At 36.1% G+C, this 72,089-nt stretch overlaps 2 protein-coding genes across 2 annotated transcripts; one reads left to right on the top strand and one right to left on the bottom strand.

The window, feature by feature from the left end:
- Positions 1–16,611: 16,611 nt before the first annotated feature.
- On the bottom strand, positions 16,612–28,634 carry LOC137398302 (piggyBac transposable element-derived protein 3-like). The gene is made up of 3 exons (XM_068084410.1): positions 28,589–28,634; positions 27,039–27,281; positions 16,612–18,356 (listed from the first exon to the last, which is right to left on the bottom strand). The coding sequence occupies exons 1-3, from the start codon at positions 28,632–28,634 to the stop codon at positions 16,612–16,614; spliced, it is 2,034 nt and encodes a 677-aa protein (XP_067940511.1).
- A 14,346-nt stretch (positions 28,635–42,980) lies between these two features.
- On the top strand, positions 42,981–55,043 carry LOC137398301 (E3 ubiquitin-protein ligase TRIM33-like). Its single transcript, XM_068084409.1, has 7 exons — positions 42,981–43,135; positions 44,469–44,643; positions 45,585–45,762; positions 49,821–50,023; positions 51,978–52,254; positions 54,630–54,974; positions 55,027–55,043. The coding sequence occupies exons 1-7, from the start codon at positions 42,981–42,983 to the stop codon at positions 55,041–55,043; spliced, it is 1,350 nt and encodes a 449-aa protein (XP_067940510.1).
- Positions 55,044–72,089: the final 17,046 nt, after the last annotated feature.

Genomic DNA, 72,089 nt, shown 5'->3' with positions numbered 1-72,089 from the left:
TCGCTGTTTGTCATGACCAAACACTTTTTTAAATAGATTTTCTAAAAATCTATATAATAAATATCACTTTTTGATATTGTTAGCTATGACATTTTGAAATGTAAACAAAATTGTTCATTGGCCTTATATTATTACTATATTAATAATCTTGGTTATTCTAATAATATCAATGCATTCTACTTCTAATATTGGCCAATATTGCATTTCTCCTATTGCAGGAGGAGAGATATAAACATATAATCTTTTCTTTCATTATTGCTGTTTGTTGTATATAATAACACCCACACCCAGTACATTACAGCTACCATTGCAGTTATCCTATTGCACTGCAGTGTCATTTGACTGCTAATATTGCATTTCTCAACCATCAGTACTCTTTCTTTTTTCCAATATCACTTTGGTCGTGGGCTGTATGACAGTGGAATTTCTAGTAATAATAATACCACTCAATACTAACAGACAACCTTGTAGGTTGTCTATTAGTGTTGAGGGTTTGTACAGTGAAACCTCTACATACAAACTTACTTCCGAAAACCTCCAGAAACTTCCAGAATCTGTTTAATTTTCAAAATGTTCGAATAAAATGTTCTATTCACATTCAAAATGTCATAATTATTATAATCGCAGCTGGCTAGACACAGCACAGGTGTTTCTGCTAAAAGGTCACTAATTAGTGGCATTCACTATGAGCCTAGGGATTGCATAACAGCCAGCTAGGCTAAAGGTTCACACAAGCACTATGTTTCCATGACTCGCATAATCCGTATGATTCACATAATTCGAACGATCCGCAAGTTAAGTTACTTTGCAATCGAGCGTTTCAATGAACACCTGGCGATGCGGATTTAACACCAGTAGTTGACCCCATAGGTCAAGTATTAGCCTAATTATTGACTCTATAAATAGCTAAGCAGTCTTGTCACGCTTAGCTTAGCAGCGATCATTCGAAACGTTGGCGCATTGAGACTGTTGAAATCGAAATAAAAACGACTGAAGCGTGAAAATGTTTTTAATGTAATAGCCAACGATAATCTAATGCGCATTAATCGCAAGTACCGTTTCCATGATTCGCAAGCACGATGGATTCGATAAAGTTTTGCGGATCGCAAAACTCGCTTAGCTTGCGAATTTATGCGGATAGCTTGCGGATTTATGCCGTTTCCATGACGCGGATAACTTGCAGATTGGCTCTAATTTGCAAATTACGCGGGTCATGGAAACACAGTGTATATCCCTGTGTCTCGGCGTTGATGCCACAATACTTTGGTGATCGTTGACGATAACCATGTTCACACTATTGCAAACCTATCCGTGTTTGCATTAGGAAATACTCCGTGGCGTAGTGTTCTCATTTCTTCTTTTAAGTTTTCGTGAACCTCTTTGTTTCCGCGAGCATCAAATACTAGTCCCGCAGCCACTTTCATAAATAAATCATGCTATCAGTGACCGCAAATTGCTATTGCCAAAATGGTTCACATTATACAGGTGGTCGTCAATACTAGGCGAAATATCGGGAATGTTTGACAGCTGCAAACTTTTCTGATGTATCCACATTGCTTTGTCGATGCCATCGATTTACGGTTCACATAATCGACGATGAATGCTGATACGGCGGTATAGGGTGAACCAGGCTTAATAGGATCAAGTCAGCACGACTTGTTAAGGCCAAAAGTCTGCTGGGCTACCTCAGCTATACTCGGCTCGGCTAAACTGGTCACATTATGACGTAGGCTATATACTGAGCGGAACCACGAGTCACATACACAAGACCAACGAGTTTAAAGGAGGCGGAGCCAAACAAGAGAAGAAGATAAATAAGGAACCTGATAAGATCTGCAATAAGTCGTCGACTTATGACCTATGCGACATATGTCCACCCGACTTTACCACCGTGAGAAGGTCAGGCAGCTCAGTGCGAGGCGTAGCAATAGCCGTTCTTCGTTATTCAGTTAAGCTTTTTTGCAAATTTTTTATAAGGGCAATTTTTTTGCTCACAATTTCAACAACAATTTCTCTCAAAATTAAAATTTGGCGATTTGTGGACTGATTATATACCTTATCAAGAGATAAATTTTGCTTGCCATGGCGAGTTCAGCGGTATCCGTCATGGTAAAAACGGATTTGCAAGCAAATACAGTGAAACATGGATAACTCACCCTCGGATATATCGAACACATGGTTAACTTGAATGGATTTGCTTGGTCCGTTCCCACGCAATGATAAATGGCTTTATATAATTCGACTTCGGCACCGTTAACTCGAACAGTTTTTTGCCGAATTCACAAACGTGGTTTTCGTTCAATTTATTTCGAAGGAGTTTCCACTAGTCGCGGAGCTGAGACTACTCTGCTTTTTTAACAAAAGCGCTTTTTATATGCGTATAGTGTACATATAATTTCCCCCGTACCGTATAATGGAACCGAAAAGAAATCGTATAAAAATGATTAATAGGGTCGCTAAGACGTTCGCTTAGTTACGGCCAAGCTATAAACGTTAGAAGGTATTAGCGATAAAAATTTAATAAAGATAGACACAGCATGCAAAATACATATTGTAACAGGAATTATATGCGGATACATAAAGATAAAATGTCACAAATAGGCTCGTGGCTTGGCCTCCGCTACAACAGATATCCGCATTACGATGGCATCACGCAAGCAAAGAAAAGCGTGGAAACCTTTTGACAAACTTAAAGTACTCGAGGAAATCGAAGCAGGACAAAAGCTATCAGCATTATCAAAAAGAGAAAATCTTCCAAAAAGTACAGTGTCAACATGGATTAAACAAAAAGAAAGAATAAGATCGTTATGTGACCAAAATTCATCAAGGCTAAGAGATCGTTCAACGCCGCACGATGATTTGGATGGTGTATTATTGACTTGGTTTAGACAAGTGCGTAGTGAAGGCGTACCTATCGATGGGCCAATTTTGTTAGAAAAGGCTAACAAGTTTTTACAGGATTTAGGAAAGGATACTACTGTTTCTCACGGTTGGATCGACAGGTGGAAGAAAAGGCATTTTATTGGCAGTCAGATAGTTGTTGAAGAGACAGCTGCAGTTAAGAGCTGAGATTATTGAACCTGATCCACTTACCTTGGCTGATGCAAACAACGCTTTAGATGTTCTCAGACGTTTTATAGATACGAGAGAGTGCAAGGACTATAATAACTGTTTAAAATCTATTTCTACAATAAGTCACACTGTTGATCGTCGTCAAAAAAATATCTTGTCACAGACTACACTCGATAAGTTTTTTTAAATGAAACAACGGATCAGATGTAAAGCATGCTTTTTTGCATTGGTCGTAAATGTTTACTTATGTCCAGTTTTAAAAATTATCAGAAAGAATAGATATTTTTCTATTGGGCTGAGATTTGTTTGCAGTTTTAGGTGATGTGACTGACAAGACGCTTTAAGATTAAAATTGGCAAAATTGATCTCGAGTAAAACACTCAGAAGAAAAAATGTCTTCTGAGCGTTTTAACCGCGATTAGGTTTTGCCAATTTTAATCTGAAAAGTTCTGGCAATCACATCACCTAAAACGACACACAAATCTCAAGTGTATAAAAATATCTATACTTTCTGATAAATACTTTAAAACTCTACATCAGATGCTCTTTAACTTACAACAAACATCCTATACTTTAGTTTTATATATACATGTAGTTTGTATATGTATCTACTGATAAATACATTCACTTGTGACTGTGCTCTGATAATTTGAACGCTCTGATAACTCAAACACTTTTGCTCTGTCCCGTGAAGTTTGAGTTATCCATGTTTCACTGTAAATGATAAAATCTTAGTTGAAAGTTTGAAGTTTACTAAAACACAAACTAAAGCTTCCTTCAAGTATGTGTTTAGTAAGCTAAATTTAATTAAGTTAGATCAGAATCAACATAATATACAGAATCGATTTACGACCAAATCATCTTACGACCAGCTGGCTGGAACCAAACGCGGTCGTAAGTCGACAGCTTACTGTATAGGGCAGAGATAGCAGCATTTTCTTTGCACATTGTTACTTGTGTACAAAAAAATTAACTTCATGTATTTATTTACATACATATATATTGTTCAAATATATATATATTGTTCAAATATATATTTACATTGTTGATACTCGCGGTGTTTTTATTCTTGTGGAGACTAAAGGGAATGGTAGTTTCCTTTACAATATTTTTGGCTGCAATAAAAATATGGAAAATTTTTAGATTTCCAGTTTGTTACGATATAGTTGGCTACTATAATGCTAGTAATTATTACCATAATTTTACAGTGTAACCTCTACTGACAAAATTAATCTATTCTGGAAGCGGTTTCGTAAGTTCACAATTGCATAAGTCAAAACTGATTTTACCACATAAATGTCCTAATCCGTTCCAAGCCTCTACACAACCTGAAAACAATGTTTGTATAACTTATAAGTAATATATTGTTTGAAACCTGTAAAAAAAACCTGTATACAGTCATATTTCAACACATGAGCATAATGCGTTTTGGGACTAAACTCATATGTCAACATATTCACATCTTAAAGCAATATTTCTTATATAAAACCACTGAGTATAAATTAATCTGTTACCATACTATGGAAACACCACATAAACACGATATTAAGTAATTCATAATAATAGATAATAATAAATAATAATTCAGTACCTACTCTACCCATTTAGTTGTTATGATCTGCAATAAAATGTAACATCACCATGTACACTACTGTAAGTTTTTACATTTGAGACATGTTGTGGATAACCACCGCCGGAGAGACTGGAGAACTACTCATTCAGGACATTAAGCTTTTGTAACCTTACGCCATAAAAACTTTGAATTTAACTAGAATAAATTTAGCTTGATAAACACAGACTTGAAAAAGAGTTTTAATCTTTTACTAAACTCACTTTAATTTTATTGTCGTATTTTTTAATATCTGTTTTCTGTTAGGCGACTTTTGCTTCATGTTCAGTATAACTTTTAGCCAACCTTTAAAGCCCTTTTTCAAACTGATTCGCGGAGAAAGATCAAAAAATGATGTTCTCGAAAACTGCCTTTCGAATATTAGGCCATATAGTGTATTTATTGGCCATCGAGAAAAAGCTCATATGCTCGTATCCCAAAAATTATTTGTATCTCAAGAAACAAACTTGCTAGAAAGTCAGCTCGTATCTCGAGTTTCTTGTATGTTGGGACACTCGTATGTAGAGGTATGCCTGCACATGTGCGGACAGCTTGTCTCTTGTAACTGTTACATAACACTCCATTGTTATTATATTATTATTATTACTGTTATTATATTACAAGAAGCTTTAGATACAGTGTAACTTCTGCTTACAAGCTTAATTTGTTCTAGAGTCCATTTCATAAGTTCATAACTAGAAACAAATTTTATCTTATAAATGCTCTAGTCCATTCCAAGCCCCACAAAACTCGGACAAATCATTTTTACGAATTATACTTACAAGTATTAAATAAGACCTGCAACGAATAAATATTAAAATTATTATAATGTATATATTATTAAATATGTATATTAATGTATACTATAACATATAGCAGCTATATTATATATTATAACATATATATTATTATAAATTATATAGGCTACACATATATAATTATGATTATATTAATTATAATTAATTAATTATGATTAATTATAATACTATAATTGTAGTTATACATACGCATATAATTGTTACATATAGGATTCTGTTACTACATAATAAATAAAAAGGGGCCATGGAAAGAAGCGCAGAAAACTAACAAATAAAAACTACAAATGGTACATTTGCTTTTTCGCTTTTGGCGTAGACCATCTTTGACAAGGCTAAGGAGAGACAGTGGGGAGCGGGAGAACGACAGTCAGAAGAGGTGGATGTTTTAGTGTTGTCCTGGTTTTATTTTGCTCAAAATGAATGTTTTAAGTACGTAAAATAAAATATTTATTTAAATCAACACAAACTAGATGTCATCATACAGAAAACATACGACTTGAATTGCTGAGACAAAACGTAATATACCAAAATCAACACACCCAAACACACACCACACACACCACCCCACACACCGCACACCACACCACCCACACACCCACACACCCACCCACTCACACACCCACTCACACACCCACACACACACCCACTCACACACCCACTCAAACACATGCAACCTCATTCATCAAACCACCATAGATTAGAATCTCTTTCCAAAACGGCTCAAATGAGATGTAGTTCTACAAGATGGCTTATGCTTACACTCTCACGCCACCTCATTCATCGAAATGTTTTCACAAATATACTTCACCCATTCAATAAAACCAAGCCTATTGTCCTTACGCATCTATTTCATCATCATTGTAATGCTGTCACTTTGATCACTGATATCTCAAAACCTAACATAAAAATTCGTTTAATTTTTTAACCTTAGCTCGAAGTGCATACCATCCTTTGATAAACATGATGAGCCTGTGTGTCACCTGTGATAGTCAAAAAATGCTGCAGAAATTGTTCGCGCCATTTGAAAAGAAGTATGGGTCATACGATCAGATTACGACTAGATGATTAGACCAGGCTGAAACGAAACTGTAAACTAGCAAACATCTTTATTTGATACAGGTTTTTTTGATAAAACACGAAGTGTTTTTCATAAACTAGTGCTGCGAGACATTTTACATTGAGTCTTTTATTTCACATGATAGCATCCCATGTCAAAACAATAACCAAATGAATTGAGTATGTCGTCGAAATAAAGAGAATCCAAACTACGGCGTCTTCGTGTGGCTGCGATTAACTGTTCGTTTTTGAGCTATATACTTACAACCTATAAGCTCCTACCAGCTCATATGTCAATATATTCACATCTTAAGGCGTTATTTCTTATATAAAACCACTGAGTATAAATTAATCCGTTACCATACAATGGAAACACCACGTAAACATGATATTACGATAGAAAAACATGTTTTTAATTGTTGAGCATCAATCACATATTCACATTTCTACATATTTTGCACCTACAACACAGCAGATTAAGACATGTGAATCTTTTGATACCAAATAACTGTAATGTGAATTTTGTTGCAAGTCAACCTTTAAGGAAGCAATTTATAGAGAGAAAAAAGAGGGTGAAGAAATGCTTTGAGAGAAGAGGAAAAAGTGCTTTTTTCAAACATAGCCAAACAACACCTCAAATCAGGAAATGATAGAACTCAGTCTATGCTCACAATTCTTTCATAGTGTATAGGAACTTAGTTAGCCTGTCTTGACAAGCTGTTGTTTTTGCGTAGTTGTCCCCCCCCCCGTCGAGCGGCGAGCAACAACAGCTTGTCACAAGACGTACTGCACCTGAAGCATCAGCTGCACTAATAGGGAGTTGTTCTCTTCCGTCTACGTGGCTTGGCCGCGATGTTATGTCGGTCGCTCCATTGGTAATCATAACGGATTTCATGCAAAAATTTATGTAGAAAAAAAAACAAGATTACAACGTTTAACCAAAGACCAGTTTCTGTGATAAACTTTGGTAGAACTTAAGAATAAAATAAACTTAAAGTAAAATCCATTAGAACAAATAAAACTGACTGATACAAAAATAGAAATAAAACTGACTGAGCGCACAAATAGCGACATGTTTAGTCGCTGTTGTTGCCCAAGTTCTCAAATTCTAATAAAGTTTACTGCAGAGATGGGACGCCAGTTACACGTTCTTATCTTAATTTTTCTACATAAAATTTTGCGTGAAATCAGTTATGATTACCAATGGAGCGACCAGAATAACATTGCAGCCAAGCCGCGTAGATGGAAGAGAACAACTCCTTATAAGTGCAGCTGATGCATCAGGTGCAGTACGTCTTGTGACAAGCTGTTGTTGCTCGCCGCTCGACGGGGGGCCAACTACGCAAAAACAACAGCTTGTCGAGACAGGCTAGAACTTAGTGTATTTGGACTATCAAGTCATGGAATGTTGGAACTGAGTCTATTTTCAAAATTAATTTACACTGAATAGGAATCTTGTCTATATGCACCTACCTACACTGGTTGCACTTGGTGTCCTTCCCACCAGCTGTGAAGTCATCCTGAAGGCACCCAAAACAGAAGATATGACCACACGGCAGACATCTTGGATCTACCATGTTCTTCAATTCCAGCATACAGTAGCCACATCTTAGACCTCCTGAATCCATGCTGGGTTAAAAGCACACTTGTATGAATATGGCTACAAGTTGTACAGAGACAATTATCAAAGGTCAAAGGTCATAGTCAAAAATTATTTTATTTATTATTTTTTATTGTTTGTTACGGAAATACCTTTTTTTCACGACTAATCAATCTTTGCGCGAGACCCCCGACTCCCGCAATAAGTGGAAAGTAATAATAAGTGGAATTGAAACTAATTAACTCGTATCTAATGACGTCACTTTTGAATTATTCATAAGCATTTCCCTCTTTTTCTTAAGTTCATAAGACAATTTTGAGGGTCAAGGTCGTTTAAGAGGAATGACGAAGGGTGTCACAAACACTCACTTTTACACTTCATAAAATGTAATGGGACAACAATGGACTGCGACGACTATTACAATAATGCGAGCGATGACTGCTATGTTATTATATAATTATATATAATTATAATCATAATTAATTAAGTATAATTAATTATACTTAATTACGTAATTATCCTTTTTTGTATATCATTTATATATTAATTATCAAAAAGATGCAACCAGAGGGTTCTCACTGGCCAAGAGAATGAGAGAAACACGTATTATGTTTTTTTTAATTTTCGAATCGAGAAAGGACATCAAAAGTATTGAAAATGTTTAAAATTGAATGACTGTCGCGGTATTTTAATGCTGATCATTCGCAAGCGCTGTTTTCATTATTTGCAAGCATGATGAATTCGACAAAGTTTTGCGAATCACAACACTCACTTGGCTTGCGGATTTATGTTTCTACGATGCGGTTACTTGGAGGATTGGCTCTTTTTTAACTCGTTTAACTCTTTCGCTCCCGTAAAACGATGTATCGGCTTTCGCGGTAATATAAGTACAGACTGTAAGCCGATATATCGACTTATCAATAGGGTTTCACTTTTTTTTCATTACGAAGCCCGCACATTAGCTAGGCCAATAAAATTTTGTCTCCAGTGAAACAACTGTGGTACCAATCACATGCAACCAATAAAAAACCTTTTGGCCCAGCAATTCAATTTCTAAGTATTTTTGAAAACAGGTAAACCAGATTATTATCATCATTGCAATAAACAACTTACTGCGCTCAGTCGACGCAAATTAGGGTTAAACAATTTTGTGAGATTCACTAAACAATTTTATACTTATCTTGTAGAGAATTTGTTCTGAATAAGGTGCATTTTACAGTAAAACAATATCGGTTTTGATTCTTGAGATATTGCCTCAATACTAGAAGTATATCGATTTTTCGAAAATCCGTTAGAATTAATTCATTCAGAATAATCATTTGGCCAGAATTTAATGCGGTAGTGAAAGAGTTATGACTGAATATAGCCCTAAAGCATGCAGTGCAGTTGAAATATATGGTGCTGTTGTGTGAGCAATCCCTTGTATATCTGCTTTTACTGCTACAACCAGAGGCTGTTTGTGTCTATGTGTTCCTTTCACTGCCCTATGTGAGTTTATGTGAACCCTATGATTGACCATTGTGAACAATTTTTTTGCGAATTTATAGTAGGCTATCTGTGTAGTAAGTGAATATTATTGATTCGGGAGAACATAACCAATGATCATTAGTATTTTGATGGCATTGACAGTGATGTCCGAATATTTCTTTTAAAAATTAGCTTAAAGTACATAAATTACATAATTTCTTTATTGTATATTTCAATACATCAGAGTCTTGGCTTTCGAATAAGCTATTGTTTGCCATGGTGAGACAGACATTGGTTGGTGTTTATAGGATTTCCTCAGAGCTCTACCGCAAAAAGGTTTACTGGCATAGTCTCGAAAATTGTGACGTCACAATTCTCATACTCGTTGTTGTGTGCTCTTACCGCTTATTTATCAACTACGAAAGTGACGATAATGACGCTAGTGGCAGGCGAAGGTAGGACAACTACAGAAAACGAATGAAGATGACAAAGGAATCAGTGTCATTAGATCTCCATGTAGATATTATTTCTATGATAAGTACCTCAGACTCCAAGAGCCATACTATATTTTCCCGACGATATTATGCACTAGCTCTTTATTTTTAATGCGATGTTAAGGGTGACGACTGAGACTAATTAATTTCAAGCATTGTGATCTCGCAAAAGTGCAATTGACATTTAGTCCTAGGGCCACGCAACCCGCAGGTCATAGTTTAATCGATGTGATTTCATTACTTTTATCAACGACAGTACATTTATTGAAGCATAATTAATTAACCCAGAACATGTGTTTGTATTGGTAGGGCGTTAGCACGATCATGGGCATTGTTGATTATCTAGAATCTTAGTTTATTATTAGCGCTATCCGGGTTTAACAGCACTGATTGTCACAGAAAAATGCAGCCTCAATGGCAGCCAAAGGGAACGACGACATAAGGCTAAATGAGAATTATGACGCCACATTTTGAGTACCTGCACCAAGTGTTTTTTTTTTGCAAGTTGTACTTTTGACACTCCGTTTTTCATAGTTTTATTATTTTTTGTGTATTGAATATAAGTTCATTTGAAAGCCAAGACTCTGATGTATTGAAATATATAATAAAAAAATTGTGTAATTTATGTGCTTTAAATTCACGAAGCAAATTATAATTTTTGATCAGAAACTTCCAAATCAAAAAATTATTTTTTTCTGATTATCAAACCTTTTCATTGTAATAAGGGTTCCACAAGCGCTTCCTGTGTTTAAAAAAAATAATAGCTTTTGTTGATGACATTATAGCCAATCCAGATTCAGACTTTAGTAAATACTCAGATAATGAGCCATAGCACTGACTCGGATGGTTGTTAAAATAATAGTGTTGTAGGAGTCAGGAAAATTATTAAAGGTTGACTTGCAACAAAATTACATTACAGTTATTTGGTATCAAAAGATTCACCATGTCTTACTCTGTTGTGTTGTAGATGCCAAATATATGGAAATGTGATTACAAACTCTTAAAAGCTCAAAAACAAATAGCCGCCGTAGATTGGATTCTCTTTATTTCGATGACGTAGCCACGAAATTTGGTTATCGTCTTGTCACGTATGTTCTTGCGCAAATTGAAAGGCCAATACAAAGCTCAATATAAAACTTATCGTAGTACTAGCTTATGACAAACACTTCGAGTTTTACCAAAGACCCCGTATCAAATATAGATGCTCGCTACTTTACAGTTTTGTTTCAGCCTGGTCTAATCGGCAAGTCGTAATCTGATCATGTGACCCAATACTTCGCAAATAATTTCTGCAGCACTTTTCGATTATCACAAGTGACCAACAGGCTCATCATGATTATCATACAATGATATGTACTCCTTCAAGCTAAAGCTAAAAAATTAAACGAATTTTTACAGTAAGTTGTAAGATATCATTGCTAAAAGTGACAGCATTGCGATGACGATAAAACAGACGTGTAAGAACAATAGAAATGGTTTTATTGTATGCGTGAAGTATGTTTGTGAAAATATTTCGACGAATAAGGTTGCATGAAAGTGTAAACAGAAACCATCTCTCACAAATGCGTCACATTTGAGCCGTTATGGAAAGGGAATAAAAACTACGGCAGTCTCGTGTGGCTGCGATTAACTGTTCGTTTTTGAGCTTTTAAGAGCTTGTAATCACCTTTCCGCATATTTTGCACCTACAACACAACAGAGTAAGACATGGCGAATCTTTTGATACCAATTAACTGTAATGTGAATTTTGTTGCAAGTCAACCTTTACGGATCGTGATAACTTCATAGTGATGGTAATTTCACATAGCTTGATCAATGCATAATATATAAACACTATGAATTTTTTTGCCCAGTTTGGTTCATTAACATGTTGGCAACATAAAATATGTAACAAAAATATTCTGGATGTTGTTTGAAATTGAAAAAAGTGTATAGGCCTACGTATCATGCAACAAAATTGGCAATTTTCAGTAGCATGACTGGCAGTAAGTCAAACAGTAAATTTGAATATGGGTGGAAGTGAAAAGGTTAACAGCACTGTTGTACAAACATTGGTTCTGTGATCTTGGCTAATCATTGGTAAGAAAACCTTGATGTATGAAGATCTGACCAACTGCAGACTGAAGAAATTAACCATGTCGAGATGGGTTCTGCAGATACCGGGTTGTTCGTCCATGCCCTCAAAATTAATCCCAGTAGTGCGCAGCACTAGGTTTAAATAGCCTTTTTAAAACCTATGATAATCCTTTCAACCAAATTTCAGCTTGTGTAAACACTTGTATCGCCTTGTAGCCGTGTGCACTCAGTCGTGACAGGGTTAATATAAGATGCCATTCCTGTCACCTCTGGTGGCCCTTGCGATTGTTCAGCTACGACTCATTTGCATGACAGAAGTTTTAGAACATTCTAGAACATCAGGCCATTGCCATTCTCTGAATTCTTATGAATAAAGTAAAAAGAGAAATCCCACCTCCAGCTACCACAGATGAGCGATTAATTCTGGCTAGGCTGGTATGCAGGTTTAGTAATCACTAGCTCTTGACAAGAACAAGCAAGTACTTAAAAACAGTATGTTATTGATCAACTTCCATAATCCATTTCAACATAAAAATCAATAATCTCATTGATTTTGATTAATTGATACATTGAGTCTTTTGTGATTGACCGGCTGCTTTGTGATCCGCTCAGTAGGCCTTAGAAAAGGGTCAGCAGCCTACTTGCAAAAACGGTAATCGGCTAATAAGAAGAAATCCTTGGGCAGATTTCTGAAAACCATTCTATTGTATTCATGTATCATGCAGTTATCTGAGAAATCTAAATGAGTAGCCTCTCGATTGGTCAATTTTCTTGAACACATGAGACACAATGTTAGGGATTAATTAGATGTAGATGCGTCATGACGATATTGGACATAAACCCTAGTTCTTAAAGATCAGCAGCTCTTTATACAGATTCTAGATTAGCTGCCAGCTCAATTCTTGACAACCCCTAAAACTGAGCATAGCTCTCACTATCCTTGACAGCATAGCTCTCCCTATTCTCGACAGCAAACAGCATAGCTCGACAGCATCTCTTTTGAGCAATGAAGAGTCATTATGAATGATCAATATCTCTCAATGTACTTTGCCTCATCAAGAGACAATTATTGAGCAAAAGCTTATATAACGTTAGCAGTAAGGGCATCTGATCTTGAATTACTGCCGCTCCCAAATCAGCAAAAGAAACTAAACTGGACGAGGTAATAAATGGAGATCAAATCAAAGTAATCAACCTTTGTTTTGATTTCCTGTACCAATCACCCCTTCAAACTAGCTTGCGGTATCTCGATATCTCTCAGTGTACTTCACCTCATCAAAAGACAGTTATTGAGCACAAGCTTCTGTAACATTAGCAGTAAGTGCATCTGATCTTGAATTGAATCCTGAGTCGATCTTGAAGCGGTATTGAATTGAATCTTGAATTGATCTTAAATTGCTAAATCTTAAATTGTTAGAGATTGGCTGTCAATAAAAAGAGCATATTCTCATTGACCCCTCCTCGAAACCTTAGATTTACTTGAAACTATTATGGGCCCTGTATTTTATATTTTTCATTCAACTATCTTTTCTTTTTGCACAAGCTCTATCGGTGTTTGCGTTCTTGATAGGCGCTTACTGCAAGCCTCCTCTATTCTCCTTTAAAGAGTTAAAAATGAATCCTTATAAATCTGTCACACAAACTGTGTGAAATCTCCCTTCCCTATAGACTAATGAACCCTTGCTTTGATTTCTCTTTGATATCTCCCCCTTAAACCGTGTTTTTCTTTTTGTGACCATCGATTGAGTCGTTTAAACTTGTTTCACCGCCACCTACTAAACACAACTATTACTAGCAAAAACCATATTTGAGGTAAGTGTGCATATAGTACTTACTTTCTATATCTGCTGTCAAGCTAAGCAGAGTCGAATGTCCTCCCTGCAAGTAGTTATGTCATACAGAATGCAGTTTGACGTTCCTCGCTTGATGGCTCATAGCGAGCCAATCAGAGGACGAGAAAACTTTTACAATAGTCGGGAATTTCCCATGTCATTAACAAGTGGCAGTCAATAAGCCCGCGTCACAAGCATGCTTCAATGATATACACTTTAAAGTGTAGTCCAGTATGCCAATGGTAGCGCTGAGAATATCATTGCTGCTAGCCTTGTGGTTGTGTATAACACAGGACCAGTACAATACAAACTTTACTAACAGATAGTGTGGATATTATGATATTAGCTTTCACTTCTTTAAAACTTTTAAGAGAATGTATCTTTAGCAAAAGATCAATTTGTTAAAACTAAATCTGCATTTCATAAGGAATGCAGATTTAGTTTCTAGCAAATTTAAGATTTATGATTCAAAATGTTGCAGTTCTGTAAACCAGTATACATGTATATGCATGCAGTTGTTTAAATTTGAATAGTATTCACTTGCGTTAAGTACTTTTATGGTTGTTGTTTTGTTTTTGTGGAAATCTAGTACGACTGATAACATCATTACTATAATAAGTAAACCTTATCCATACAATAATAAGGCCATAATTAGCCATATAAGTATAACTAGCCGTGGTACCCGGCGTTGCCCGGGCATTAGAAATGAGCCCACAAACGTTGAGAGGTAATGAGAGTTACTTGCCACTTCCTATTAGCCTGGTACATTGCCAGTACATAATTGGAGTAAGCTTACTAATAAGAGTTACCATATAAGCCATATATATATATATATATATATATATATATATATATATATATATATATATATATATATATATATATATATATATATATATATATATATATATATATATATATATATATATATATATATATATATATATGTATATATATATATATATATATGTATATATATATAAATATATATATATATATGTTATATATTATATGTATTATATATATTATATGTATTATATATATATATTTTTTCTTGCCCACCACTTGGAAACTGCTCTCAGGAATAGTTGCAGACAAACTGGAAGAGCACATGAGTCACTATATGACCAGTGCTCAGAAAGGAATTGGGCGCAACACCCGAGGAGCTAAACATCAGTTACTGGTAGATCGGACGGTCTGTCAAGACAGCAGGAGAAGGCAAACCAATTTTGCCATGGCTTGGATTGACTACAAAAAAGCCTATGACTCAATTCCCCATAGTTGGATACTTGAGTGCCTCAGTATGTACAATGTTCACCCTGCTCTTGTGGCATTCATCAAGATGTCAATGACCAAATGGAAGACGGAACTGGAGGCTAATGGCAAAAAGCTGGCGAGTGTACAAATTAAGCGAGGCATCTATCAAGGTGACTCCTTATCACCGCTGCTCTTCTGCATATGCCTAAACCCTCTAAGCAATATGCTGGAGGAGACTCAATATGGGTACCAGTTTAAGAGTGGCACCAAGATAAACCACCTCTTCTACATGGATGACATCAAGCTGTACGCTAACAAAGAAATGGACATTGATTCGCTAATACCCCTCACTCAGGTATACAGCAAGGACATCGGAATGACCTTCGGTATTGAGAAATGCGGACGGCTAATTCTTAAGAAAGGCCATTCTATGCTCACAGATGGCCTAAGAATGCCAAATGGTACCATCAAAGATATAGAAGGGTACAACTACTTGTGGATTATGCAAAGCAACATCAACCACGAAGCCGAGGTACGTCACAAAGCCATTACCGAATACAAGAAATGCCTTCGGCAGGTCTTACGGAGCCAGCTCAATGCCAAGAACCAAATCATGGCAATAAATACCTACGCACTGCCAGTAATAAGATATCCAGCAGGCATAATAAAGTAGACTGAGGAAGCCATCAAAGAAACAGATATAGTAACTCGTAAACTGCTGACCATGCATGAGCACTCCACCCAAAATCTGATACTACTAGATTGCATCTTGATAGGAAAGATGGCGGTAGAGGACTCAAAAGTGTACAACAGACAGTAAAAGAGGAGGAGCAAAGCATCAAAGCATATGCAGCCTCCATAGCCATTTCAGATAAGTTGCTAGCTGAATTTCAATCGGCTGCTCTTACAACGGACCTACGCCCTGATGATGAGGAAATTGACTGGCACACGCAACCTCTTCATGGTGCTTACCACCAACAAATATCTAAGGTTGGCGATCTTCACCAGACATATATCCCTTTGAGACCCAAGGACAACTTAATTGTGCTGCAATGATGAAACTTGGTGTATGCAGTGTCTAAGTAGCACTTAAAACAAATATTTTGTCAATTTTGTTTTATTTATTTTATTTGAAACATTATAAAACGTCCCTCCCAGGGGACGCTGGACTTGGGTATCTGCAAAATTTTGACATGTACTTGATAATAAAATAGGTTGAGCAAGTAATTATGACAATTGTATTTTGTACAATAGTACTGGCACTCTACTATAAAGCATGCACACAGCTTATAAGACTAGGAGTGAAACTCCTGCAAAGTCCAAGTGCCATTTAATTATGAAAGTCCAGAAAACAGTTTCTGTCCGGCACTGTGCAGAGGAAAACATCACAGTGCACACATTTCACACTTGTTTTGAATTTGCAACCTTCTCTTCGGCAACGCGCACTGTTTTTTAATCTCATTGCTATAGGTAAATGTTTTGCACCTTTTTCTCGACTTTTTTGTGTTGGGAGAGGTACGACTTGACGGTATTGACGTGGAGTGTCATCAGGATCATCACTAGAGCTGCTGGAATCCCAAGCATCATCAATAAGTTGCTCTCCTAGCAAAAAACGGTAGTCATACAGCTGCATTATTTTGGAACCTGTGCTGTTCCTTCTGTATTCTAGCCAACAGTTGTTCACAGCTACATCTGTAATATGCATAATAACTCGGATCGGCCACCGCTTTGATCGTGCCGTAAACCGATGGTATGAAACCATCTGATCACATAAGTCTAATCCTCCCATTGATTTATTGTATTCTCGAATGGCAGCTGGTCGAGGCACAGTAAGAAATGACTTAGTCTTTTTGCACCATCTCCGGCACTCATCTCTTGGTTCTAAGCCATGTAAAGAAGAAGCAATAAGAATGCTCTTGTTGTCAAACCACTTTATGAGGCTGATCTGCTCGTCTTTCTTGTTTGCAGAGACAAATTGCTCCATGGCTCCTCTATCTTTCTTCTTCATGACTTTATCTGCTGAGAACGTTACTGGAACATTCTTGAGGCTAATAGTCCCTGTTAGGGATATGTCCTTTTTGGCCAAGTGATCTATCAAAGGTATGGTAGTAAAGAATCTGTCACAGAATACATGACTTCCTTGCACCACATTTTTAGTGAGCTGCAGGACCGCTCCTACTCCTTGCCCACCCGAACCATTGTCAAGCTTGTAATCTTTAAATGTATTTTCACCCTGATATATTTCAAAGTCTAGTACCATGCCACTAGGAATTGCTAGCACAAAGTTTTTGAGGCCTGTTGGGGACGGCTTTCGCGGCACGTATTGCCTAGCTGGACATCTTCTGGTGAAAGATATCATCTGCTCATCAATGCTCACTTTGTCTCTCCTAGCTACCTGTGTGCAAGCAGTTCTTATCTGTTCAACGAAGGGACAGACTTTCCAAAGTCTATCTGCTTTTTTCTCGTGCTCATTTACCGAGAAGTTGTCAACTACTTTAAGATTATTTCTGATTTTAAAAAACCGTGTTCGAGACATTGAATTTGCTATAATTGGTACCCTCGTCTTCTTAGACCAATACATTCGCAGTCTCTTCATGTTGATGCAACCCATTATGAGGCTCATCCCAAAGAATTTCTTAATCTCTGCCATCGTTGTACAAAGACTTTTGCCATGGTTCTGGGCATGATACTGGTTGGTCAGATCAGCTATTGTTTTGAATGTGTCATCATTCAGGTATGCTTTGAATAATTCCAGTGATGTCTTATCAAACACTGGTGGGTCAGAGAGTGCAGGATGTTGGGAGAACCTACTGGAAAACGTGTCACTTTTCTTGAAATTATAGCTTCTCTTTTTGCTCGCATCCTTTTTTTTGGTAGGAGGTTGTGGTTCGGCAACATCATCATCTGTGTCAGCATCATAATCTTCATCACTGGTGTTTTGAGAAGCTACATCTTGTTCTGGGTTGTACTCATCTTCGCTTGACAAGTATTCAAGATCAGACTCATCCAGTTGGGCTAATAGATTATTATCACCATCCCCATTTAGTGACAAATACCGCTTTTTTGATGAATTTCCTACAAAAATTAGTTTTATTGTCATAAAAACTTGAACAAATGCACACATGAGCATTGTTGACAAGTCAGCAAAATAAACTGTGACTGATAAATACTTCAACTTTACATTTCTAAAATGTATGCTAAAAATTGTTTGTAAGCATTAAGCTCCAGTGTCCCCCGCAGAGGACATCAGATTTAAGCTTGAGCAAAATAACTTCTAATACTAGTAAATAAACTTTAAACTAGTTCAACATTTTGAAATGCATGTTAACAACAAGAATATGTAGTTTAAAATTATAGATGCACTGCTTGAACAACTATACAGATAGATTTACCTGGAAGGTTTGAAGTTTCACAATTTGAAGTGGAGGCAGCCATCTTGAATGTTTTCTACCTCTCACAAACGAGAGTGAAGCAAGTACCAACATGAGAAGACAATAAACACATTGTCCCCTGAGAAGGTCATTAGACCTTAATACCTACAAATTGCTAGGCTCAATGGTATCACTAATAAAAGAATGTCCTCTTCAGGGGACTCATGGCCTCAAAGGAATATGTGGCTGAACAAAGGAAACCTAACGGCCAATACAGAGTCGCTAATTATGGCAGCCCAGGAGCAAGTGCTCCCAACAAGGCAACTCCAAACGAAACTCTATCACACTAGAGACGATCCTAGATGCAGACTGTGCAAAGATGCACCTGAGACCATCCAACACATCATCAGTGGATGCAGGCAGCTAGCAGGGAACGCATACACTGAGCGGCATAATCATGTCGCAGGTGTTGTGTATAGAAGTCTATGTGATGAGTATGGCCTTAATAAACCACAACACTGGTGGGAAGCTCCTGGTAAGGTCAATGAAAATGACGACGCTAAGATCCTCTGGGACTTCTACATCCGAACTGACAAGCATGTCCTAGCAAACCAACCAGATATAGTGGTGGTTGACAAGGAGAACAAGAGGGCTACTATAATAGATATAGCAGTACCCAATGACTACAATATAGCCAGCAAAGAAAAAGAAAAGGTAGAGAAATATCTCCCTCTTGGAGAAGAAATTGAAAAATGCTGGAATGTAAGAACAACTGTAATCCCAGTAGTCATTGGGGCACTGGGCGCAATAACACCAGCGCATAAAATGTGGCTTGCCCAAATACCAACAACAATCAACTCAGGTGAGTTGCAGAGAAGTGCGCTATTGGGAACTGCTAAGATCTTGAGGCGAGTGCTCAAACTCCCAAGTCTCTGGTAGGAGACCCGAGTTAGAGCAGAATTTACCACCCATACGGGGTATCCGGGGTGAGGAAACAATTTTTTTATATATATATATATATAGATTAATATATATTGATAAATATTTATATTAATATATATATTGATATATATCAAATTATATATTAATATATATGTATATATATTAATATATAATTCTACATATATATATATATATATATATATGTATATATGAAGTTTATTAAAAGCATATAAGCATATAAATACCACTTGGAAACTGCTCTCAGGAATAGTTGCAGACAAACTGGAAGAATACATGAGTCACTATATGACCAGTGCTCAGAAAGGAATTGGGCGCAACACCCGAGGAGCTAAACATCAGTTACTGGTAGATCGGACGGTCTGTCAAGACAGCAGGAGAAGGCAAACCAATTTTGCCATGGCTTGGATTGACTACAAAAAAGCCTATGACTCAATTCCCCATAGTTGGATACTTGAGTGCCTCAGTATGTACAATGTTTACTCTGCTCTTGTGGCATTCATCAAGATGTCAATAACCAAATGGAAGATGGAACTGGAGGCTAATGGCAAAAAGCTGGCGAGTGTAAAAATTAAGCGAGGCATCTATCAAGGTGACTCCTTATCACCGGTGCTCTTCTGCATATGCCTAAACCCTTTAAGCAATATGCTAGAGGAGACTCAATATGGGTACCAGTTTAAGAGTGGCACCAAGATAAACCACCTCTTCTGCATAGATGACATCAAGCTGTACGCTAACAAAGAAAGGGACATTGATTTGCTAATACACCTCACTCAGGTATACAGCAAGGACATCGGAATGACCTTCGGTATTGAGAAATGTAGAAGGCTAATTCTTAAGAAAGGCCATTCTATGCTCACAGATGGTCTAAGAATGCCAAATGGTACCATCAAAGATATAGAAGAAAGGTACAAGTACTTGGAGATTATGCAAAGCAACATCAACCACGAAGCCGAGGTACGTCACAAAGCCATTACCGAATACAAGAAACGCCTTCGGCAGGTCTTACGGAGCCAGCTCAATGCCAAGAACCAAATCATGGCAATAAATACCTACGCACTGCCAGTAATAAGATATCCATCAGGCATAATAAAGTGGACTGAGGAAGCCATCAGAGAAACAGATATAGCAACTCCTAAACTGCTGACCATGCATGGAGCACTCCACCCAAAATCTGAGACTACTAGATTGTATCTTGATAGGAAAGATGGCGGTAGAGGACTCAAAAGTGTACAACAGACAGTAAAAGAGGAGGAGCAAAGCATCAAAGCATATGCAGCCTCCATGGCCATTTCAGATAAGTTGCTAGCTGAATTTCAATCGGCTGCTCTTACAACGGACCTACGCCCTGATGATGAGGAAATTGACTGGCACACGCAACCTCTTCATGGTGCTTACCACCAACAAATATCTAAGGTTGGCGATCTTCACCAGACATATATGTGGTTGAACAAAGGAAACCTAACGGCCAATACAGAGTCGCTAATCATGGCAGCCCAGGAGCAAGTGCTTCCAACAAGGCAACTCCAAACAAAAATCTATCACACTAGAGACGATCCTAGATGCAGACTGTGCAAAGATGCACCTGAGTCCATCCAACACATCATCAGCGGATGCAAACAGCTAGCAGGAAACGCATACACTGAGCGGCATAATCATGTCACAGGTGTTGTGTATAGAAGTCTATGTGATGAGTATGGCCTTAATAAACCACAACACTGGTGGGAAGCTCCTGGTAAGGTCAATGAAAATGACCGCGCTAAGATCTTCTGGGACTTCTACATCCGAACTGACAAGCATGTCCTAGCAAACCAACCAGATATAGTGGTGGTAGACAAGGAGAACAAGAGGGATACTATAATAGATATGGCAGTACCCAATGACTACAATATAGCCAGCAAAGAAAAAAAAAGGTAGAGAAATATCTCCCTCTTGGAGAAGAAATTGAAAAATGCTGGAATGTAAGAACAACTGTAATCCCAGTAGTCATTGGGGCACTGGGCGCAATAACACCAGCGCATAAAATGTGGCTTGCCCAAATACCAACAACAATCAATTCAGGTGAGTTGCAAAAAAGTGCGCTATTGGGAACAGCTAAAATCTTGAGGCGAGTGCTCAAACTCCCAGGTCTTTGGTAGGAGACCCAAGTTAGAGCAGAATTTACCACCCATACGGGGTATCCGGGGTGAGGAAACAATTTTATATATATATATACAGTCAAACATGGATAACTCGTCCACGGATAGCTCGAACACATGGTTAATTCGAACATTTCCTTTGGTCCGTTCCCACATAATGATAAATTGCTATAGATAACTCGAACTCAACACAGTTAATTCGAACTGTTTTTTTGCCCAACAGCTACCGAAACGGTTGTTTTCACTTTAGAAAATCACTTTATTCAAAGCCATAGAGGTAAACTTCATCTTTTCGTAATTCATAAGCGTCGTTATTACCACCATCGGCAAAATATTTTTGTCAACGACTTTTCTAAAAGTTTGGTGAAATTTGATTTATACTGCGATACGATGAATAGCACGGACTAGCCGGGTCACGCGCGCAAGAATTTTCGCCACGCACATACAAAACAAAAATCGCATGTTGTTTTGTATGTGCGTGGCGAAAATCCTTGAGTGCATGACTCGGTTAACCCGTGATGAATAGTTTTCCGACGTTGATTCCGTGTTGAATCAACGTCGGAATGTTGAATGTTTAAAACGTCTTAAAAATGTTGTAATTAAACGTATGCGTTGTCTGAGCTACAAAAAACTATTCATCGTTTGACCTAAACACAGAATACGTGTGTACATTCAATAAGTATCTATTAAAAAAGCGTGAGTGATATAGAATGTACCGTAAAACCTCGTAAAACTTCTAATTGAACTGCCTCGGAGTGTTGCTCTTAATGAATCCCAGGTAAAGTAAGGTAATCTGCATAAACTTCAAGAAAAAATGGCAAAATTGATCGTGGGTAAAACCCCAAAAGAAAAAAATGTCTTTTCTTTTGAGCATTTCAACAACAATCAAGTTTTGCCAATGTCAATCTGAAAAACGTCCTGGCAATAACATCACCTCAAACAACAAACCAATCTCAAGTGATAGAAAAATCTCTATACTTTTTCATGAAAACGTTTTAAACTTTACATTGGAAGCATTTAATTTGAAACAAGCCATTTGTGCTTTTGATTTATATTATAGTTTGTATATGTACATGTATCTACTAATAAATAAGTAAATATATGGACTTGTGACAGTGCTCTGATAACTTGAATGCTCTGATAATTCGAACACTTTTGCTCGGTCCCTTGAAGTTCGAGTTATCCATGTTTGACTGTATATATATATATAGTAGCCTCTATAATAGTGACCTGGTGACCAAAGATTCAGACTTGCTTGCTAGTACACACTCATACTGAGTGACCCTCATAGAGAGTACCGCAGCACTACAGTACCACAGTATTCAAAGTACTTCAGTATCTTTCATGGAGACACTATGGTATTTTTGGGTATACTCAGAAATACCAGTATTTTTACGAATGGTCAGATTTTTGGGTATACCCAGAATTCCCCCGGTATCTCTATAAATGGCATGGAGAATAGAGGTATTTTTTGTCACCCACAATAGAGGTATTTCTGGATATACCCTATGTACCTCTTTGTCATAGAGACATAAACACTGAGGTATAAATACTCATACTGGATGAAATTCATGGAGGTATTTCTTGGTCATGAACAGCTCCATGTGACACACAAATAGAAAGTCTTAATACCATCTCGACTGACTAAAAAGCTGAGCCTGCATGGACAGCAGCTGTTTTTTTACTCACAAACAAACTTGGTGACATTTATAGAGGTTTCTGGATAACACAAACCACATTCTAAACCTGATATTAACTAAAATCAAAATCCTTTTATGCATCAAAAGACCTCGACCTCGTGAATTCCACCTAAAGACTACTTAAAAACATGTTAACAGATTATTCTATCAACACCTGACAAACTGAACCTCTTATAGAAACCTTTAGTGTCTTTTATTTTACTGGGTAAAAATTGATTTCTCCTATAAAGTTGCATCATTTTTAATGCTCAGAAGATATATAATAATATGTAATATGTATGTTTATTTTATTTTTTTAGGATGTTGCTTAAAACATGGAGTTAAGGTAGTGATTAGCCTGTCCTGACAAACTGTTATTTTTGTGGATTTGGCCCCGTTGAGTAGGGCGAGCAAAACAACAGCTTGTCACAAGACGCACTGCACCTAATGCATCAGCTGCACTAAAAGGGAGTTGTTCTCTTCCGTCTATGCAACTTGGCTGCAATGTTATGTCGGTCACTCCATTAGTAATCATAACGGACTCCGCGCAAAAATTTATGTAGAAAAAAATAAGGTTAAAACGTTTAACCAAAGACCAGTCTCTGCGGTAAACTTTATTGAACTTGAGAATAAAATAAATTAAAAATAAAATTAATAAGAACAAATAAATCTGACGGATACAAAAATAGAAATAAAACTGACTGAGTGCACAAATAACGACATGTTTAGTTGCTGTTGTTGCCTAAGTTCTCAAGTTCTACTAAAGTTTACTGCAGAGACTAGTCTCTGGTTAACCCTTTAGCGACCGCGCGGTTACGATAGACAAACCACTAGAGTACCGGGCAATAACTGGCGCGATTTGAGCATTCGACATGACCGCATAGAAACTGCAGTAACTTACAACAAAACTGTGGCAGTTACATAAATTAGTATGCATAAGAAAGCAGACAAATCTCTCTACAAGCTGATGCTTCTTCTATATAGATAACTCGCAAATACTTACCAACAAAAATCTCAATTTGCTGAAGCTATGAAACTTTTATTTTTGTATGCCATTTTCAATTGTATTTTTCTAATTGATATAAGTAATTGACAATGTTTTACAAATGATACTTGTATAGAGTCATATGTTCGCAACAATTTGCAAAAAAAACTGATAGTCGAAGAGCATTGAACGCGGAGTTACAAGCTCTGTTGCAATGCAGGAACGCCTTTCGAAATTTTCAGCGCGCGACTCTAACAACCTGCGAATAATGGAGGCGCGACATGGTCGTCTAAACTTAGCTATAACTCGCATGCAAATTTGCATGGAGCTGTAAATGAGTATGCATTTGGAAGCTTAGAAATCTTTCAACAAACAGCCATATATTCCTTGTACATCGGCTGGGAACACTTTAGTCACAAGCCAGATTTGACGACGTTGTCACCCCTCTACCATGAAATTTCGATAACAAATACATTTTAAAAGCAATATCTCTGCCAAAACCGGTTATTGATAAGCATATGCATGGTGTCATATGTTTACAAGAGTTTGCAAAAAAAATGGGTTGTCCAAGCGCATCAAAAGTTGAGTTAGGTGCTCATGTGCATCGCGGGTGCAGGCCTACGAAATGCTCCTGACGCCATGGCGATAAGCAGTGCAGCAGTTACCGGACATGGCCGCTCAAACTCTCCTATAACTCTCGTGCAAATTTACATAAAACTGCAAATGAATATGCATCTGAAAGCTGAGATATTTTCCTACAGACTGAAATATTTTCCTTCAGGCAGCTTGCAAACACTGCAACTTCAGATCTATATATTCAGTTATTATTTTTTACTGTCAGATTTATATGCATTTCTTGAAACTATAGATTCATGTAACAATTTTGCATATAAACTGATCGCATGGATGCATGTGTGCTGCAGCAAAAATTAAATGGTTGTGCACAAGAAGAATTGAGTGGTGAGCATGTATCACACAGTTGGTGAAGCAGCAAAAGACAGGAAGCAACACTTATTATGTGCAGAAACGGCAAATGATGGAGAAATCCTTCTGCCAGATGGCCGAACAATATGAGAACTGAACTCTTTGAATAGATGTGGCCCTGAAGAGGGCCGTGGGCAACAAATACAACATAACAATGCACAACAACTACAATATATCATGACATTTCAGCAAGTGTATGTACAATAGCTAGCAACACAACCAAACATTTGCATAAACTAAATTATTTTAAATACAATTTGGAAATTATCTAGCATGGTAAGGCTCAAAACAGGGTTCGCACAAAGGTACTCCACATGCTTGGCATTTAAATCTAGTTTCATCTCGCTTACGGGTGTTGTCATCAGCTCGCTTTGGACAGCGCCTACAAATTCTATATTTAGCTTGTTTACTTTTTCCTGGACTATTTAGCACTAATCAATGAGCGGAAGAAGTTGAAGCGCGGGGAACAGTGTTTTTGCGGCAAGATCCAGTGTATTCAAGTATTTGTTCAATTAATTTCTGTCGAAACTTTAAGTCAGTTATTTTACAAACGCTATGGATTCTATAAACTATGGCTGCATTGTACACACAAATATCGAATAAATGAAAAAATAGTTTTTTGTACCATTTTATGGTTTTACGCGCAGCGTTATAATAATGCAAATTTTGATCAGATTTGTCAACTCTTCCCATGTATCAGTTGTAATCCAAAATAGCAGCTGGTTTGCAAACTTTATCCTCTTTATAGTTTATTTTGCCTGTATCTACGACATCCAAGTTTTTATGCATAGTTGAAACTACAGAAATATATTTGTTATCTCTCCAACAGCCAATCATACTTTCTCCATTAGAAAAGCTTGTTGTTTCACCTTTTTTAATAGCTTTTCCATTGCAAACTTTCAAATCTTTAGGAACACCTTTTCTGTTTGCACGCAGAGTTCCGCAAACATGAGTGTTATTTTTAATAAGTTCAGCTGCTAACTGTGGCGAATTATAATAATTATCCATATATAAACAACGACCCGAATTAAGCAAACCATTCATTAATTTCATCACTATGTTGTGAGTGATTCCTCTACCAGTTCCTTCGGCTTGTTCTCGCTCATCACCAATGTACACAGACAGCTTGTGCACATAGCCAGAGACAGCATCACAGAGAGCAAATAGCTTTATTCCAAATCTAGATCTTTTAGATGGAATATACTGCCTGAAGCAGAGTCATCCTTTCCAAGCCAGCAAGCTTTCATCTATAGATATAAATTTACCAGGCAGCAAAACAGAAGATAACCGGTCAGATATCATGGCTAAAACATTTCCTAGCTTGAATAACTTATTGCCATCAGGGTTTTCCGGATTGTCAGTGAAATGGAAACTGTTCAAAACCATTAAAAACTTATTCCTCGAAATCATTTTACTAAACATTGGCGTTGATATTAACGGATTGGTAGACCAATACGACAACAAAGTAGGCTTCTTGACAATACCCATGAGCAAAACTAAATCAAAAACTCACCAAATATCTTTGCCATCGACAGACTCCCATGCATCGCCATGTTTTCGAAGGCCATATCTATTTGTTTCGTTAACTATAACATTCATGATGGCAGATGTAATAAAAAGCTGTAAATAATTGAAAATACTTATCTGTCCAGTAATTCGACTTTGTACACCTGCAGGGCTCTCATCAAAATGCAGTTCTTTTGGTTTTAGATCAGCTCCTCTTTGAAATCCGAAATTACTCCCTGGTTCAACGTCGGTCGTTTCACTCTCACTTTCGCCATCAGATTCACTCTGTCGATCTTTTTTTTTACTTTCATCCTCTTCCCCACATTCTTCTGACCTGAAATCCTCTTCTTCACTTTCGAACCAGTCGATATCAACCTCTAAACAAATTTTTTTAGCCGAGCTCAAATAATCACGTCCGTGCATGTTGACCAGCTTTCCATAAAGAAAGATCAAATCTTTACAACGTGTTCTTTTTGCACATGCACATAAAATTTATTATTTATAGCCTCAAAACAGAAGTAAAAACTTACTGAAATTGCTCAAATTTTTAATTTTAATTTTGAACGTTGTTTTTAAAATAAATAAAACGTTTTAAAAAAGGTCTATCGAAAACGGCAAAAATGTCGGGTTTTTCGGTTTTGGTATGCTAGGACATTGCTCGTAAACCAACAAAGGTCGTTTTTGGAACGCAAAGGGTTAAAGGTTCTTATCTTAATTTTTCTACATAAATCTTTGTGCGAAATCCGTTATGATTACCAATGGAGCGACCGCCATAACATCGCAGCCAAGCCGCATAGACAGAAGAGAGCAACTCCAGGTGCAGTGCGTCTTGTGACAAGCAGTTGTTTTGCTCGCCGCGCTTGCCGGGGGACAACTCCGCAAAAACATCAGTTTGTCAAGACAGGCTAGGTAGGGATATGTAAGCCAAGGCAGTGGCCATGGTCTGCCATGACCTGACATTGATACACAGTATCATATAGATGTCGACTTTGCTGCTTATTGGTGCCATGTATACACAAAATTTGATTTACGTGGTGGTGCTAACGAGAAACCATGATAGTAATGCATTCCTGACACTGCGCATCTTTGCTACTGTTGCACCATCTATCTGATACTCAACCCAACTGAAATGATAAATTTCTCCATAATACAATATTTAGTATAAGATAAGCTATTTGTTTCAAGTCAAATCAAATAGCTACACTACACATATTGCGTCGTGGGGTAGAGGCACGACTCTTTCCCTCTCCAAGAGAGCCTGCCCAGACTAACGCACATCCGTTGTTTTTTTTACGTATGTTGCCATCTGGGGTTTTTTAAATTCTCTGTATTTCTAGCTTAAAAATACAAAATCAATCCATTGCATTCCACGATTAACTATTTTTCACAGTATTTCTGATCAATACAACAAATTGGCCATGTCTTGCTTTACAGCTATGAATGCCCAATATTTATGATGATGATAAGTGGATCAGGCGCTGGGCAGCCTATTCATCGCATTGACCAATGAAAACAAGGAAGGCATTTTCAAATCATCATTGTAGAATTAAAGCTGGCAATGGTCATTTTGCACTTGACACTGTTAAGACGATCACCTAGTAGGATACACAACACAATGGGCAACTAATCAGATAATTACCAAACAAATCGTATTGACGACATAGACAATATTGAAGCAAGTAACCATGAAGAGCTTGCACCATCTGTGCCATCACACTTTCTGCAGGCATTTGGAGAATCAATTGTGAAAGCCTGCCATGGAGAGTTTGTATAACATACAACATGGCAATATTTAGCCAAAAAATCTATCGCAAATGTCATACTAATGTTTCTGCAACCAAACAATGTAAGATTCCTGAGAACTACATCATTGAATATCACAAAAAATCATAGAACACATGCACACCCCTTGGAGCAAAAGTAATGGTGGTTCTATTGGGATTTTCAAGACTGGATTTCCAATACCAAATTATTTATAATTCAATATAATATGTGTTGTTTAAAATATATAATAGAATATGTTACCTCACAGAAACAACAGAACAACTATGAAAAAATTTCTCACATATTCAACCAAAATATATGATTTAAATTTTTATATCACTTTCAGACCAAGGCATTGACGAAGATATTTTTATAGAGCTGACGAAACACCAGCTGGCCAAGCTTCAGCCTAATATAACCTTAAGAACTCAAACACTCCTTATGAGGAAACAGAAGGAGTTAAAACGAGTAAGTTGAAATACATTAATTCAAATTGTAGGAGTATGTTGAGTAAATCAAAATTGACCATTCAGGAATGACAAAACAATCTTTACAAGAATGCCCTCATGTGGCATTTTTGTGGTTTTTTCCTATTATGATAATAACGTTACTTTTGATATGTTCAATATCAAATGAAACAAACCTCAACTAATATTTTTGGAAGACAGGTTTAAACTATGTTACTGGTATACTACCTTTATATTGAGATCATATCCAATTCCTTTAAATAAATGCTAGTCACTGATAAGAGAATTTCGATAGCATTTGAAGAGTTGGATCAGTTCCTCCCTCTAGGGATCACCTTGGAACATCCTTAATATAGATTGTCAAACGATTCTAAAAGCATGCTAAACAAATAGTAGCTGTTAAGGGTCATGGCATAGGTTTTAAATCACTTAACTCAGATTATGTTCACATTATGAGGCAAGCATTGTTTCAATTCTTTGTCTATTACACGCAGGAGCAAAAGAATTATATGACTTCCTTTTATCCTAAGTTACTTACACATAGTTACTTAAATAGTGAAACGTGTTTGACACTGCAGCTGCTGGCACTTTTTATGACCTGATATTTAGGTTGCCTATTTCACCAATACTCAGCTGAGATTGTAGATCTTAAGAAATGATGCAAACCAAATTGACTCGCATCATTCAGAATAATATACAGAACAATTTGGGGGAGTAAAACGCGTCCAAACTAGTATCTGTCACATATGCTGTTAGTTGGAGTTAGGTTATGTTAACGATAATGTTAATAATAAAGCTTCTGCCACGTAATCATGTTTTGACTTCCCAACATTAGCAGAACAAGGAATGTTTTGTCCATAGATCTTATATTATATATCTATGGTATCGGTGAACTACAAAAATGTGGCTATGATGACCATTATGTTAATTGCATAGTTTGATGGAATTATGCTGTTCATCTTTCAGTCACATGGCCAAGAACCGTCAGCACCTGTTTCTTTTACAAACCAGCTACAATCCAACAGTGATTCTAGCTTGATGGTAAGTCGATGCTATCTATAAATAAAAATCTGAGATCGGTCACAAAACAATGTGCTAGTTCTTTCTATTTAATAGTATCATTGTCTAAAGCCACTGGGGAAAACGCATTGGGGAAAAGCGACACTCATATCAATATAATAGTGTAATAGCAAAATAAAGCTAACCTGAGTGCATTCATTTTTATGATCAAGAAAGCTGTAAGGAAGCTTTCGCCAACCCCCAAACCCAAACACTAGGCTCAGTCTGTATATTGAGTGTCGTTTTGCCCATTTTGCCCAAGGAAATAGCTCTGAAAGTGTGCACATATGATGGTTCCTAAATCTGATAATCCATCCCTCCAATGCTTTTTGACATATTTTCAAAATCTACCCCTTCAACCTCTTAATGTCCATTTCAAACCCCTTCAGCACCTTTGCACTTTTTCATTTAAAGTTGCCTATTTTTCTCAAAAGAAAGCTTGTTTTCAGCAACAGTGCCCTATTTGTGGCAGTATCAATACACAATACACACGTACTTGCAATACTGCTTCTTCTAACTGGAACTTAAATCTGAATAGATATTCATGCTTGTAACTGCTATTGCTAACATTCAGCAATGCCAGCCCTTAGACATCTTTTTCCTCATTTCTAAAAAAGACCCCACCCATTTAAATAGTTTTTCTCAGTTTGTGGCTAAACTAACCCTTCCAGTGTTGGTATTGGTGTTTAACCCCTAGGTGCTCATTTAGGAACCATCATTATGTGCTTTCGTTTTGAACTGTTTCCCCCTGGTTTTTGAAATGTTTTAGTATTAAGCTATTGGCCAGACCAGGAATGCGATTGCCCAGTCCTATTCGTACTGATAGGACACACACACATAACTATAATCACGTTGATGCACACAACCACAATTATACAGTACTAGTATCTATACAAACGATCATGCTAACGATTTTGTAACTTTGCTGAGAAATGAGAGACCTGTGTCATGTGCCTCAAAATGTACTGCAAGTAAACCATAAATGAACTTAAGTGAACATAATATATAATCTCATATTTTTTGTTTACAGCATAAACAAATATACTCCTACAATAATAGAAAAATCATGAGCCTAATGTTTGGCACAGAAGTTATAGAGAGAATGATGTCTAAAGATATACCACCTCTAGAGTTTGAGAAATCGTATCATGAAGCCATGACCAAAGTCCACTGCCAACACCTGAAGGAGCTGACAGATTAAACTGACAAATAACCTGTGAGTATATCTTTCCACGAAGTCTCTCATCGTGACTTTCAAACCCCTTTGTCAACACGAATGCATTAACCAAGACCAAGTTCCCAAATATTGTGCAAAAAAATACACCAACTCGAGAGCATAGATATGGCAATACTATGTCATCAGAAAAACTTGTTTGAACTTGTCAGTGAGCACTCAGTGACTACTCAGTGTCAGTGACTACTTGAGCACCTCTATACTAATGTGGCTTAGAGGTTTTGTGTAATACAATCACTGCATTTGTAGCTCCCCTACTGCAACTGACAAGAGAGAGTTGGAAGCATATCTGGTAATGGCATTCCCCGCTCTGAAAAGAGACAAAGAATTAAGTGGAGTAACATACGTAGGTACATGTATTTAGGTTATTAGTATGAGTAAGATTGCCCCTAATCATTAACCATGCTTAGATCCACATCACGATATTACTAGTTTTAGCGTAGTTTACAAGAGCTATTAGTTATGACTTGTATTATTATCCTCACCCAAACCACCCAAACCTTAAAGGTTGACTTGCAACAAAATTCACATTACAGTTATTTGGTATGAAAAGGTTCCCCATGTCTTACTCTGTTGTGTTGTAGGTGCAAAATATGTGGAAATGTGATTACAAGCTCTTAAAAGCTCAAAATTGAACAGTTAATCGCAGCAACACAAGACAGCCGTAGTTTGGATACTCTTTCCAAAACGGCTCAAATGTGACGTAGCTGTGGGAGATGGTTTCTGTATACACTTTCACGCAACCTTATTCGTCGAAATATTTTCACAAATATACTTCATGCATTCAATAAAACTATGTCGATTGTTCTTACGCGTCTATTTTATCTTCATTGTAATGCTGTCACTTTTAGCACTGGTATCTTATAACTTACCGTAAAAATTTGTTTAATTTTTAGCCTTAGCTTGAAGGAGTACATATCATTGTCTGATAATCATGACGAGCCTGTTGGTCACTTGTGATAATCGAAAAGTGCTGCAGAAACTATTTGCAAAATATTGGGTCACATGATCAGATTACAACTTGCCGAGTATACCAAACCAAAACAAAACAGTAAAGTAGCGAGCATCTATATTTGATACGGGGTCTTCGGTAAAACCCGAAGTGTTTGTCATAAACTAGTGCTACGATAAGTTTTATGTTGAGCTTTTTATTGGCCTTTTAATTAATGTGAGAACATCACGTGACAAGATGATAACCAAATTTCATGGCTACGTCATCGAAATAAAGAGATTCCAATCTACGACGGCTTTTTGTTTTTGAGCTTTTAAGAGCTTGTAATCACATTTCCACATATTTGGCACCTACTACACAACATAGTAAGACATAGTGAATCTTTTGATACCAAATATCTGTAATGTGAATTTTTTTGCAAGTCAACCTTTAACACCAAGTTAGATAACTCCTAACCATTAACCCCACCTACCCACATCACTATATTACTAGTTGTAGCTAGTTTACATGAACTATTAGTTATGACTTGTATTATTATTACCCAACTCTTATCACAGAGTTAGATAACTCCTAATCATTAACCCCATCTACCCACATCACTATATTACTAGTTGTAGCCTAGTTTACATGAGCTATTAGTTATGACTTGTATTATTATTACCCAACCCTTAATACAGAGTTAGATAACTCCTAATCATTAACCCCACCTACCTACATAACTATATTACTATTTGTAGCTTAGTTTACATGAGCTGAAGGTTTGCATCATCTCCCATCATCATGTTAGATGACTACAACAGCACATATCACAACTACAGTTTACTTATCCATAAAGCTAAGAATTTACCTTTGTGATTTTATAGGTGACAAGCTTGATGATATAAAGAAATGTGCTTTGAGGGGCAAGTCGGCAGCCACCAGCCTGTTAATGGAGAGATTTCCGCAAAGCATCTCGGATGATACCAGCATAGGAGCAATTGTATTAACAGATGCACATGAATGCATCTACCTGGTTTTGCCAATGGGAGCAGTGTTCCTGATGGCAACTGAGGTAGATGCATTTCTGGCCTATGTTAAGTGTTTGTTTGTGTCTAACCAGAGGTGCCACACTCAAGCCCATTCATCAGTTGGGGTTCTGGTGGAGCGTCTGTTACGGCTGCTCTCATCATTGATGACAACAACCTCTGCATTGCAGAGGAGACTTCAAATGATGGAGATAGTCACTAATAGCTTCTCTAGAACTCTAACCGATGGTGTCATAGTTGGTATTGCTAGTACTCAATTAATAGATTTTCTCTTTTATATTTATAAACATTTATATGTAAATACATTATGCAAAACAGTTCATTTTTTAACCTTTTTTATTCGTATTATAGCTTTAATGCTACCATATTATATTATGCTTATACATTTATTTAACATCGGTATTTCATGGAAATAAAAATAAGAAATTCATAGTAACTAACTCACCCAAGTGTGTAATTGTCTTCTCCTGGTATAAAATTACAATTTTATTGTGATTTAAAAATGATAATACCATGAATGAACAGGGAGCATCCATAGCAGCACAGCACTAAATCACAGAATGATTTAGTTTTGGTTATTTCCACAAAATTTGGATTCTCTTTCCAAAACGGCTCAAATGTGACGTAGTTGTGGTAGATGGTTTCTGTTTACACTTTCATGTAACCTTATTTGTCGAAATATTTTCACAAATATACTTCACGCACTCAATAAAACCATGTCTATTGTTCTTACGTGTCTGTTTTATCGTCATTATAATGCTGTCACTTTTAGCAGTGATATCTTATAACTTACCGTAAAAATTCATTTAATATTTTAACCTTACCTCAAAGGAATACATATCATTGTCTGATAATCATGATGAGCCTGTTGGTCACCTGTGATAATCGAAAACTGCTGCAAAAATTATTTTCGAAGTATTGGTCACATGATCAGATTATGACTTGACGATTAGTTCAAGCCGAAACAAAACTGTAAAGTAGCGAGCATCTATATTTGATGCGGGGTCTTTGGTAAAACCCGAAGTGTTTGTCATAAACTAGTGCTACGATAAGTTTATATTGAGCTTTTTATTGGCCTTTCAATTCACGGGAGAACATCACGTGACAAGACAATAACTAAACTATCATGGCTACGTCAGAGAAATAAACGGATTCCAATCTACGACGGCTTTTCGTTTTTGAGCTTTTAAGAGCCCTTAATCACATTTCCACATATTTGGCACCTACAACACAACAGAGTAAGACATGGTGAATCTTTTGATACCAAATAACTGTAATGTGAATTTTGTAGCAAGCCAACCTTTAACAAGAGCTTCAAAGGATACGGGCAGAGATATCCTTTAATCATTTATACAAAAAACTTTATTTTCATATGAAAAAGTTATACAATATATATCAGTTGCAGTTAATTTTTCAATAAAAATTGAGTTTGGCCTGTGACTTTTCTATTTAATGTTAGCCTACAGCAAATTTAGGTTTGACACTTTTGGAGTTTGGTTTAGGTCATTTGATGCATGAGAGGATTTTGATGTTAGGCAATATAAGGTATATATTGTGGTTTGTGTTCTCCAAAAAGCTCTATAAATGTCACCCAGAAAGTTTGTGTTTGTGAGTAGAAGAACAGGCTTTGTCCATAAGAGTTCTGCTCCTCTCAGTCAGTGGAGATGGTATTAAGACTTTCTATTTGTGGGTTCCAAAGAGCGGTTCATTACCTAGAAATATTTAACCTTTGCAGATTTAGCAACTGAACCTTAGGAAAAACCAGAAATAAGAGTATAACGACACATTTGAAAATTACAAGTTAAAGAAATAAGTAATGGTAGCAAAAATAAGCTTTTAAAAATGCAAAAAGGTTATATTAAACAATAATAAAAAGTGCATATTTTGCGTGTGCAATCGCCAAAAGACTACAGAGTATATATTTAGTAAGAGCAATGAGAATGACAACAATAGCTTAGCTTTGTGGTTAGGTGTGCGGAGTGTACAAAGCTGTTGCAATCTTTGTGAGTTCACTTTTGGTACGAAGCAGTTATCCGTCCTAGACTTTAATCGTGGTAGTTGGACAGACGACATGACGACAGACAAACTTTTAGATTTATATATATATATATATAGACTAGCACCCTGGTGGTCAGGTGTGCTGCAAAAGAGATTAACCTTTATGATAATTACTATTACATCTATGCAAGGTGATTGAATTGCACAGATGGTGTTGCGTCTGGTTGCAAAGCTGAATATCTATCAGAGTTCAAATCCCCTGCAATGCAATCTTGTTTTCCAACAAGCAACCGTGATTTAGGAAACATTTACAGTATAATTTAAGTTAAATTTAAATGGAAACATTAAACAGAAACATGGAAACTTAATAAAAAAGATTGCTTTTTATGTTTTTAATAACTGTTGAGGACTACCTTGGTATTAAATTAAATTGATTTTAACATAATTATAATAAAAATAAAACTTAACGTAACATAGAAGTATGTATTTAAAATGCAAAAACTTCGAAATGCAGCAAGGTGGTGATACTGAAACTGTTAAATCTCATCTCCACTCCGTATGAGGTGCAGATTTAGTTTCTAGCAAATTGATCTTCAGCCAAAGTTACATTCTCTTAAACAATTTAAAAAGAAGTGAAAGCTAATATCATCATATCTACACTATCAGTTAGTAAAGTTTGTATTGTACTGGTCCTGCGTTCTACAGTTCCACACAGGGATAAGGCTAGCAGCAATGATAGTCTCAGCGCCACCATTTGCATACTGGATTAGACTTCTACCTGTACATCACTGAAGCAGCTTGCTTGTTGCGCAAGCTTATTGACTGAAGCTGGTTAAATCACATGGGGAATTCCCGACTACCGTAGAAGTTTTCTCGTCCTCTGATTGGCTCTCTAGGAGTCACGAGTGAGGAAGGTCAAACAGCTGTCAGTAAGATATTATTACTTGCAGAGAGGCCACTCGACTCTGCTTAGCTTGACAGCAGATATAGAAAGTAAGTACTATACGCACACTTACCTCAAATGTGGTCTTTGCTAGTAGTGATTGTGATTAGTAAGTGATGGTAAAACAAGTTTTAACGACTCAATCGATTGTCACAAAGAGAACAGTTCGGTTTAAGGTGGTAAATATTAAAGAGAAATGGGAGGGAAATCAAAGCAAGGGTCCATTAGTCTATAGGGAAGGGAGATTTGACACAGTTTGGGTGACAGCTTTTAAGGATTTGTTTTTAACTCTTTAAGAAGGGAGTAGAGTAGGAGGCTTGCAGTAAGTGCCTATAAAGACTGCAAACACGGATAGAGCTTGTGCAATAAGAAGAATAATTGAATTAAAAATAGAAAAATACAGCACTGATAATAGTTTCAAGTAAATTTAAGGCTACGAGGAGGAATCAATGAGAATGTGCTCCTTTTATTGACTGCCAGCCATTAACTTGATTTTTGATGGCATGTTTTGTCTAGCACTTGGCGTACCTATTGTTTACTGGAGACTTTTCTATATAGTCTTTGTGTGTTTAATCATTACCTGTTGATCTTACGCTACTGCATGAATGCTTGGCAAGTGCCTGAAATTTTGGACATCAAATGTCCAAAACATAAATTCACTGAGAGAAAAGTTTGTTGAAAACGGCAGTCCTTATGGATGAAAAGTTATATGAACACTGAAAATGCTTCATGTATTTCTGTGTACTCATATGCAAGAAAACGCATTGTAAGCAAAGCTAAGCCCAAAATTTTTATGGTTATGCTATTGTACTCCTTTGGAGACTCTCACTCTATGTACCGTGTCCTGTGAGGACGTAGGCAATCATGGTTTTCCCGACTTTCTATAACCATGACTTTTCTGGTCAGGTATCAACAGTGGTTTGCCGTTGCCTCTGTTGGGTGTTTATATTGAGACAGAGAGTTATCCCATCTTATTAATTTTTCTATTGGAGTCTAGTATGTCCTTTTAGAGCTGCCAGACGGACTTTTCAAAGTTGTTCTTTCTTGATTACTTTTTGCATTGTTGGCAGGGGCAGCAGTATGAGGTGGATTCAAAATTTAATTAATTCAAGACCGATGCACTTACTGCTAACATTACATAAGCTTTTACTCAATAGCTGTCTCTTGATGAGGCAAGTACATTGTGAGATATTGATCATTCATAATGGCTCTTCATTGCTCAAAAGAGATGCTGTTGAGCTATGCTGTCGGGGATAGCAAAAACTATGGTCATTTCTTTAGGGTTTGTCAAGGATTGAACTGGCAGCCAATCGAGAACCGTTATAAGGAGCTGCTGATCTTTAAAGGTTGACTTGCAAAAACATTCACATTACAGTTTTTTGGTATCAGAAGGTTCACCATGTCTTACTCTGCTGAGTTGTAGGTGCAAAATATGTGGAAATGTGATAACAAGCTCTTGAAAGCTCAAAAATGAACAGTAGTCTGGTGGCCACAGGGCATTTTTGTGTCGTTTTTTTGCCAAGGTGGCACGACAATGGGGTATAACGAATCTTAGATTTAATGGATAGAATAAATCATCTCCTAACTTTTTTATTATACCTACCGGAATTATTCTTGTCAAGCAGTGATTATTTGCCATTAAAAGATAGGTAGAAATACATAAATGAGATTTCCCTTGCGCCATGCGCAATTAGCCAAATCAGCCAATCAGCTAGGTAAACATAAATCTATGCATTTGTTTAATACGGGGCGCATTTGCTTTCACCGATAACATTTGTGCCCTTAGTCTGTTTCCGCTGTTCCGTGTTAGAAACTGCCGTATACGTCGGTTAGTAGTAGCGCAAATTTAGTATCTTCTATTTAAATTGATTACCACAGCTAGCTATTATCGGTTACATAATTCATTATAATCAAGTTTTACATGCTAAGAAGTCAACAAAGTTTTACTAACGGAAAAAAACGATAATCCAAAGTTTTTATGAGATGTAGAGCACCATCTACAAACAGTCAGATCGCAACTCGCAGTGTTAGTCGTATGTAAATGCCACACTGAATGCTTGAGGAAGATTGCTAGTGAGTCGAAATAACAAAGAGCTTCTCAAGTTGCAAAGAATCTCAAACCCTTGAAAAAATAAGGTGAGATGATAGCAAACTCATTTACTTAATATTTATGAATAATTAATCAAAGATTAAATGCATTGCTTTATTGAAAATCTGGCGTTTCCTTCACTGTGTACTGTAGTCAGTTGGATCAATAAGTGATAGGTGTTGATTATAATGAATCAAACTCTCAAGTCAAACTTCTCAGTCCAGATTTTACATATTGGTTACAAACTATACAATAAACTACTCTCTGTCGTAGGTATTGTTGCTGTGTCTTTAGACACTCACTGTTTCATACACTCAATAGCTCAACTCAATTTGTTTAATTTTTAGGCTAAAACGGTAGCACTACATAACATTATAAGCTACTTATATTATTGGGCTTCATAAATAGAATACCTAGATTGGGTATTTTTTTAATAAACCAGTAATACTGGACTATTTGTAATATAGAATGCCTCTGCTGATTTTTATTAAGAATTAGCTCGCCTATTTACAAAATTGGAGACTGTATTGCTCTTTGAAACGTCAAACCAATATCAACACAAATTGTAGTACTTTTATGCAAATGTATGATTGTTATTTAACTGATGGTTTGGTTAGTTTTAAGTTACTATATTGTGTCATGCAGAACTTATCAGTACCGTATTATTGTGTTATTAAACTATATTCTATTGTATTGTATTATAATAGCTGTATTATGTTGTATTGAACTGATTTGAATTGTGTTATAGGATTGATATGTTGCATTATGTTGTGTCATATAATATATATTAATACATATTTTGTTGTATTCTAATCAATTGTATTATATTGTATTGTTATAGCGCTCACGTATCAATTATTACCTTACAGAAGTATGCGATGTATGAGTTAACTAATTATTGTTGTAGTTAAAGCTAAAGGGGGTACATCTATTACTTTTATGTAGGGCTATGCACATTGCGTATACGTTCAAATCAGTATTGTAGCTCTTCCTATTTTCAAGTTTTAAATTTATTGCTACATGCTTTGATAGATCGTTTTTCGGGTAGGTTATGATCGATAAATATTGCACCATAAATGTATGTCAGCTCTTATATGTCTATATGATCATTTTGTATTTTGAACTCATTGTCTCTAATGGATGCGATTTTTTACATTGTAGTCGGCCGCCAGGGACTTGATATGACAAACATTTCTCGCCATGACCTTAGCCACTGATCTGCCAGAAACCCTCTTCATACTCGTTACATTGATACCTGTACAACTACTGATTGACAGGCTATGCTGTATACCTCATTGGGTACACTGGTTGTGATGCAGACTAACTAACGAATCTAATGTAAACTTAATCTTTTAAATGAAATTATTATTATTAAAATTATTTCTTTTTTATTTAACTGACATCAATATGCGCAATTTCTGGCTTAGCTTTAGATTTATTGTACTGGTAGCATGTTAAAACCATGCAGTATTTTGAAGCCATGTATGGTTGAAATGTTGAATGTAACCAGTATGATTGAATGTGTGGTGCAGTATGTTCGATGACAACCAACTTTCTGGATGATTAATTAATATCATGTCTTTGTATGGGTATCTTAGTACTTATGATGACTAGTATGAAGACTATGAAGACTTATGAAGACTAGTATGATTATTATATAGCATGTTTACCAAAGTACATAGTCTGTTTATCATGATACATCAAAAACTGTTAATTGATTCTAGAAAGCATATTGCAAAGTATTTAATAAAACTATTACATAATTATAATCTTGAAGCTCATCATCACCGTCTAATTGATTACCATCCTCAATCTCATCAGTCATTTCATTACTGCACTCTACACAGCCGCATAAACTTGTGCAAACTCTTTTTGCATGAGCAACTGGTCCATTGGACAAGCTGCCTAGGAATAGCTCTTTGCTCATCAGGAAAGCATTGCCCAGAAATCTCATCATCATCTTTACTCCAGACATGGTTTGTGGGATCTGGGGGCACCATTAATGGTTGAATTTTCCACTGCTGTATTGCTGCTTAGTAATTGACCCTCATTAAATGCCGACGGAGAGAACCCTCTTGGTGGAAGGTTTTTTTCATAAGATGTCTTTGATGAGAACAACCTGTATCTGGCGTCGGCTTCACTTGTAGAATCAGACTTGCCATAAAGATGCAGTGTTGAACGTGTTAGATCGTTGAACAACCTTTTATCTATTAGAATGTGGTAGTTGATTATATTGGATTATGTAATCCATGACAGCTAGCTTTGGAAATCGGTATAATTAGTAAATTAAAGTTTTCGATCATTACTCCAAAGGCCGGCGGTCGCTCGATGAGACAGGAAACTGACAACAAACCTAATTGATATCGGGGTAATTTAATACCCCCGTACTACAACATGACGTAAATGTTGGTCTACGGCTCTGATTGGCTGGTCCGACTGACTGCACACGGCGTAAGAAAACATTTATTTTTGTATAACTACTCACCATTTAATGGCAAATTACTCTTAGCTTATCAACTAAAATAGCGGTAGGAAACTAAATTAGTAATGAACAAATTAGAAACATGTTAAAAGTGTCAAGCTACCATAGACCCCATCTTCTGCCACCTGTTGACACGATAATGCCCTGTGGCCACCAGACTACAGTTAATTGCAGCCATCACGAAAACGTCGTTGTTTGGAACTCTTCTTTTTTATGACGCTGTCAAATGGTGTGGTTATACTTTTGATACGTGATGTTATTGCGTGAAGTTAAAGGTCAATAAAAGGCTCAATATAAAACGTCTCGAAGCACTAGTTTATGACAAACACTTCGGGTTCTACAGAAAAGCCCGTATCAAATATAGATGCTCGCTACTTTACAGTTTTGTTTCGGCTTGGTCTAATCATCTAGTCGTAATCTGATCATGTGACCCATACTTCCTGCCATTCAGCGCGATTAATTTCTGCAGCAATTTTCAACTATCACAGGTGACCAACAGGTTCGTCACGTTTATCAGAGAATGATATGCACACCTTCGAGTTAAGGTTAAAGAATTAAACAAATTTTTACCGTAGGTTTTGAGATTTCACGCTCAAAGTGACAACATTACGATGATGATGAAATAGACACGTAAGGACTATAGACATGTTTTTATTGAATGCATGAAGTACCTATATTTGTGAAAATAGTTCGATGAATGAGGTTGCTTGAAAGTGCAAACAGAATCCATCTTGCTCAGCTACGTCCCATTTGGGCCGTTTTCCAATCTGCGGCGTTTTTGTGATGGCTGCGATTAACTGTTCATATTTGACCTTTTAGGAGCTTGTAATCACATTCCCACAAATTTTGCACCTACAATACACCAGAGTAAGGAAGACATGGTGAATCTTTTGATATCAAAGAACTGGAATGTGAATTTTGTTGCAAGTCAACCTTTAAGAACAATGGTTTATGTCCAATATCATCATGAAACATCTAGTTAATCACTACTATTGTGTCTCATGTGATCAAGAAAACTGGCCAATTGGAGCGTCCCTCATTTGAATTTCTCAGATAACTGCTCGATATGATGAATACAGTAGAATAGTTGTCAAAATTCTTCGACCAAGCATTTCTTCTTGTTAGCCATTCAACGCTTTTGCAAGTAGTCTGCTGGTCCTTTCCTAAGGCCTGCTGAGCTGATAACAAAGCGGCTGGTTAATCACAAAAGACTCAATGTATCAAGTAATCAATATCAATGAGATTATTGATTTTTATGTTGAAATAAACTATTGAAGTTGATCAATAACATTCTGTTTTCACATACTTGCCTGCTCGTGACAAAAGCTAGTTCCGTGTGGTCCCTCCGCACACATCATTGTGATAACAGTCATGACAGTTCGTTGTTGTCCCATTGCATTTTATGAAGTGTAAAAGTTAGAGTGTTTGTTGCACCTTTCATGATTCCTCTTAAACGACCTTGACCCTCAAAACTGTCTAACAAACCTATGAAAAAGAGGAAAATATTTACGATTAATAAAAAAGTGGCTTGATTAGATACGAGTTAATTAGTTTCAACTCCACGGGTTTTCACTTATTACGTGAGTTGCCAGTCTTGCGCAAAGATTGATTACTTGTGAAAAGAGAATTATTACCGTAGCAAGCAATCAAAAATAATAATTGCAATAATTTTTTACTACCACCTTTGACCTGTAATAACCGTCTTTGTACAATGTGTAGCCATATTCAGACACAACTGTGTTTCTAACCCAGCATGGATTCAGGAGGTCCAAGATGTGGCTACCGCATGGGGGATTGTATTTAGTTATTCTATATAAGAAAATTTGATTTGAGATGTGAGATAATTAACATAAGACTTCAGTCTTGGGGGCGCATTAAGCTCATATGTCAAAGTATGACTTTACAAAATTTGCATAAACTGCCATAGAACCATGGGTAGATGATTATTTGATGGAAGCGCAAGAGGAGACAATTTTTAAATAGGCCACTTCAACCTATATATTAATACCATTTGATTGTTACATTTTATTAATAGCTGACTCATCCTGTGACCTTGACCCAAGATGGCTGCAGATGGTCCAAACTGTGGCTACTGCATGCTGGAATTAAAGAACATGGTAAATCCAAGATGTCTGCCATGTAGTCATATCTTCTGTCTTGGCTGCCTTCAGGGTGACTTCTCAGCTGGTGGGGTGGACACCAAGTGTAACCAGTGTGGGTAAGTTCATATAGATTAGGGACTTGTTCAGTATGAAATAATTGTGAAGATAGACTCAGTTTCAACATTACAAGAACTGATTGAACAGACAGACTGAGTTATCATTCAATCTGAAGGGATTGCTTGGAAAGTCCGATTCCACATAAAATTATTGGAAAGATAGACTCAGTTCAGTATAGTACAAATTTGACTAATTTCCTTCTCAATATGAAATGTTTGAATATAAACTAGGTTCTTATACAATATGAAGTTGTTGTGAGGACATACTCAGCTGAAATATTTTCTGATTAGATGCTACAGATAGACAAAGTTCCTGTTTACAATGAAGTGCAACCACTGCGGGTGGGTACAACCAAGTGCCAACATGAATTGATGGAGATGAGATATCCATGAACTAACACAAAATAATGTTTGCTTTTGATCTGCATTTTGCTTTTCCTGCAAAATGGCACCTTTGGAAACCTTTACTGAATTAATATCACCTGTTAATGATCATATGATAGATTAACATGTTAAACTATTTAAACAAGATATCTAACTACTTTAATTGTCAAATTAACTAGGTCAATTTGTAGGTGCTACAAATTGCTGTCAAAGTTGCTGTCAAAATTGACAGCAATTTCTGCCAAATTTTGACAGCAGTTTTGCTATCAAAATGACAAAAACTGCTCTCCAAATCATAACCTTTAACCTTCACTTCTGCACCGGTTCTTACTGAATTTGACTTATGAATCGTGTTGAATATGTAACTACTAATGTGTTTAGTGTATGAGTTACGAAAACGGTTTTAATTCTGATTACAATTAAAACTCCAACAATTTATTTTATTGTTATAACTGCCGTAAATCCTTATATACAAACCGCTACTGTGTATAAGCCGCACCCCAAACTTTTAAACAACATTTTGCTGGTATGGCTCATACACAAGGATTTACAGTAATTTATTTTGTTAAACTAAGCATATATGCAATTAACTTTAAAACATTTCAAATGTTTACTTGCATTAGAGACAGTAAAGAGGCGAGCAGTCAGCTAAAATGAAGAAAATAGGGAATGACTGTCTGACTTGCAGATTTTACTAAATTGCCTACGGAAACTTCAAGAAATTAAGATATCTCAGTGAATTTATATGAAGTTCTGTTTATCTCCATCTACTACAAATTGATCTTCAAATTTATTGCTTCGTCAATAAAGGAAAAGTTTCACATTAGCACACAAAATAGTATTAATGTAGACATATTCTTGCATCTCAAATTTGTACTTTCCAAATATCAAGTTTGTACTTTTAAACAGCAGGTTTGTACATTTTAAACATCAACTGTGAATCTTACAGGGAATTGCATAGCGGTCTTGTTCTACATGAGCTGCCTACAGTTAAGGAGGGAGAAGAAAACTCTGATACAGGAAAAAGCAAACTCCCACCCGTGCCCTGCTCTAAAAACTGTGAGAATAAAGCTATCAGCTTCTGTGAAAACTGCAGTGTTAAAATGTGTGAGGATCACAAGCAGGTAAAATACTGATACACAGGCCATTTTATGACTAGTATTAGCAAAATCAGTTTGTTTAACTTTCGGTGCACTAAAACCAATTTGTTGGCAATTATAAAGATATTCTCACAAAAAGATAACAAACTTTATCAACAAGAAGTTTTTGAGTTAATTCATTTAATTCAAACAATCTCTCTAAACAGTTCAGATCTGTTTATCAAGGTTAAACATAGCACCAACTACTAATAACTCGTAAATCTAATAAAGGAAAAATAAATGTCTGTTACTATTATATACACGGTCACCTGATTAATTTATGGCAGCCAAGTTCGAATCCCATATGATGCAATTTTTTCAATCTTTTACTGTGGCTTGCTGTGCCTTTATTATAGCAGAGATGTTCTTTTCTTTGCACAGAAAAAGATTTTTAGTCATTTATTACTTTTGCAAGGCAAGATTTCAAGTATGCTGTTGTCTTTATAGATGCTTTTAATTTAAAGGAGAAACTCAACAGTCTGTAATATTTAAAATTGGTAAAGTAAACTATAAAATGTTTTATATATGAATTGGTAAGCTGCTATTTAAGAACTTTGGAAAAATTTCAGTAATAATTAGGTTATATATTTGTTGTTAACCCTTTTCTTAATCAAGTGCTTAGTCAATTATAGATTATTGATTAGTTAATAACTTCTGCTGTCTTGCAATAATGAGCTTTTATTCTGATTTAAAAATAAACTTACACAATAGTTTTTCTTATTTTATCAGTAAGTATTGGTATTTTTCTATCATTTGCAATTGTTTTTAATGTTTGAAGTGATTTGATTGCCAGAATATCTCAAGATTAAAATTGATAAAACTTGATCGCAAATATAGTTGGGCGGCTCCATACTTTTGCGCAAGACTAATATGAAAAATAAAGAGTTGTTTACTCCCGGCTGCGCTCTGTTGTTTACTATTTGTAGGCTCATGATAACTTTCTGACTGACCACAAGTATGTGCCATTTCTTGAGTATCGGAAATTTCCGGAGAAGTATGAGAGACCAGTGTGTAACAGCCACAACAAAAAGTTGTCTCTAGCCTGTGAAACATGTGATGTGGTCGTCTGCGAGGAGTGTGACCTCACTTCTCCGTGTAATCAAGGTGCGTGTCAAATTTTGATTGATGCAATCTCATAGATTTCATTTTGGTACTAGTTTGAATTGATGTACTAATTATTCTTTCTTGTATAACTCATTATTTATGTCACCTATATTTTGCACTATTCTATGGGCAGCCTGACATTAGTGTCACTGGCGTCGGAAATTTTTCTAAGTTTTTCATTTTTCTTGCAGTCAGTTGAGGTGACTAAGACCATCTATAGTTGTGGCTCATGTATGATAGCAGATCTTTGGGTCGTAATAAATGTTATCACTCGTAAAATGCGTTGTCTGTTATCTCGAAGTTAGGGATTTTACTCTACTACTAGATCGCATCGACATTGGTATTTACTATATTAATTACCATGGTTACTTTGATGAATTACTCGATCGACACATTTTATTGACAAACAGCAGGATTGTAAAAATGCTTCCAGTTACTGTGAGGATGACTCTGAGTTTTCTGAGCATCAGGTGGTTAAAGTTTGAGACAAACAGCTTGTAGTTAGAGCTGACAGGTGTCAGCAGCGTTATGCTACAGAAGAAGATAGGAGATTGGAGGTAAATTTATCTTTTATTTTGAGTCTCCTATAGACATACTGTTGTGTTTAAATTCAGATTATATTTACCTGTTTGAGGCCATTTCATATAATTTCCTGGGCGCGCGTGCGAGATACAGATGCAGTGTGAGTTATTGACGGCTTCTTTTAAGTCCATAGGATCTAGCAATACAATGGCTTAGATTGATAAATATACTAAAGGTAATAATTTTAGTACTCATTAATACATGTACTAATTAATAGAATTATAAATTTTTGCTATCACCAATCATCGTTTTATAATTTTTTATGAATTTTTTATTGTTTCACCTAATTATATTTGCCTCAAATTTTCTTTGGCAGTTTTAGCTAGTAAATTTGATTTATGATTAGACTTTAGACGTTCACTTCTCACTTGTAGAAAGTGAGGAAAATCAATTGATCATCGTACAACTTTAACTTCTAGAACCAAAGTTTTGAATCGTTGGTTTGGCGTACTTATGCTTTTGTTAAACATTTATTCATTTTAAAATTGCAATCGCAATCTATCTAATTTTCAATTTGAAAGCTTTCAGTAGATACGCGTTAAAATGACATACGTGTGCATATGAATGACATATATTTATTGCATTTGTCTTATTTATTACAGGATGTTTATGTGGTCCCACCAGAGAAGCAGCTTTGTCAGTGTGGAAACTGCCATAAATGGGAAAGAGTGACTTGAATGTGTGCTGCATAAGCCATGATGTTTTGTTTGAGTTTGCTGTAGTAGATGAAATTGTCCTATTGTATGAGCTGAAACTATGTGAGTGGCCAGAACTTGGATAGATATTTTTAATAAAAGCTTTATGCAAAAAAAAAAATTTGCTGCTTGCAAAAATTATATAATAAAATAATAATGTTGAAGATAATGCAAAACATGATTTGCAGAACATTGAATACATCATAGCCCCGTTGATAGCTGTGCTAAAATCGTGTCTGATAAATAAATTTATGAAGTGTAATCAGAGCTGTATTGACACGTACTTTTGCATAGCTCGACCATTTGTTTAGTATTTGAATCAACTAATCAAATGCGACAAGTAAATTTTCTTCTGCAAAATGATACAAATTATTTGATAACGTTGACTATACAATGTACATGACTTTTAGGGATGCAGTTGGTTTTGCCACATATTCTTTTCAAAGACGCAGCTTGCTTATTTTACTTAGTAACTAGTTTCTGGTGTGGTAGCGACGGAACTGTGCCAATACAAAGACATTATTCTACGTAGTTTGATTGACATAATTACCGTAGACCGGTAGAACTGGTAGTCGGTACTAAGATGCTTACACAGCATTTAGAGGAAGCTAATATGACAAGTTTTTAATTTCCCTTATTTGAGGCATTTGAGATATTAATAATAATGTATCTGTAGCTGGATTTAAAATTTTATTCTAGCCAACATGAGCAAATACAAAATAAAATATATGCCAATAGAACCGTGTAGGTTTAGACTTTTTTTGCAACAGCCGATGCGAATACGAAAGATACACTGTAGAGACAAATTGTATCACCCGTTACATCATTTTGGGCAAGTCTGGTCATGGTTTTTTTGGCCTGAGCGTTTTGACTGCGATCAATTTTTTTCGATTTTAATGTTCAAATATCTTGACAATGAGATCGCCTAACACAGCAAAAACATATCACCTAATAAACAAAATAATATTTTCTTTTAAAATCAACTCAAATTTGACGCAACCACGTCTTTAACTAAGTATTTACAACAGTATCTCAGCCTTCTTTGATTTTGCTAAAGGCTGGTTTACATTACATTGCCATATCTCGGTGTTGATGCCACAATACTTCGGTGATCATCTATGATAACAATGTTCACACCATCACAAACACATCCGCGTTTGCGTCGACAAATACTTCGTTACGTAATGTTCTCATTTTTAATTTTTATTTTTCGCAAAAAATCAAATTGCTAGAATCAAATACTAGTCCTGCAGCGACTCTCATAAGCAGAAATAAATAAATCATGCTATCAGAAACTGCAAATTACTATCGCCAGAATGGTTCACATTGTACAGGCGCTCATGGACACTCAACGAAATAATGGGAAAGTTTGACAGCTGTAAATTTGTCTGACGTATTCGCATTGCTTCGTCGAAGCCAAAGGTTTAAGGTTCACAAAATCGATGAGGACCCCCAAAAGGAAAACACTATCATACGGCGATATAGTGTGAAGCAGCCTTCACCATCACATAGTTGCGAGTATAATATAATAGTTGACCTTGAAGCCAGTCTTGTTCCATTCTGGTACATGGCCTAACCATCTCAGACTATTGGCAATAAGGATGTCAATTATTGATGATCTACTTCTATCCACCTAGATTTGTATTTAATGAACAGAGTATAATTCCTTCTCTCAAATGCAAGTATACCCTAAACAATGTAAGTCAAGGCCTATTTGTTAATTTAATCCGCTGGAGTGAAAGATGTGCATTCCTCAACATTTGATTCATTCAGGACAAATTTTTACCATATTAGTAATTTCTTTCTTTCTGGTTGGCCACCATACCAAATTCAGACTCCTTCCGACATGTCCCTACCATACCAACAGGGTATGGTAGGGACATGTTAACATGTCCCTACCATATCCTGTTAACATGTAGTAGACATTTTTTCCTCATAGCTTTCAAGATCTACAGTTTAGAAATCATCATAAGACATCATCATCATTCATCTATCTTGCTGAATGAGTCTGAATTTCCTTTCGTTTTCAATTCCAGAGCTCATTTGTTTTGGTCATTCATTTTTTGCAGTCATCACAACAACTTGGTATTTTGTATCGACTTAACCCTGCTTTTCAATTTCTTCCAGTAATTTATCTTTCTCTGCCAGTAATAGGGTTTGATTATGCATATCCACTTTTTCCATTCTGGTAGCCTCTGCATAGTTGGAGACGGTGATAAAAGTTCTGCTATAACTATCCTTCTCTTTGAATATATGAAATGTCTTATAGGTTTATCTGGGTCCCATGGTGTACCTCTATAGTGTGTGCAGAAGCTCAGAAAGATTTTTATACATTACCAATGAAATAAAAGGTTTATAGCCTGTTTCTATTTCAAATGTTTTGGTTTTTGAAAATGAAATTTGAACTTCTGGTACCAAAAAGTGATGGTAAGTATGTCTTTATTTATGTGAATGTCTTCTCCACCAGAATCCTGACACATTGCAGTGTAGATCTCTTACTTTATTAGATGTACCAAATATTACTTAATGGTTATGTAACACAGAATACAAAACCAGAAAGAACGACGACAGAAGCAGAAAAGTTGGCTTCAGCTTAAGCGTCTTTAGGTCTAGTCCAAAAGCCTTCTCCTTTTCTAGATAGTATCATATCATGCTGTATTTACATCAGGCAGAACCACAGATATGTATGAGTTCAATAAGATTTATCAAACAGTCTGATAGCTAGGGAGTAGCGTTTGTCTGATTGCATCAAATTCAAACCTGTCTGCTGTCTTCCTTTAGGAAAACAGCATAAGTTCCGTTCATTGGCTAAATCTATAAAGCAGTTTGCCTCTGATTATGGTAAGCTGATAGCATCAGTCTCAGAGCAGCACTCAACCTTCACTAAAAAACAAAAGGAGACTGAGGCTAAATTTGAAGAGCTGGTTGTGAACTACAACTTGGAGGAGAAGCTAGCAACTGTAGACTTGGTCGCTGAGCAGCAGGTAAGTGAGATGTTAGTTGCTCAATGTCTGTATTACCTACAACAAACTAAAAATTTACTTTTTATCCAAATTGCAACTTATGTATTTCTCTTCACTGTCGAAGGCTAGATGAAGTGCTAATAATCAGGTATGTTATTGCTAGAGGATGCTGCATCATGTTAACATCATGTTTATGTAATGTTAATGTTATTTTTATGTAGCGTTAATGAGCCTGCTTAAAATTAAAAAAAAGTATTAGTCATCATAGAAACTCTTTTAACCCTTTCATTACGGATTGCAAAATAAGAGTTGTCCTCTACTTAGAATGAAACAACTTCGAAATATCAAAAAATTATGTAATTGATTGAACTCTTCAGGTGGTAGTGACACAAAAAATAGTCTAATAGATAACTATAAAACTGTTACACGTTTGTACAGGACCTGAACTTCTTTTGATTATTTTAATTCACTCAAACACTATCATTATAGTCTGCCGTAATTATTACTTCATTATTGTAAGACACGTCAACATTAACCCTTTCACAATCGAGCGCACCAACTCCGAAGATGCTGCAGAAACAACTCTATTTAGCAGCATAATTTGTACCTTGAACATTGCTGCAATTAAGCAGTTATATTGCACCTCCAACATTGTCGAGATCAGTCTTAAAAAGGTTAAAGGTTGAAACTTTTACATCAAAAAAGTTCCTATAACAGCGGAACTGCACAAGTACCTATTGAAGACTTGTACACAATTTATACATGGCTTCATTTTAGCCTTTTGCTTTTTACATGTGAAATTTCATTTTCACATCTTAAATGTAAAAAAGAACTTTTGCGTGTGAAATTTGGGATGTGAAATTTCATTTCACTTCGCAAATTTCACATTGCATCTCATTTCACATCTTAATTCACATTTTCACATGTCACATATTTCCCATTTCAGTCCTTTCAACTTTCTAATCAGTATTAAGTGCAGGAACATATATTGAGAAAATATTTTAATAAAATCATTATTTATTTTGTTTTCAAAAACTTTGACAGCTGCATATAAAATTGCTAAAACAATTGCAACATAACTTTTGACAATCTGTAGCAATCCTGCATAACAAATTATGTTTGATATTTTGATGAAACCCTAGATTTTGATCATTTTTAACCCTAGAACCAATGTTCATCATTGAGTTAAGAATAATGCTTCTGTAGTAATACGATCACATCATGGCCTTCATTATTCTGGTCATAACCTAAAAAGCATTTGTTTGATCTTAATAACCTCTGCATAAAATAACGCAATAATATAATACACAATGCTGCATTTTGATTAAACATAGGGTTTAATCAAAATGATCAGAATAATGAACGCCATGATGTGATCGTATTATTACAGAAGCATTATTTTTAACTCAATTATGCAACATTGGTTTCAGGGTTTAATAAAGATGCAGTATTGTAGGGATTCAAAATAATCAAAATCTAGGGTTTCATTAAAATATCAAACACCATTTGTTATGCAGGATTGCTACAGATCGTCCTAGGTTATAAGTTGTCATAACTTTTGAAAACCACTCTCTACAAAAAATATTTTAATGCCAAAATAATCACCATAAAAATTTACATCAACTGCCGCCATAAAAAAGATTGCAAATATGTTGCAGGCCAAGCTCATACACTTTTTTGGCCACTTTTGCTGCAGCTGTGAGCATGTTCCGAGTCGAAAATGTTTTCAGTGTTGTCATTTTTTATGCATAGGTTACTAAGATCAAACAAATGGTTTTTAAGTTATGACCAAGTTAATGAACGCTATAATATGATCACATTATTACAGAAATGTAATTCTTAACTCAATAATACAAAATTGACCAATAACAGAAGCTGGACATTTGATTTATCATGAAGATATAGCAAGTAGTCAATTGTTTAACTAACACTGTTAGGGTGAAATCAAAATATCAAACATGTTCAATTGCTACAGATTGCTGAAATCCGCCGTCGTGCCGAGGTTAAAAAGAAGGAAATAAAAGAGTTTCCTGTGAAGATGGACACAGAAGTGACGGCATACAGTGAAGGACTTGTCAAAAAAGAACAACAACTAGATGACCTTGAGAAGACATTGAGCAAGAATATGCGAGAGCTGCATATCGTTGAAAACATCAGACGGAATAAAGGGTATCGGAAAAGCATTTCCTCGACTCAGGCTTTGGAGACGGGTGACTGTGGCATTCTTCGTAAAATGGTGGTTGCGCCGATGGGTGAGTAAAATATGAGATTATTTGCCCCTTCAGGTCATATGCTTGTATATCAATCTAGCCCAATGCCTGGCAGTGCACAGGTAATAAAATAATCAATGAATTTGAGTAGCTCACCTCATAAGCTAGTAGTCTAAATCTCTACTAAAACAATAGCTGTGTTTGAAACCAGCTTAATAAGCGCTATAATATGAGCATTTCAATCGATGCAATATATTTCATCACAATCATTTATCATTTATTATAAGGTAGTGATTTATATCACTGGTTTTGAGATCATGGCTTATATCACATGGAGATTCCGAGATCAAATCCTCTCTGAGGTGGATTTTTCATTGCTACATATTAATTGCTATAACTGGACACAGGGACAACAAAAAATAAAAGACCAACAAACAAAAGACAAACATTGAAATACATATATACAGATTATATATTGTATAATATTATACAATATATAATATATATTATATAATATACAGATTAAAATTGAACTTACATAAGTTTTGATAGATTTTGCCGAAAAGTATCAGTATTTTTTTATTTGCAATTTTTTGGTGTTTCAGGTAATCTGACTGCCAGGATATTTCAAGTTTAAATCAATAAAGCTTGATCGCAGTTGAAATGCTAAGATCAAACACTAGCGTGATTATTTGGTTAACGAACTATAATTCCATAATTACATTAAAATATTTTATTGTTAAATTATTATCAAACTATCACTAATCGAGTATGATCATTGTTTGCAGTTACCTTGTGACAAAAATTCCTTAGGATATAAAAACCTATGACCTCATTGTATCTCGTACCTTTTATTATATTTTAATTATATTCTGATTTAAACCCCGAATAAAAGAAGCTGTTATAAATTTTATTATTAAAGCTACTATGAAAGTTAACTAATGTCTAATTCTAAAAATTGAAAATTTTAAAAGTTTGAGTTATGAAACTTCTATTTTCATTTGTGTTAAATTTAGAAATGCTAAAAGTTAAATTTACAAAAAAAGCGCACCAATAAGCTAAGTGCTGTACTCTAAACAAGATTCAACAATGCGCCTTATAACCCAATTAACTTTATATATGATCTTTGACCTTTGGCTAGGCTTGTTAACCTCATGTCAAAAGAATCAGTAGTTGTTGTAAATATGATGAAACAAAAGGTGAATACTTAAGATCCTGGAGTTTGATGATTAATTCCTCATCATTACAGTATAATTAGTAGGCTTAGCAGTCTCCTGCATCTTGAGAGATTGCCATGACTAATCCACAGGTGTCCTTTAGCGGGATATTGCCGAAGTCGAAGCCGAGGCCGGACGTAGTCTACACACACAGAAAACAACCAAGGTCCACGTAGTTATGAGCCAAAACAAAAGTGTCCACCTAAATATCTCACCAATCTGATGAGCCGCACACACAAAAAATAAACCAATTGACAGAGCCACCCATCATGTCAAAATATTCTAAGTTTCAAGTCATGTCTTGCACAACTCACCTTATGGTTTCTCAAAACTTGTCTCAAAGTCCCTATTAATTTGAGATTGTCCGATTGCTGTTTTAGAAATGGTCGCCGCTAGCCTAGCCTAACGTCGTAATTAAACATCTCTGTAACTATCGGGGCATTGCTGAGTGCTCTCGTACTTTTTGATTCCCTCTTTTAGCAATTCCCCGATAGTTAGTGAGATGTTGAATCAGGACATTAGATTAGGCTAGCGGCGACCATTTCTAAAACAGCAATTGGACAGTCTCAAATTAATAGGGACTTTGGAACAAGTTTTGAGAAACCATAAGGTGAGTTGTGCAAGACATGACTTGAAACTTGGAGTATTTTAACATGATGGGTGGTACTGTCGATTGGTTTAGTTTTTGTGTGTGCTGCTCATCAGATTGGTGAGATATTTGGGTGGATACTTTTGTTTTTGCTCATAACTGCGTAGACCTTTGTTGTTTTTTTTGTGTGTGTAGACTACGGCCCGGCCTCGGCTTCGGCAATATCCCGCTAAAGGACACCTGTGGACTAATCAGTATGTTCATAATTATTCAGGAAGTGGAAAGGTAGCCGAGTAGCTTGGTGGTTAGGGTGTCAGTTTTAAATCGGAGAAGTTAGTGTTCAATTCCTGTGTGAGGTAATTTTTTTGCTGTTGTCCTGAACATGTCTTCGAACAAAAGGAGGGACACGACTCTTATTATAGTAGCAATTAGTTCATTGGTTCAACAGCTCATCCATCATACAGATTTCTCCTGATCAATCACAAGTGTGCGTGTGTGCGCGTGTCCGTGTGTGCGCGCACGTGTGTCGCCATCTTCTTAAACTAGCATCCTTGTTCTAGCTTAAAATTACTTGCTATACATGTTTAATTGATTTCATTGATTGTTCACAGGCTTTTCTGATATTGGAGTTCAGTTTAGGCCTCTTTTACCATCAAAGTTGGTGAAGTTCTTCAATGGGTCTTCATTCCGCAGAAAAGCTCAAATGGTAACGTTTACAGATCAGGGAGATATCCTCCTTTGCTACAACAACCAAGTGGAACTACTGGATGCCCATTGCAAGAAAACCAAGTTTTCTGTTGCAATGTCTAATGTTGTGTCAGTCTTGCAGCACCATGAATTCATCTACATTGCCATTTCTGTCAGCAGGGTTTTAGAGTGTCAGCGATTCTGCGTCGACAGTCCATCACAAGAAGGAACACAAATTTTTCAATTTGCAACAGCTGCATGGCATTCAGGTCAGCCAATGGTTATAAGAGAAAGAGAAATCATTGCCATCGATAACTCCAGCTACCATTATCAACTGAAGGTTTATGATTTATCTGGAAAACACCTCCGTAATATTTCAGTCCCTCGAAAGAGTTATGAGATCTGCAGTCTACCTGATGACTTTGTTCTTCTCAGTGATGACCATAGCTACATCAGAAAGTATGATATCAGCTCTTCCTCGGCTGTCGAAGTTTGGAATAGTACAACAACTGCTTCATGCATCTCAGCTGATAGTGTCGGCCTGTGCTATGGAACCTACCATCAAAGAAATAATACACATCAGTTGATAAGATTGTACTGGCCAGCTTCAAAATCAGGTAAAGTGACATAAGTAGAATATAGTTTGAACTAGTTACTACATTCTTATTCTGGTTTCTAAAGTAATCTGATAAGTTGAGTAACATACCTGCAAGACTGGTGCTAGGTCTTTGAAAAGTGTCATTTGAAAGTCTAGGATGTATCATTGATTCAAATGAATGGCTTTAACATGACAATAGAATTCTGATTTGAATCACTATTTTTATCTCGACTATAACATTTTCTGGCTCATATTATATATTGCCATTCCTTTCTGAACATAGCCCACAACTGAGAGTGTTGTTATAGTCTGTAAATTTTTTTAGGTACAGCTGGAATACTGGAGCTCCAAACAGAAGAGTACAACAGCATACCTTACATATTTGTGAACAAGAATGTCTTGGCTGTGATTGGGCAGAACAGCTTTGTTCAGCTTTATTACATAGAGTTCTAGCTTTCTGTATAAACGCAAGATATGGCTCTTGATGAACATTTATAGCTTTCAACTAGTTATCTCATGTTAAAGTTTTTTTAGTGTAAAACTTCATTTATGCAAAAATATATTTTTAAGAGTTTTTGAACAAATGTTTTTGACTCAAAAAACTCATCCTCAAAAATTCAAGACTATGTGCTGTTTGGCATAGTTTAAGAAGAGGAAGGAAGGGAGGGGAGGAAGGGGGAGAGTGGTGATAAAGTGAGAGAAAATGTGAGAGATTGAAAGTGAGGCGGGGCAAGAGCAATTTAAGGTCGGATGCCTTTTTTGTCCCCACAAGTAGTTTTTTTCAGAATTGAACCCCAAGCTGTTGTTTACAGGTCAGATGCTCTAGACAACTAAAACACAGCTGGTCTCATGTGATTGTAGATTGTAGTTTGACTCTCCCCCTCTCTCCCCCTTCTTCCTCCTTTTTCTCCTCTCTCCTCCCTTCTCTCCCCTTTTCTTTCTCCCCCCTCCCCTTTCCTCTCCCTCTTTTTCTTTCTCCCCTCTCTTCCACTTTTTCCCCTCTCTCCCTTCCTTTCTCTCTCCTTCTCTCTCTTTCACTCTCCCCCTCTCTTTCCCTCCTCTCCCCCTCTCTCTCCCTTTCTCTCTCCCTCTCTCCATCCCTTTCCTTCTCCCACTCTCAATAGTTTTTACATTAAGAGTAGCTCTGGTCTAGTGGTCTGAAAAGCCTGAGCCATAAACAATAGGTTGGGGGTCAAGTCTAAAAAAATCTACTGGTGGTGACCAGAATGACAACCAGTCTTAAATTGCTCTCTGCAACATGGCATATCTCTAGTTGTCAAGGTTACCTTGCCACTAAACCCAGACATGCCCAGCCAAGATCACCGAGCCATTGTCTGTACAATAACGCTCTCAAAGACATACACAGCCTCTGCTTGTAGTAAGCTAAGCAGACACAATATTTTATCCTGGGAAAATTTCTCAACCACGCAATTCCTTCAGCATATGACCTTTTTTTTACACAAAATTAAAGCAAATAATTTTTTCGGCAGCCCAAGTTGGTAAGTGGGAAAATATATTTGCAGCTTGGTTTTTAACATACTGTGAAACCTCTAATTGAATTCCATGGCGCTCTATTTTTCGACCTTTTCTTGATACAGTGGCGGTCAATTGGAAGCGGCTTTTAAATAAAAGCTGGCGCTCTATTTTTCAAATAGCTTGTCAGAATTTTCGGAAGATAAATTTAGCCCTATTACGGGCGAAACGAATGTTGCCTATATTTTGCTCTCTTTTCCTGGTGGAGCGATTATTAAACCTTTTAGAGGCAATAAATCTGCTAACTTACTTTCAACTTGTCACCAACTTGTCAAAGATCTCTTAATAAATATTCATTGAGTAGCCGAGAAATGTCTTTACCAATTGGTATCTATTGCTTGCAACTGACCTGCGACGATACGATTATTAGCCTGTGTTCTTCTTTGCAATTTATTGGCATTTTGGATTTTTATTTCATTCTCAATTTGAAGACATATTTTGATTTTATATCTATATTTAACATTGTTGAATAAAGGTTCATTGTACTCACTGATATTTTTGCTACAATGTACAGCAAAAACTAGCTTTTTATGTGCAATAGAATTAGGGTTATTAGCAACGTTCCATTGTAAGCCGTGTTAGGATAGCCGCAAAATGCTATTAAATAACATGCTATAAACCTGCATATTTAAAAGTTATACAATGATAGTCTATTAAATGATGCAAATAATTATTCGTGAACAAGTGACATAAACAAACCATGCTTGTATTACATGCAGAAACAAAACTTAACATTTTTCAAAACAAAAACATTTCCATCGTTTGCTCAGATAGATGCGTTCTGATTGTTGCTTTCGATAGAACGAACATCTTTTACTTGTCCAATACCTTCTACAATATATTCTAGCCTCAACTCCTTTTCTGCACTGCTGAACTAGTCGATATATGCGTCCAAACCATTTTTTGGCAGAGTAAAACTTTTGTGCGCTGCATTAGCACCAATGTAACACGTAAAAGTTTGCTCGCTAAACATATAACCTTTGGTCCAAAGCTTGCAAGCTGGTCTTTATATGTATGTCCTTCAAAGTCTTTGGACCACGTTAAACAAAAAACTACTATTAACCTGAGACAGTAGTTATTTTTATGGCGTTGCTTTCGAAGTTCCATCTACCATCGCAAATGTAAATCATTTTTTTATATACATTTATATACATGTATATGTATATATGTTTTATATATGTACATGTACTTTGAAGTATCAGGATCGCATTAAACAAGGAACTACTAGTAGCCTGAATCAGTAATTCTTTCTATTAGCGTTGCTTTGAAAGTTTATCTACCATCGTAAATTTAAACCAGTTTTTATACAGTGTATATGTAGCCTACTTCGAAGTAGAAAGACCCTGTTAAACAGAGAACTACTAATAGCCTGAGACCGTTATTGATTATTTCTATAGTGTTACTTTCAAAGTTTTAACAACAAAAAAACAAAAATATTTGGGCAACGAGAGAATTAATTGTTATTGATATAAACGATTCATTGTTAATACAATTTTGTAGACACTTTTCCGCTGATCAGTTGATATTATGGGGTCGTAAAGATCAAATGATGTCAAAGTGGTGGTCAAATGGAGGTGGCATTTAATTGGAGAGGGGCAGTATATTTTTCGACTCTTCTCTCAGGGTGGCCGTCAACTTAGCTTCATCACTTCTGAGCAATATGAACCATTTTGCTGTGGAAAGTACATGTATGTGGCACATTTTGCAACACTGCATTGCACAACATATTGGTTGTTGGGCTTTAAGAAGCACTGTTTTTCATCAAGCATCAAGTCCCCAACTATCCAATAAAGTTACTTTGTGATTATTTTGCAGCTTGGTAACATGTTTCTAAACTTGATAAACTTCTGATATGCTATCATGAAAATGAAAGTTTATAGCCCGCCACTGATTTAGTTGAAAAACACATTTTACTATCCTCAGGCTTTTTTTTAAAAAGCTACACGGCAAGTCTGCAATTAACTTTTTATATAAACTAAAACTTTATTCAAATGTTTCAGTTGTTTTTTATAAAAACTGGAGTAACATTACAGCAGCTATGACCAGATTTGCTGCTAATAAAACTAGCACTAGTATTTAATATATGGTTTCACAACTAATTTAATGTTGGAGTTGTCAACTTTTACAAAGAGACTTTTTGCTCATCACATGGCATGAGCAAAACCAAGGCATGCAACTTTTGAATAGCTTCAAAATATATTTTTAATATTCACTAAATCCCACTCCACAGCAATGCATAGTTAAAGACCCACAGCAAAATAACAGAATATTAGTAAAGATTCTGGTAGTGGTGAGGTAGAGAAGTGGTATAATTGGTTAGCTGCAAACTCTGAAATACTTTGCAACTGAAAGATGAAGCAACATGACTGGGGAAACTTGGAAAGTTGACCTTATGATCTTGTGTATTTTGACTCACATCCTGTAATGAATAAATATTGTTGTAAGGTCGGGGTTGTGGAGCCCAGGCTACATTGGCTTTTGGGGTCATGACAGTTGCGAGTGGTCACAGTAGTTTTGAGAAGTCGATGGTGTTACAATGATTATTGGAGTGATACCATGTCAGTAAATGACAAGGAGAAAACAGCCTGTCTACACATGAAGTTTCATACTAGTAAATGAGATTCATAATACAACGTGGACAAAACTACTTTTTTGTGGCTGTGAATTGATTAGGAGTAGTATAGTATGAGCAGATCGGTGCAGCAATGTACTTTTAGGGAGCAGGAAGTGACATCACATCCGGATCTGTTTGATTGACAGTTGGGGGCGGATCTGAGTGAGTGATGAGTCATGATGAGTCATGGTGTGATGAGGTGTCACGGGGTGTGAGGTGAGTCACGGTTGTTTTTTGATTTATGGGAACTTGTGGGGTTCCGGTAGAGGTCGCTCTTCGGGACTCGGGTCTGGTGTTGTTGGCGGCTGGATGGGAGCTCGGTGGCGGCGGGTTGCCGGCTGGTTTTTGAATTTGTCGGAACCGGTGGGCATCCGGTGGGGTTCCGGTTGAGGTTACTCTCTAGATGTTGGAAGCGGTTATTGTCAGTAATGAGAATTTGGATGAGAGTAGTGATTTATTGATTGCAAATGAATGATAGAAAAATCCGATTTCGTTCAACTTATTCTGAGTTTAGTGAGATTTTTCAAATTATTCCAAGCAATTCACCCTTCACCAAATAAAGTACATGATATGTACACAAAGTAAAAAAAAAACATAAAAGATATTTATTCTAGCAAGATTTGTGTAGATTCTATAAACACAAAAATCATGATAAAAGTTTATGCTAAAGTATATTCTGTACTAACTCCGTCACTGCATACTCTTCTTTTTGAATAAAAATATGTTAATCCAGTTCTAAGTTGAGTGTATGAGAACACTTTATTGTCTTTTTTTATAAAGCCTTTGTTTATCCCTTCTTTAGGAATCCTTGATTGCAGCACATTTAAAAAAGTGTCTTTTGTAAAACTGTTTGTAGTTTTACTCAATCCTTTACTGCTATACTTTTTGGAATCTGTTTCATCATTCCAGCAAAAGTAGGTTTTGGAATTCAAGGCTACAATTCCATGTCCTGAGAATTCTACTTTGAATAACCCAGGAGTCCTTATATCATATTGGTAGATTTCTTTACAACAGTTTTGCATAACCCATCTCTTTGTAAAATCGACTTTGGTTGATTTGAAATCATCCGCATGTTCATCACAATACATCCTTGGAAACCATTTTCCATAGTCCTTGTAGTATGCATCAATGGCTTCTTTCTTAACAATAGAATCCATAGGAGCTGAAAGAGCCATGTAGGCACTATCTGTATCCATTGCTACATACTGGAAGTCTTTTCTGTCAAAGTATCTAAAAAGGAAATCACAGCTCATCATTCTCTTGTCAAATATTCAGAAAACTTCTATCCAACTTCACAATGAATCTTTAACAAAAAAAAAATTACAATTAAATGTATGCTATTACGAACCTGTCCATGAAGTCATAGTAGAACTCCAACATCCGAAGTTTGGCTAGTTGCAATATCGAGAATCCGAGATGTACAGGAATATCCATCTTCATCTGAATAATATATATATTTATATAATTTTATGTATCGTTCTTACATATATTTTTAAAGTGATTTTATTATGATTCAAATATATGATGAATAAATATACACTACTAACCGAAAGTTTGTGTTGCATCAACTCATAGAAGCTATCGTCGATTTCCTCCAAAGATATGAATCTAGCTGATCGTACTTTCAAGGATGCTTCCTCATCTCCATCAATATATTTGACATTTCAATGTTTCAATTTCTCGGTGATTGTTTTCCCATATGAGGAATTTCCTATGAGTTTATTGGTTGTTGCTATCAACTCTTGATCAGGATCTTTATCGCCAGCTCTTCTAGCATCTGAGACAGATTCTCCGAATGCTTGAAAAACTCTTCTAGGGGTGTACTCTATGAGTTGATATATTTTGCTTATGATCAATCCATGATCAAGATACCATTTTGCTAAAGTGGTGAGTAGTAAAACTTTTTGACCAAACATACTTCCCACCAAGGTTCGTTGTTCACGAGGTAGCATTCCTTCCTTTTCAGCAAAATCTTTCATGCTTTTACTAAGATGATCTCTACTCAATTTTGTATTCTTAAAGATAGGGCTCATTTCCGAAAACTTTTCTCGTAAGTTTTCAGGAACAAATATATCACATTCAATGAAGCCATATATCTCCCCTTTCATAATTTGCTGAATAATGATATCTGGATCACTGATGAAATCTGAAGAAGGATACATCAGTTCGTTAAAGATAGCCAGAAAGTTCTTAATCTCGGGATTATCCTTAATCATTTTGTCCCATTCACATTCCCAGATTCTTTCCAATCGATATCCAAGTTGTTTAACATATTCTTCCTTTTTCAATGTTTCCTCCAGAATTTCACTCATGGGTTTTTTCTTATATGGATGGATGGATATTCCATTGGTTTTTTGACAGTTATGTCCATGCCAGAAACATCCGTGAAATTGAAACACTGTATTCGATTCTTCGCAATATCCGTCAACAGGAAGATTATGTTGTCCAATTCTGAATTATTTATCATTGTTTCCGTGTAAGATTTGAATATTGTCTTTCCAAGTTCGAAACTGCAACCATCCATGAGCAGCCTTGCTATTTCTTGGAGATTGATTGTAAGCAAATCCGTTTTCGGAAAGTCTTCTTCTAGGGTTTCCAGTAGGCATTTCTTGCATCATACTCCACAAATATAATGCGTTTGCATCAACACCTAGGATAAGTTCACAAAGTTTGGCATCGTTTCCCAAGATTCTTTCTCGAATCAGTGTTTTTTTCGATTGATGATATCTGTGAAAAACAATGCTAGGTCCACCTACGATATTCTCTTTTATGGTAAAATAAATGTCTTTATCAATTTCTTTGATTAGGCAGACAGGCTGACAAGTTTTGAAATGTTCCGATAAAACACTATGGTGATGCGAACTCATAGGTTGAAGAGGGGTTGTTGAAAGTTTCAACATCCACTTTACTGCCAAACCAGGAAGTGAAATGGCATCTTTCAACATGTCAATCCCCATTGTTCTGTAAACTTCCTTTTGTTTTTCCACAGCTTCCACAAATGGTACTACATCGAGATTGTTGTACCATACTAGAAAATCTTTCATCGTTTTCATATTCTGTTGTTCCCAAACATTTAAGCATAGTTCGTAATCAGCATCCGAAATATGTTCATCTTTTAAAGAACTGTAAAAACAGTCCTTAGATGGAAGAAATTTCTGATCCAACTTCGCAAGATTATCCAACCATTCATAAGGAAAGAATCCTTTCTGTTGAGAACATTTGAAAGCTTTGAGATACTTTGCATAGGAAAATCCTGGAGCAATGAAGTTGGAAATATCCAAGAATTTGAATCTTCTTGATTGAATGCAGCTCATCTTGTTAGTCCTCTTTACCACATAATTGAAATCCTTATCTTCAGTGTGTTGAAGACATCGAAGTAGAGGTCCTTTCATGACATTTATATCATAGTTTTGTGAATTAAATCCTAGGACTGGAATACATGAGATGAAATTGTCGAAGCGCTCAAACAAATGACGAAACCCTTCTCTTCCGTTGTATACTCGAGGATTGGAAAACTTGCAAGATTTGAATTTTTCTTCAATCTCTCCTTGAATTTCAGCTTTTGCATTCATCATTTGAATAACGTATCCAAGTTTTTCTTTAAGGATATCACGGGCTTTGTCAGCGATTTGAGATATATAGCTGATAAAAGAAGATATACAAGAATGAGCATCCCCATCACTTATGAAACACCTTGGTTCCTGAAATCTGGGTACATTTGAACAAACTGATATACTCATCAATTCGTGTCTTGATGTGAATGTAACCGAATTTGAGTTTGTCGGAAGATCGGTTTTCGGGAGATAGCATTCGATGTCGTAGGTGATCAAGAAAGGATAAAACGTATCTTCCTCAGCCACGGTTATTCCCATTTCTCTTTTCAACAGTTCAAAGATTGTCGCTGTTGATTTAAACTTTCCACCTTCAAAGACGAAGTTCGTTACTGCATCTGGGTTACAGTTATGTCTCTCGTAATTTCCTTTTTTAGTGAAACAAGTTTCACAGGAAAGACAGCTGAAGGCTTTAGCATATCTATCGATATCCTTAATGTAACTGAAATGTTTTTTCTGCGAGTCTAGAAACAACCGTGTCCCGTCTTTTCTTGAAGAAGTCCAAATAACTGAAGAGCTACCATCAGGATTAAGACTCAATACCGTTATACGGATATTGAAACATTTCTCAAGTCCAATTAAATCCGCTAACTCGACTCCAGGAAACTGTTGCATCATTTCTTTGGTGTTAGAGGAAGATAAAATATATTGACAATATTTTTCAAGCAAGAGAATCACATCTACTTTTCTCGGTCTTCGTTTAGTACAAGTGCAGTGTCTTTTTTGGCACTTACACATTTGTTTCATTGCTAAACATCTGAAAAAGCAGAGATTATCTGCGTATGGTGTGGAAGAACCAGGGATTTTGTGCATAGTGTATACATGACGATTGTTAAGAATATGAGTTGGTAGAACTAAAGCTGAGCCTATTTGCCCCATTCCAATCAGTTTGTAAAAATAGAATGAGATATTTGTAATGACATTCAATTTCCATGCAGTATTCGAACGCTGTCGAAAGGCTATATCAGCGAGATCCTGAGATGTCAGAGCTGTGAATAATTCCTGTAAATTCTCAGATGATGAGATTAGTTTTGCAGTGTTGAATATCGTAGCGTTGTTCGAAGAAGCGTGGAAATACCTTAATTCTTCGGAAGTCTTATGTTCAAGAATACATCCCACGCTACAATTTATCTTGGCTCTTACTCCTATTCCATTCCAAGTTCTCAACAATTCGCTCCATATTCTTTCACTATGATTTGGAATTGGTTCTCCTGGCTGAGGAATTCTTCCATTCCATAAATTCACATTTAATGTTTCAACAACTCTTCCTCGACGGTTTTTCGTTCTCATAGCAAGCCAATATCTTCTAAGCAGATTATCCCAATTCTCATCGTTATTTACTGATGGTATATCCAGGTTGACTCTCCATTCATCATTTTCATCTCTACTGTTTTCCTTATTATTATCAGCTTCGAGCTGATTAGCTTCAATCTCGCTTTCTCCATTATGGTTTAAATCTCTTCTATCTTTATTAGCATCTAAGTTGTCATCACACTCGTTAGATTCTTCATCACACATAACACTATTTTCTTCATCTTCATTTCCAACTTCACTATCTTTTTCAGATTCATCATTGTTATTTTGAACGATAGGCGTTACTGTTATACTAGATCGAGTTGAAGTTCCTCTAGCAGTTTGAATCGAGTCGGATCGAAATGAAGAATGATTACTTGTTGGAATTAAAGAAATTGGAGTGAAATTCGGGATTTCATTTGAATGAACATATTTAATATGTCTTTTGAGGTTTGATTTTCTGTTAAATGAAGTCGAACATTCTAAGCAGATATATTTATTAGCTGAAATGGATGATGCAATTCTTTCCCTACTTCTGCTTCTTTCTCTATTAGCGTTAGATGTGGAAGGAATAGAATTTTCCGATGAAATTAAATCATGCTCTGGTGAAAGCTTGAACATCTTTGAGGAAGAATTCCAGCTGTAAGATTTAAAAAACCCATTTTACTATTCTCTCTACAATTATTCAATCATTAAAAAATTTTTTTCACCATTCACAAATCAACTTACCTCATCAGATTTGCTCCAGTCTCCTTCTGAATGGGAAGTTGCCGGAAACATTTCCTGGTTGTATTCAAATCTCGGAGATATATAATCCAGTGAAACAGAGATAATCCAAAGTTCTGAGAGAAGACTATACGTAGATATCCAAATTGTAGAATTAATCCAAACTTTTGTGAGATATATAAACCAGTTAGATATAGAAATAGTTCGAAGTTCTGAGAATTTCATGTATAATAACTGCAGGAAAAAGTCTTGATAATGGTGAGCCCATCAAACTTGGCTGTATTTATACTAGTCAAGTTCCAGGAGGTGACACCTTCACAAAAGCTATTAATTATTTCTAATCCAACTTGTCTTACTCAGCTTTCGCGAAATTGAATTTCGCGAAAGTTGACTATATAATATATATTATGTGTAATTTCGCGAAATTCACTTTCGCGAAATTACACATTATATATTATATAGTCAACTTTCGCGAAATTGAATTTCGCGAAATTACACATTATATATATTATATAGTCAACTTTTGCGAAATTGAATTTCGCGAAATTGGATTTCGCGAAATTACACATTATATATATTATATAGTCAAATTTCGCGAAATTGAATTTCGCGAAAGTTGACTATATAATGTGTAATTTCGCAAAAATCTGTTTACTATTTTCGCTTCATTGATTCTTTTGGCTACGCCACTATTCTTCAATACCCTATATAAGAAGCTTGCTCAGTGTAATTTACCTTCTTATCACTTAGTCCTGCTCCTGATGCCTACTTATATACAGATTGAGATTTTGGGGCAATCGAGCGTTGATACCATAAGGCTTGTATGCTTCAGCTAGAATTCTGTTAGCCGGCTACTCGCGATTAATTTCGTTGAGTGTCGCTGTGTTCAGGCTGTTGTGTGGACAAGCGCCTTGGCAATCGACCTGACTGTTTTCCTAGGCTTGCCTATGGAATTCTCCTGTTTAGATTGGCTTAACCATTCCATAACAGTCTCTTGCCCAGTAAATAGAGGGATGAGCAAAGAAAAGAAGGCCCAATGGACAGATGGAGGAATTGTACTAAGGTAGGTATAGGTAAGTATAGGTAAGTATTCGTTTTGAAGACATTATAAAGAAAATGAATGTATGAAGTGTATATTGTATATAACCAGATATTTTATATATTTTACATTATATTCGGTTTAAAAAATTATATATCGTTCACTTTCTATATGAAAACTTGGGTGGGGGCTCTCGGGAGTGGGAAATTGTGCCAGTCTTCTTCATCAGATGAAAGCAAACCTTTTCCTTTCTTTTGCCTGGATGGTGTAGTCATCTCTTCAGATTTAGTCCCTTTTTCTACAATTCGAATATTAGCGATGAGACTGCCAGTTTTACATTTTCCTGTACAATCTATACATCTTCCAAAACTACTTGATTAGATGGAATAAATTGGGAGATATTGATTCCTGAAATCGTATTAATATAAGTTTGACTTACAAATTGAAAATTAGTGGTGAGACTTCTAGTTTTACATTTTCCTATACAATATATTTCCTTTCCAAGATTTCCTTTCCAAGAATATATTTCCTTTCCAAGATATATTTCCTTTCCAAGAATATATTTCCTTTCCAAGATATATTTCCTTTCCAAGATATATTTCCTTTCCAAGAATATATTTCCTTTCCAAGATATTGGGAGATATTGGTTCCTGAAATCGTATTAATATAAGTTTGACTTACAAATTGAAAATTAGTGGTGAGACTTCTAGTTTTACATTTTCCTGTACAATATATTTCCTTTCCAAGATATTTTCCTTTTTTACATTTACATTTTCCTGTACAATATATTTCCTTTCCAAGATTTCCTTTTAAAGAAAATATTTCCTTTCCAAGATATATTTCCTTTCCAAGAATATAGTTCCTTTCTAAGATATATTTCCTTTCCAAGAATATATTTCCTTTCCAAGATATATTTCCTTTCCAAGAATATATTTCCTTTCCAAGATATTGGGAGATATTGGTTCCTGAAATCGTATTAATATAAGTTTGACTTACAAATTGAAAATTAGTGGTGAGACTTCCAAAATTTACACTCAGTTATGTTGTTACATTGAGAGTCATATGTAAATTGACTATACATGTCTCGGCAACTTAACATCTGATGAACAAAAACGAATCAGAGAAAGTGGTATTGACAGTGTATCATTGGGTATTTACACTGAACGAGCTGCTGTCATCAGATATGGTTCAGATTCAGCTAGACTCAAAACTTTTGTTAGATAGCCAGCTAGCAGCCCCATTATTCTTGAACAACTTCTGGATACCCCTCTACAACTTTCACCAATAGATGTTCACTCCGATGGAATTCACCAAAAAGATCCCCCATTATTTCAACTGGAGCTGTATATCATCAAAGGTTTTCACATTCAAAACAAACTTTTTCCATTTATTCGTTTAGACAATGGATGTGAGAAAGCCTGAACGAATTTTAATCAAAAAAAGAATGCTGTATGAATGGAACTTCAATTTATCCGTTACCGTGGTATATCCATCATGACTTTATCGTCAGACGACAATCTTGTGTTATACAATCTTCACGTTATTTTTTGTAACATGTTATCACTACCATTTTTCGTTTTGAATGTATTATTTTTATATACTTAAACTATTCGATGTATACTTATATGGAAATATAATGACATTAGCATCCCTACGCAGCTTCACTTGTCTCATTGTATTTTAACATAAATACAGTTACATTCTACATTGATGGAATAAAACATATGGTTATAAAGAAGTTCCAATTAATTTTCACCAATACGAATATCTGAATACAACTTACGTTAAATATTCTGCACGATTGAACTAGATTTATGATTCACTCTGTCTCTATTCTCAAAATCTTCTCCTATTCAACAATCTTACCGGCAACTTATGCAGTTGCACATGCGTAAACGGAAACTACGTAATGGATTTTTGAATCAAGCTCCTTCCAGAACATTCTAAATTCACCAAACCCAGAAATGACGTATGTTGTATATCTTAACATCGGATATGACGATGCGTAGCATGAGCACCTAAAAACCTTCATTTTTTCTGTGGTGATGGAACTATCGGAACAGACTATTGATATCAATTCAAAATAATGTTTATCGCTAAGTTTCTTAAATTTACGTTTATAACGATCTTAAGTGAATTGACTAAGGCAAAAGGAAATCCTCCAATGATATTATAATTCGAAGTTTTACGAAAGTTCATTTAATGAAATATCAATAGGGAGAATCTACAAGTGGGAAATTTTATAATAGGAATTTCATTTCTGAATCACATTGTGTTATGTAGTTCGTAATGAAAGTAATGAATCTTTGTAATGTAATTCCAAATGATGTTGCAAAACATTGTGACTCATACATTTTGATTTTTATCACTTTCATATTTATGTATGAGCTATATAATATGAATTTTAATAGAATAAAGCAATCCTTACACACACACGCACGCTCGCTCACACACACACACAGCTCCTTTAAAAAATTTTTTTTTTTACAGTAAAACTTACAATTCACTTGAACTATTCTCAAATCACATTGCGATACATTAACTTCTACATTATATTTCATTCTCGTGTAATCCCAGCTCAAATTCTCATCAGATGAAATCAGATTCTCTATCATACATTCACAAACAATAAATCACTAGCCTCATCCCAAAACAACTATTCTCAAAAATTCTCACTAAACTCAAAATAAGTCGAACGAAATCAGATTTTTCTATCATACATTTGCATTCAATAAATCACTACTCTCATCCAAATTCTCATTACTGACAATAACCGCTTCCAACATCTAGAGAGTAACCTCAACCGGAACCCCACCGGATGCCTACCGGTTCCGACAAATTCAAAAACCAGCCGGCAACCCGCCGCGACCGAGCTCCCATCCAGCCGCCAACAACACCAGACCCGAGTCCCGAAGAGCGACCTCTACCGGAACCCCACAAGTTCCCATAAATCAAAAAACAACCGTGACTCACCTCACACCCCGTGACACCTCATCACACCATGACTCATCATGACTCATCACTCACTCAGATCCGCCCCCAACTGTCAATCAAACAGATCCGGATGTGACGTCACTTCCTGCTCCCTAAAAGTACATTGCTGCGCCGATCTGCTCATACTATACTACTATTAGGACAAGAGTTCATCAAAGATAGCATTTGTTGGCGCCATTTAATGTGTGTGTGGGTTAAGTGCAATGTATAGGAGCTGTGAGTTGGCAGTGCAAAAGACGTATCGTTGCCAAGGAGGTGAAGGAGTTGCTGAAGAATTCATTCCGACCATTGATAGAGAGGTACGAGATTGAAAGAACTGAAACTGTCCCGCAAAAGCTAGTCAGCGAAGGCGTGAGGTCACTGGCAGAAGGAATGCAAGGTAACATTCTATCAGCAATGTTGCAATGCAGGACATACCAATAGCTCCTCACCAGAGCCAATGGAGGGCAGCTAGTAGAGAGCCTTGAAAAAGAAAAGGCAGAGAGGAGCAATTCGAGCCACATGAGAAAGTTGGATCTGCTAGAGCCTCCAGTGGAAGAAGTTATGCTGAGGTTAGTAGGATTTGTACAAGATTTTGTAAATGTAAAAATGTGCCACCACTTATCAAAGGTTGAAAATCACTGATCTAGTTAACCTCCAATTTTACTGCAGTTTTAGTTTTAGCTGTTATCATTTCAGCCCACTCACCTTTTATTTTCCTTCTTTTACTTTGCAGTATTTTCCTGTTTGTAGATTTGTAACGACGGTGAGCTGAAAGTTATGTCACACAAAGAAATATTTCTAGTGGCATGGTGTAAGCCATATGACACATCAGTAGACAGCTTATCAGACTTTATGCTAACGTAAGGCAGCATTTAGGGTAATTTAGGTGTAGTGGATACTTCTCAGGTCACCTTATTTGGTTCTAGATTTGTCTTCTCTCTCTCCTTGATCCACTTGCAGTATCTTCTCTTCAGTTCTTTCTTTCATTTTTCAAATCGTTTTTTTACTCATTTCTCTTTGGAAATATTTGTCTGTTCTTCTTTCATTCTTTTTTCTTATTTTTGTTATTTTTATTTGCTCTAAGTATTCTCTTTTTTCATTTTCAAAGTTTTTTTAAATTTTGTTTTATGTTCATGCTTCAGCTGCATGACTTTAGCATATGAAGTTATTTTATATACTCTGACCTTCCTTAAAATATCTAATGATATTTAGGTCAGTATTGTAGCTTTCGTTGTTCTGGTTTACCATAAAGTTGGTATCACAGAAAGAAATTTTGATTGGATTTTAAATCATTAGTAAATCTAAATTCAGGGTGACAAAACTGTACTTAAAATTGATTTAATTGCATTTAATAGTGATTTACCAATGTTAACGAATACCGTGGCTATTAAATCATATAATGATTGATAGTTGAGTAGTTGTACAGGTATGCTAGTGCTTCTTCAATCATATAATGATTGATAGTTGAACTGTTGTACAGGTATGCTAGTGCCTCTTAAATCATATAATGATCGATAGTTGAGTCGTTGTACAGGTATGCTAGTGCCTCTTAAATCATATAATGATCGATAGTTGAGTCGTTGTACAGGTATGCTTTTGTGGAAATAACCAAAACTAAATCATTCTGTGATTTTGTGCTGTGCTGCTATGAATGTTCCCTGTTCACTCATAGTACTATCATTTTTAAATTACAATAAAATTGTGATTTTATACCACGAGAAAACATCTACACACTACACATGGTTACTATGAATTTCCTATTTTTATTTCTATGAAATACTGATGTTAAATAAATGTATATGCATAATATAATATGGTAGCATTAAAGCTACAATATGAATAAAAAAGGTTTAAAAATGAACTGTTTTGTGATTATGTATTTACATGTAGATGTTTATAAATATAAAAAAGAAAATCTATTAATTGAGTACTAACGATACCAACCAAGACACCATCAGTTGGAGTTCTAGAGAAACTGTTGCTGACTATCCCCCATCATTTGAAGAAGTCTCCTCTGCAATGCAGAGGTTGTTGTCATCAATGATAAGGGCAGCCGTAACAGACGTTCCACCAGAACCCCAACTGATGAATGGGCTTGGGTGTGGTACCTTTGGTTAAACACTAACAAACACTTAACATAGGCCAAAAATGTATCTACCTCAGTTGCCATCAGGAACACTGCTCCCGTTGGCAGAACCAGGTAGATGCATCTCTGTGCAAGAACAAGATTTTTGAACGGAGAGTTAATTAAGCTGCCACAATAAACGCTTTTGTGTGACAAAAAGGGTGAAAAGGTCATACATGGTCCACTGCTTTGCTCCGACGTGTAACCATGCGTCGGAGAGCCATACTTGCCAGTTCTTTGCATTTTCAAGTCCTGAAAAGGCAACAAACGAACACAAATGATGGATTCATCTGATAAGGTTGGTAAAAATATTCATATAAATCTTTTTAATAAAAAGGTTGTAATAAATAAATTAAATGCAACCTATTCGTCTTGCCGTGAAATGAATTTATTTAAAGTCCTTGTTGGTGTTGCACCAAATGCAGTCATCACATATGTAAGCAAGCTTTACCCAGGTTCTATTTCAGACAAAGCCATTGTCCAAGAGTCAGGCCTTCTCAATCACTTAACTCCTGGGGATATGATACTTGCAGACAAGCGATTTCTTATTCAAGATATTGTACCACGAGGAGCTTCTGTAAACGTCCCACCATTCCTGAATAATAGAACCTTTACTGAGATCGAGGCTAAGGCTACAAAGGCTATAGCCAGAGGTCGAATACACGTGGAAAGAGCCAATGCAAGACTGAAAGACTTTAAAATTTTAAGTTTCATTCTTTCTTATTTACGGTATCATGCCGACTTATTGTTTCAGCTGGTTGCAGCACTGGTAAATTTGCAATTTCCACTAATCAAAGAGGGATGTGAAGACATGGTTTTTGAATAGTTTTGTTCTTAGTCTATTATTGAGTGAGATTACATGTATGCTA

The sequence above is a fragment of the Watersipora subatra genome, chromosome 6 (assembly GCF_963576615.1).
Source record: "Watersipora subatra chromosome 6, tzWatSuba1.1, whole genome shotgun sequence".
In the NCBI taxonomy this organism is placed as follows: domain Eukaryota; kingdom Metazoa; phylum Bryozoa; class Gymnolaemata; order Cheilostomatida; family Watersiporidae; genus Watersipora; species Watersipora subatra.
The sequence above is the reverse complement of the archived record's forward strand: the minus strand, read 5'-3'. Positions and strand labels throughout refer to the sequence as shown.

What these genes read in the sequence shown, in the direction of transcription:
- LOC137398302 (XM_068084410.1), bottom strand. Translation starts at nt 28,634, where the DNA reads ATGCCTGCAGAAAGTGTGATGGCACAGATGGTGCAAGCTCTTCATG. An exon ending in GATGGTGCAAGCTCTTCATG is followed by an intron (nt 27,282 to 28,588) that starts GTTACTTGCTTC and finishes AAATTTGTTTAG; the next exon opens with AGGTTGATATCGACTGGTTC. An exon ending in TCGAATTACTGGACAGATAA is followed by an intron (nt 18,357 to 27,038) that starts GTATTTTCAATT and finishes TAATTTTTGTAG; the next exon opens with GAAATTCATCAAAAAAGCGG.
- LOC137398301 (XM_068084409.1), top strand. Translation starts at nt 42,981, where the DNA reads ATGGCTGCAGATGGTCCAAACTGTGGCTACTGCATGCTGGAATTAAAG. An exon ending in TGTGTGAGGATCACAAGCAG is followed by an intron (nt 44,644 to 45,584) that starts GTAAAATACTGA and finishes TACTATTTGTAG; the next exon opens with GCTCATGATAACTTTCTGAC. An exon ending in AATGGTGGTTGCGCCGATGG is followed by an intron (nt 52,255 to 54,629) that starts GTGAGTAAAATA and finishes GATTGTTCACAG; the next exon opens with GCTTTTCTGATATTGGAGTT.